Genomic DNA, 72,089 nt, shown 5'->3' on the forward strand with positions numbered 1-72,089 from the left:
TGAAAATTATTTTTATAAACTCATGTAATTTGAGTCATTTTTTAAAAAACTATGTTTTGGACGTTTTATTGATGAAAATTTTCTGATAATAATTGTTTTACCTTAACATAAAAATAATGTATAACACTAGTTAATAAAATGAGAAATTATAATTAGATCATTTTTTAAGTCAAGTTAATTTTGTTTTTTTTAAATAGTATTTTTATTGTGTTGTAGGATCATAATGTAATCAGAGTAGTAGACAAAGGATGATCTCGACAGGTATTCACGTATCACGTGCTGTAATGCCATCCGCCTAATTTCCCTCATTAGAAAATGAACAACCTTCTCAAAAAATATATATATATTTAATCCACGCGCAGTGTCATGAGCGTGAGAACACGCAGGTGAAATCTAATTTCATTATTATTATTTTTTTTAAAAAACTTGCAACTAGAGCTGTTAATTTTTTTTCCAACCAAAAAATGCAACGCGAGCAATTTAGATTTTTTTTTGTCAACCTGACGAACTTTTTTTTTTACATACATAATCTAAAATATGAATATTTATTAAATTAAAATTAATAAAAACTTAAAAATATAAACTAATTCTAAAAAAGATTGTACAATATATAAATAAATCAATAAATTAAATTTTGTTTCATAATTCAAACAATTAATTTATAACATTACCTTTTTCATTATAAATCTAAGATAATTTATAAAAGACAAGTCTTTTTTATTTAATACTTTTTTGTTTTTTTTATTATAGTACCCATTAATATCTTAAAAGATTTTTCATACATTTTGTATTGAATGTGGAAGATTTTAATTAGAAATTTATAATTTAGATTTTAGGAAAAAAAAAGAGGGTTAGAAAGGTTAAACTGCATAATCTAGTGGTGAGACCAAGTCCAAATAGAATCTTTATTAGGCCAGTTGCAAATTTAATGATAAATTTAGACGGATTGAAAATCTATCCATCCCACTCGATGAACATCCTTACTTGCAATTTTTTTTTCGCAAAGAAAGGCATATTACTAATAAATTATGTTTATGATCATTAATTATTGAAATGGTAGTAACATGATATATTTAATGTATACTATTTATTTAAAAAAAAAAAGTGGATACAATTTAAGATATTCACAAATTCTTAATGCAGGGGGGTAGGGGTCTTTTTCGTGTTTGATCTCATCAAGTGATTTATTGGAGTTTGCTCTTTGTAAAATTTGTGTGGAGCCTCAAGCTTTGGTGCAAATAATTAAAAATTAATATTAAATGTTATCAAACACTAATAGGTGAAGCATTCATAACAAGATAAGATACACAATCAATATAAATATACAAATACACCAATAATAAATATATTATACATAGTTATGGATATATGCTGAATAGGCAATAATAATTGTATGCATATAATAATACATAAATAAATAGATAGCATATACATGGATATATGGATTTATATGCTGAACAGATCAATAATATGTTTGAACCCATAGTTGATCTTGAAAAATAATACACATGAATTATGTGCTCTTTAAATAATGTGCTACTTTTAATTTTATAGACACTAAAGTTTGCCAATATTCATTTAAAATTAATTTACCTTTTATACACTTTGAGATATCAACAAATGTAATATGCGTTACAATACAAGTCACTTCCCATTTACTTTATGACATTCTCGTGTTTTTCACATGTTTTTTTTTTCTTTTTTCCCTCTCAAGTGTTTTAAACATAATTTAGAAAGTGACCACTTTATCATTAAATCGATAATTTGATATTTTAGTGCAAGAATATACTTGTTATAGTATAAAATTAGGTTTATCTTATCCATAGGAATTTTCGAGAGTTCTTTGATATTCATTAACAAACTTATTTTCCTATTGGATAACACGATTGAACCTCAGCATATACCATATGATCATGGTAACCTTTGATAGAAACTAAAAGCTTAGGGGCCGTTTGGTTTTGAATTTTTTAAACACAAAAATAGAAATATAATTTTATTTTTGTTTCTTTATTTTTAAAAAATAAAAATATGTTTGGTAATTATTTTTGTTTTTTGTTTTTATAAACAAAAAATAATAAACACAATTGATAACTTTTATTTTTATTTTTTATTTAACAATATAATGTGTTGATTTGAAGAAGTGAAGAACAAAAAGAAAGAAAAAATTGAAAACTGTTTTTAAAAAATTTGAAAATGATAAAATTCTATTTTCAAAATTTAATAAATTTTAATTAAAATTTAAAAAATAATAAATAAAAATAAAGTTACCAAACATATTGTAAAGTCCTTTTTTTGGCTAACTTTATTTTAGACAAAATATTTTAAAGTTATTAAGAAAAATCAGTAGTATCTCCATATTGATTTTCGGTTTTATTTGGCAATATTTTTAGCTGGTTTTGTAATGTGAAAAGATTTTTAAGTGTGAATATATTTGTTGCCATATTTATCTCAAATAATCATTTTTTTGGTAAAAATATATTATGCAAATATCTTGAGATTATTTTTAGGGATTATGTGAGATTATGTCTATTATGGAAATAATGAAGGTATCGAAAATGAACCTGGTCAAAAGAAATGACCATGTTCGTTCTGCCAGATGAGACTGACTACGTTGCTGACTCATCAGTTTCCTTTTCCGTCGACACAGAATGTATCTGGCTGGCTGATTTCCTAAATCAAAGGAATTCGCGAATTGATTTCAAAGATACCAGAAAATCATGACCTTGGACGATTTCCCTGCCTATAAATACCTTGCCAAGGCCTTTGGAATTTTCACCTCTTCCATTTTCAATATTTGTAAACATTATTTTGAAGAGTGTCTTTATTTGTAGAGATTAAGTTTGTTCACCTTAATCTTTGTGAGAGTGCTGAGTGTACTTGTGGATATCTATCTAGTCCATTGTAAACAGATAGTGTCTATTGTGAATGTGTTCATAAGGATCTTCGGGAGAGGATTCTACCTAAGTCTCACTTCGGGAGGAAGTGTGCACTCGCTATTCTTTGAAGGGAGTTCAAGAGAATCAGCGTTTCATCAAACCAGATTCGTAGAGAAGAGTACAACAAGATTGCGGCAATAGTTTAAGAGGGAGTCTTATATTGTTTAAGTCGATGCTTTTGTACACTTTGTTTCTTTACTAATTGGTTTATTCTCTGGGCGTGGCCCCAAGGAGTAGGATATCCGAAAGGGTTTCTGAACCTTGTAAAAATTCGCTGTGTTCTTTAATTTTTGCACTGTCTATTTTTTGTGTTCAGTTCTGTCGTGACAAGTTTGGATTCTGTCCCGACAAAACCGTTTTTTGTGTAAACAACTAATTACCATTCCGCATTTTAATTAATTCATTATTTAATTAATCTAGTAATTACTAAAAACAGAATTTCACATATTTTATGTTTAATTTTCAAATTTTTAATTAATTAAATAAAAAATTATTTTTTTTAAGTATTACCAAACAACACCGTAGATAATTAGAAAACTATATTTATATGATTCTACTACTGATGGCAACATACTATGAGGGTGGAGATCCACTTTTAGAATTCAATCGACACCTTCTATGAAAAAAATGTTTAAATATAATTTAATTCTGGTATGAAATTAGGAACCACAAATTCGAAATTGTACTTGCATTAATAAATTAATTAGTACCTTTTTATTTTATTAAAAAAAATACTAAACTGGACATGTGACATGTCAATGACTCATGACCATATCTTTTTTCTTTCTTTATGTGAATTTTTTTATTATTTTCATGCTGGTATATGCCTTCCAATCAAAACATATGCTTTATATCTATCAAGAGGTAATAATAATAAAATTGTTCTGTTATAAAACTCCAAACACCTCATGGCGCGTGGGTATAAAATAAAGCCGAGTCATGAAGAACACGGTCGCTGACTCACTCCCACTAACGCGGATGCTAGCCCTTACTTTCTTGCTTTTGTTTTTACGCTTCAGTTTAATTACCTCGTTTTCTTCATTGTAGCTATGATCGATAATGGATGAAAAATTTATTTAATCCACTGGTACCTTCTTTTCTATTTTTTTTGTCATTTTCTCATCGTGAACGACAACATTTATCTTTGGTTATCAGGATTAATATCTCCATGGTTATGGCGTTTTGGGGTTGTAACCAAATGGGTTTTCGTTAAAGCTTCAAAAAAAGTTATCTGTTCATGAAATGAGTTCAAGTTGTGTTATCACAGTTACTTAACACGTACCTTTTTCTGATTAGCTGTAATTGAGTTTGATTTTTTTTTTCATATGGGTTTGTTTCTTAGTCGTCATTATCACTTGATTTAGATTTCAGTTTAGACCACAGATTAATCAAATTACCCACCGGCTAAATCTTGGTATAAAGATAAGATATTCCCTTAAATATGTCTTTAGTGCTTTGTTTCTATGTTGGTTTGTGCTAAATACAGTCATTAAATGTTGTCTTGTTACTATTCCCAAGTCTCTGTTCATCTTGTCTTCAAAACCGTATAAGAGTTCACTTTGAGCGACGATGAATCCCATAGTTTTTCTCTGTCGTTTTGTGCTTTGAGCTGTACGTGTTAAGGAAATCTATGTTTTCTTTAGTTGATTCGTTATATAAGAGAGTCTGCATATTTAAGATTTTGATTTTACTCATAGCTGTAGTCGTGGTCAGTCTGAGGTAGTTGGAAAACGGATAGTGATTTACAAAATGGAGATGAAATTGTTTAATCAGAATGCTATGTCAGTTTCTGAGATGGGAGCACATATGGAAAGACCCTATTCCAGTACCTTTTCAAGTTACAGGAACCAATCTGGACTTAACTTTTCTCAGCGGCTCTGCTCTTGCCGAGGTATATTTTTTAGAAAAAAACTGCCCTTTGATCTAAATTGACATTTGAGCTAGAAATGCGCTTGAGGAAGTTTAGTTAACATGATTTTTTTGTTTTGGTCTTTCGTGTTCAGGGATTTCTCCAAATAATAGTTACCAATCAAAAGAAGCTATTGGATCAGTTAGTCGGGAGAAACTTCCAACAGAAGCGTATTTCTCTCGTATTAATGGAGCAAATGGGGGAACACCAAATCTGTATTCTAGAGAAATGAGAGTGCTTGATGCTGTTGATGATGAGTATGATGGGGTGGTTGTGGATCCTGAAAAATTGCCATCAAACCCCAATGCTTTTGCTTATGAGCTTCGCTCATCTCTTTCCCATTGGAAAATGAAGGTAATTCAAACCATGTTTAGCTTAAAGACATTAATAAAAGCTCGCTTTTGTTTCTGATTAGGCAACTTTCATTCCTATCATTTTGCTCATATTTCCGACTGGGACCAAGATTTATGTATCGTCCGTGTATAGATCGAAGTATTTGACATAGTCATGTAGTGAAGCATTAATATCTTCTAGTTTTTCTTATCAGAAATATGACTGAACTTATTTTGTCGGAATTCTTTTTGTGGTTTAACTACCGATTTGTTTTCAAAACAGACTCACCATTGGTTAAGTTGTAGTTTTGAGGATTTTGACCATGGGAACTTATTTGACTGTAGGGAAAGAAAGGAGTTTGGCTTAAGCTGCCAGTTGAACGATCTGAGTTTGTTCCAATTGCTGTGAAGGTGAGTTTCAACTTTCCCAATTTGAAAAACTGTCAATTTTTGACATCAGAGGAATCTGGAGTTCTAAAATTGAACCTATCTTTTTATACATTGCAATAAGTTTCCAGAAATGTCCCGAATGATATAATATATTGGCTTCAGATTTTGGAATATCTTATTCTTTTATTTATGTGTTAATAGAGATGTCAAATTTCTGAGACAAATCATTTGGTTACAGGAGGGGTTCGAATACCACCATGCTGAACGAGGATACGTTATGTTGACTTACTGGATTCCTGAGGGCCCTTCTATGCTTCCTAGTAATGCTTCACACCAAGTTGGGGTCGGGGGATTTGTCATCAATGACAAAAATGAGGTATGGTTACTTGTTGTAATAATGTAAAGACTGAAACTGAAAAAAGAAAAATCAAAGATACCCATCTTAACTGATATTAACAAACGAAGTTAATTGCATCTTATCCACTTTAGATTCTGTCTTATTCCAAAATACTTGTATCCTTAGCATTGTCTTGGTGGTACTTATATGGTTCATCTTAATCATCATCTATATTTCGGTCTTTTTCTGTTTTAATTTTGGCATTTGAGTCATTTGACCTTAGTCATTTAGGTTGTCTTTGCAATTAACCTTAGTGTTCTATTTTCCCATACTAAACTCGTGCATGTTAAAGTCCTTTGTCTCATTATCTGAAACATGATGCTAAAGTGTCTCATGCTAACTACAGGTTCTTGTAGTACAAGAGAAACATTGTGATCCTGCATTTATTGGTCTATGGAAAATACCCACCGGATTCATTCTGGAGGTATGGCAGCAATTTTCTTAGATTACCATCAAAACCTTCTAAATTTCCATTTTGTATCTTTTGTTAATTCTTCATTAATTATTGCTTTTGTATCAGTCAGAGGAGATCTTTACAGGAGCTGTGAGAGAAGTTGAAGAGGAAACTGGGGTAATAATATATATAAAATATATTTCCTTGTTCTATTCCACAAGTAAAATAAAATTTTGTTTATCAAGATAATTGTTTATGAATTACAACATCTTACCAGGTTATTCCATTGATAAAAGTTGTAATTGTTTTCATTGCAGATCGACACAGAGTTCATTGAAGTCATAGCATTCAGGTATTGACAAAATGATATATTTTAAATTTGTTTATTGAAGCATTAGCTACTCGTAACCATTAGTATCTAAGAAGTAAATACCATTTTTGTTTTAAATGTATTATATTCAATGTGTCCTTAAGATTCCACTTTTTTAGTTTCTGAGTATTCTTTCTAATAATTTTATACTGAATTAGTTGGTTGTGTATTATCTTTGGATTCCAGGCATGTTCACAATGTGGCTTTTGAAAAATCAGATTTATTCTTCATTTGTATGCTTAGGCCCCTATCAACTCAGATAGTAGTTGATGATCTTGAAATTCAAGCAGCCAAGGTACATATTTGGTCTCCTTGCCTTCTACTTCCATTTCTTCTGCGTTAATTGCTCACCGTAATTTTCCACTTTCATTGGTAGTTTTAACCATCTGTTCTAAAAAAAAAGTCCTGTTATCATCACTTTGAGATTATACTATAAGGGGTTGTTTGGACTCATTGAAACTAAGATGAGCAAGCAGAGAATATAGACTATAAACGAAAATATAAAGACTTGAATTGAAAGTGTTTCTACTCATTTCTAAACATTTTGGATAGGGTATTGGATAAGATTAGATTGGGTTTAAATATATTAGAGAAAAAAAATAAAAGAATAAATGAGTTGATCATTTGCCAACAATAAATTAAAAGAAAACAAGTTGGATACAAAGTGATGATCTTTTTTTCTTACCATAAAATACAAAGAGATGGGATTGGATAAGATAAAATTATCCCGAATTTTGTCAATGGGATTAAGTTAAGTTATCCTAAACTAGGGGAATTACTCTATAATTTCATAATAAATTATTCAATCCTGTCCAATCCATTCCCACCTTCCAAACATGATCTTTTTAGTACTCTCAGAAACAAGCACATGAGAGAAATTGGATACAAATTGGAGAAAGCCTGAAAAGCTTTCAGAGCATACACAGACTGATTTATAACATATCAAGCTCGTTACGACACTGACCTGTTTGTTTCCTTGTCCCTGGGTATTGAATCATTTGCTGTCATCGCTTGTTGCTGACTTGAAATCATTTTTTCGTACACAAAAATGCAGTGGATGCCCCTAGTTGAGTTTGTGGAGCAACCCCTTATACAAGAAGACTCCATGTTCAGGAAAATAATGGACATATGCATAGCTCGGCTAGGAAAGCGTTACTGTGGCTTATCTTCTCATCAATTGATCTCAAAATTTGATGGCAAACCATCAACCTTGTACTACAATGTTATGGAGACTCACAATACCAACTGTATAGGCGATTAAAGTTGTTCAAAGCTACCCAGAAAAACATGCAAAGAGGTTGAAACGCATATTGCCGTCAACCTTATCCTTTTGCCATAGCAGCAGATTCATTCCTTGGATCTCCTTGAGCTCTGCTGTTGAGAGACCAAAGTGCTGATATATTGGTATCCACGTAAGGAGTACTCAAGCCATCTTGAACATATACTTAACATGTAATTACAATAACAATGACTTCTCTCTATCTAATGTATATATATAGTCTTCTATCATCATATAGTATCATCCTTCCTTTCCATTGGAAAAATGCATATTTTGTTTTTCTGCAAGTATACCAGTGTATGTATCTTCTATTTGTCGCCAGCATATGTGGCTGAACAAATTCTCTTGTTGAAATTCATAGACACTAGTTATGCCATTTGATGCCTCACAAATGAAAAATGATAAAACCTTTATATATTGTAATTGGGCTTCTTTTTTTCTTTTGGACTGAACTAACATTTTGCAGACTATTTCCCTTGTCATGAATCAGGATCAGTTGCTGTGATTTCATAAACTGGTTTAAGAGCTGGATTAGAGAAACTATGTGACGACTATAATATGATATCTCTATCTTTCTATAATATATGCATGTATAAGTATACATATATTTATATTACCAAGTCTCTTGGTATATGGGATACCACTACCCGAAAAAACTGCCAACTATTTATATTCTTGGGGTGGATAAGACACATACTTACAAACAAGACATTACAACTCGAAAATAGTTTTTGTCCCCTTTATTTATTTTGGCGTGTTTCCTCCCAAATATTTTAAAGTATTAGGCTTGCAGCATTTCGTTGCAACGTAGGGAATGTTTGCATGGAAGGAATTGGTTGAAATAGAATGAAATGGATTCTTATTCCTTTGTTTGGTTCCATATTTTGCCTAGGAATGCTTTTTCCAAAAGAATTACTTTTAGTTGAAATTGAAGAATTGTTATTCCATTAAAAAAAATGGATGAAAAAGTCATTCCTAAATTGATTCATTTTTTTTATCTCATTTTTACCCTTATATTTTTGTTTATTTGTCACTATTTTATGCCACTCACAAACCTATTTATATTTTTTTTTCTTTACTCTCTATATTTTGATTGTCTAATATATTCCTTAAATAATTGTTTATTTTCTCTTTGCTTGAATTTTTATTTTATTTTTAAGATATTCAATAAATATTGGTTCTCTCAAGTAAAATATATTTCTCTAAAAAAATATATATTTATTTAATATATCTTATATTGGATATCAATAAGTATATATACAACATTTATTTATTTTCTAAAATTAAATTATCTTATTATCTAAAAAGAACTACCATATATATTTTTTCAATATTGAGGCATCTAAAATAAAATTAATTAAAACTAAATAAAATACTTTTTATGAATTTTGTAGTAAAAAAAGTGTTTATTATACATAAAATATAGTATAATATATTTAAAAAATGGTGTATATAATAAAAAATAACATTAAAAATTAATGATAATTTGATTTATAAGAAAATTATTTACAAAAGTAAAGTAAGGGTATTTTAGTCAAAATAATATAAAGTTTATTCTATTCCATTACTCATTCTAATGTCTCTACCAAACGAAATAATCAAAATTTCATTCCATTTCATTCATATTACCATTACTATTACTATTTCCATTCCATTTTTGTTTTGCAACCAAACGCCACCTTAGTTCTATATAAAAATGAATATATCAATCAAATTAAAATAAATCTTGCCAACAAACCAAGAAGATAAATAATATATTAGTATATGATAGGATATATGATATATTTTTTTAAAAAGAAAGATATAACTTAAGGCTAAAGAAAAGCTTCATAGTTGAGTTGTTAGACTTAGTTAGTTACAATTGCAATTCTTGTATTCTGGTACTTTCTGTTGTAACCTCTCTGTAACTCAGCTTATTTCTTGTATCACTCAACCTATATATAATACAAGCTACACTCAGATCACTCACTTGATCTAGAGATTTTCACTTTCTATTGTGCTTTACTCACTGACTTGGTATCAGGCCAAACTCGATCTCCACTTTCTCTCTTCAAGAACTCTTCTTAATTTTTCTCTCTGTTCATCAATGGCGACCAACACCTCCCAAGATTTCTCCACTGATCTGGCCACCTCTGCTGTTCTAGTCGCCACTTCTTCTATGTTCACAGCCCTCACCACTCAGCATCAATAGTTTATGGTTCTTTCTCATGCCCTAAACCACACCCTTCCCTTGAAGCTTGATCGGAGTAATTTCTTGCTTTAGCACGTGCAAATGGAGAATGTTGTGTTCACAAACGGCATCAAAGACTTTCTGGATGGATCTTCCATTCCACCTCCTCAAATAATTGACGGTACTACTGGTCTCAATCCAGAATTTCTCGCATGGAGAAGAAAGGATCGTTTGATACTAAGCTGGATCTTTTCCTCAATGTCTCAAGATATCATTTCCGAAATTATTGGGCACTCTACCAGCGCGGCTTCTTGGACTGCTCTGCGTCAAATTTATTCCTCCACATCAAACGCTCAGATCATGCAACTCATACTTCAACTTCAGACAATCAAGAAGGGCACTCTACCAATGATTGAATATGTTCTCAAGGTCAAAAGTTTGGCTGATCAACTCACAGCTGCATCGGAAAAAGTCTCTGAACGTGATCAGGCTCTATACCTTCTTGCTGGTCTTAATGCTGAGTACAACTCCTTTGTTGTTTTGATTATGTCAAAATCAAAGGGTGTTTCGTTTGAACAAGTCACCAGTCTCCTATTGGGCCATGAAGCCAGACTTGACCAGCAAAACTCTGTTGATGAAGCCACACCAATTGCTGCCAACATTGCTTCTCGGTACCCTCTGAAATCAAGAATGTCTTACGGTCCTCAGTCTCATCAATCTTGTGGCCCTTCTCATGTTGACTCTTCAACAAACAGTGGTCGCAACAACAATGCCCCTCGCAACTCCAATTTACCAGGCTCTCAGGTCACTTGCCAACTTTGCCTCCGCCCAGGACACAATGCCTTTAATTGCTATAGGCGATTTGATCCAAATCTTCCTGCACCTACAACAACATCTCCACCAAATACTTCCACAGTTTCTGCAATGGTGGCCACACCCCACACTCTCTCTGATGATACATGGTTGCTTGACTCCGGAGCCTCCCACCACTTAACCCCAAATGTTCACAATCTTGACCATGCTTCTTCTTATGCCGTTACTGATTCAGTCACGGTAGGCAATGGTAACACTATCCCTATCACCTCTATTGGTCAATCTTTATTACATATTGTTGACCCTTGATTTGGCCAACGACACGGAGTCAGAATTACGACAAGAAATGAGATGATAGTCAAGAATGGAATCAAATGGTAAAGAAATGACATAAATGATTTATAGTGGTTCGACCCCAATGAATGGTAATGACCTACGTCCACTTAGTGTTCTTATTTATATTGAACCTCAAAACCGTGATCAAAGAACTAGGGTTCTTGAGTTTCACAAGCTTTGAGATGATTACAATTTCGATGGGTAATCACACTCTATTTTTCTCTCTGAATACCAAATGTCTAAGGTTTCTAGACTCCAACCCCCTCCCCTGAGCCTTATCATCACTATTTATAGGTCCAGGTGGGTTACATGGGCCAATGGGTCGTAATTACAATTAATGATAGCATATCAAGATAAATAAAGGAAAATATCTCAATGTTATTATTACAAGATTGTGTATCTTAAAGGAAATAACTAAGAGCATGCGACCAGACTAGTCGTATCTAATCACGAGATCTGATGGTGTAAGGAACACCTGGTCGATGGTCGAGCATGATCTTTTCATTTGAAATCACCACGTGCCAGACACGTGTAAGGAAAGTTTGCCACGTCATTAGAGGCCATTTTGTGGTAAACATTTGCCCCTCAAGTTTATTTTACTGCGACCAGCATAAAGTAAACTTAGGTGTCTGACCTTTCGTACGCCCCATAAAACATGTCAGAGCCGTCCATGCCTTCTCGAAAAAGGTAACGAATCATGTCCAATCCGGTCTTTTCGGTTTCCCAAAAAATTGTCTCACGGCTATTGCGCTTCCCCATGCTTTGGAAAAAGTAATTCCATGATTACCTCTTTTACAGTGCCACGATCAATATAAATAATCCCCCAAGATTATTTTTTACCTTTTACTTTTTACTTTCTCCTCAAGAACACTGAAGAATAGAGCCAAACAAACCGAGAAACTTTCATCGCTGATCCAAGGTACTTATCCTTAGTCGTTCGAGACGCACGTGTTCGTACTCCAATTTTTATTCAAGTAAGTTTTCCGAACCTTTAAGTTATTTGAGATGCCATGCAACACCTGTTTCATCTTCGTTTTGTATTCTAAGTTTTTGAGCATTCTCGACTGTTCTTGAAAAAAAAATTGCTTCGGGGTAAACAATTACACTGATCTGTGTTTGATAGGGTAGTGAAATAATGGTTTATAGGGGTTAAAAATCAATTTGGTAGTTGAGATTATAACTTTAGGGCGTGAAATCGAAGTAAAAATTCGATTTCTGAGCTTGTAGAAAAACTTGGTTTTTCCCGCCCTTTCAGAGTCGAAAAGTTTTTCCTGAAATTTTTTTCACTTTTGCTTTTTAATCCTTTTTCCAAACTGCTCGCTTGAAATATAGTGTTTTTTGTCAAAATGCTGCTGGTTGTATAAAAGCTTAACTTTTATACACGAGCAACGTTATTCCAACTTTTAAACACCTTGATCCTTCTTGCCATTAGATTCTCATCTCCCATTTTCTATTTGCAGATTTTCATGCAAGATTGGTGGGGAGGTGAGAGGCCAATCGACGATGATCTGCTGGCTCAACTGCTCGAGGACAAAGAACAACCGTCACGGCTAGTTCCGGAGATTCCTTTTTCTCGAAACACCCCAAGTAATCCTTCGACCCCACCTCAAAACATGGGTCGAGTAAAGTCTACAACCCAGAAAAAGAAATCATTCAACCCTTCTTCAAATCAGCCTGCTCCTCGGGCTAAAATTCCTTCAACCAGTGGTCGAGATGAAAGTACTCTCGATCTAGAAATCCAAAATCAAGCCCAACTTCGAAACATCATTCGACCAGATGTCGAATGGTACGTCGCTCCCCGTAGCCAAATCTCGGTTAGGATGATAGCCAACTATCTTAGGAAATACGGACTTCCTGGGGTAACCTTAGTTTGATCGACCAGAGACCAACGGGCAAACCTGCCTGGAGGCACCTTCAGCGCCTGGTTGAGGTATCATATTGAGGCAGGAGCGATCCTGCCTCTCCATCCTTTCTTCAAAGGAGTGGCCAACTATTTTGGGGTCGCTCCTTTCCAAATAACCCCAAATGGGTATAGAATGCTCTCCGCACTCTATATCCTTTACAGTCATAAGAAGTGGCATGTTCCTACGCCACACGAGGTCAACTACCTGTTCGACCTCAAATCCAACCCCAACCAAGAAAATACGGGGTTTTTTTTCATCTTTGCCACCAGGAAACGACCTTCACTTTCTTGAGTGATACCACCTTCAAATCCAATGTGGGGAAGTACCATCTAGAGTAATTTTTGACTACCGACATGGTCGCCAACAACCTGGCCTTCACTCAAGGAGGTAATATCTTTGCTCTCCTGGTCGTTTATTTTCCTTGTATTTTATCTGCATTCCCCTTAGAGATTTAGCATATTTCAGGTCCATGGCTACGACCGGCTCCCACTCCAGAAATGGAAGTCCGAGCAGCACTCTTGGCCAGCATGACTGACGTAGAGAAGTGCGTCAAACAGCTGGTCACTGCAGCTAACTTGAGAATGGTCGGGCTTCTGGCACCTCACCAGGATGTGAGGGAGTCAACAGCGGGGAGTGCCACTGGCGAGGAGATTCCCAAGTAGCACACAGATGTGTCGCAACCTCAAAGGAGGAGGATGATTGAAGTGACAATCAGGGAACCCTCCAGCACCCCGCAAGTAGCTGCTCCCCCTGCCCCTACGGGAAAGGGAAAAAAGAAAGCTTCCGAACCCCCTGCACCCATCGACGAGTCTTCAGATGAGAACAATACTGTCTTCTCATTCCTAGATAGTTTGCCAATTCTCTATCACTTATTTGACGGGGATGGCAAGTTTAAGTATACTCCAAACTTAGATTCAGATTTCTTCCAGGCAGTAAGTGAGGGTAGCAGTAGTTTAGTAAGTAATGTAGCGACCAGTAGTTATAACACGGGTACTTTTCTTATAATGTCCTTGCTTTCCTTTTTAGCTCCATCTATACATATTGTCTCACTGCTCGCAATGTTTCCTTACATGCAGATATGTCGTCTAGAGACGTGTTCGATCACTACACCGCCGTTGCTACTCCCTCGAGCAGGAAGAAAGACAGCAAGAGGGTTAGCGGAGAAAGCAGCAAAACTGCTTCAAAGAAGGCCCAGACTGAGGGTCCTTCAACAGTTGCTCCTTCAAAGGAAACCACGCCACCTCCCACAAAGGAAACAACGCCACCTCCTTCTCCACTCGACCAGTCGTCTTCAATTGCACCAGTCGACTAGCACTCTACTCCTCCAGCGCCTACCGACCAGCCACACCACACTCAACCCGAAGACACTCTGGCCAGCACCATGGTCAGTTTGGCCAGGGAGAGAATATACAAACTCTCCAAGCACAAACACAGTCAAGAGGCCATTGTCGGCACCAGCTCCATGCAGGCCGACCAATTAATAAACCGAGGGCTGAACGAGATAGCCAGTGTAAGTTCTTTTCTGTTGTTGAGTCATTTTACTCTGTTAATTTCTGCCATCATCTTATGTCTTTTATCTGATCGCAGGGATTGTTGACTAAAACTGCTGGTTGGCACCGCACGGGTACCTTGGTCACCCAGACCAAAGACTTTGACATCAGGCATACTAAGGCAGTGAAGGTGCTTGAGGGGAAGAATGCTGACCTGCTCGAGAAAAACGCAGAACTAACCAACCAGAACAATGACTGCGCGAGCAGAAAGCCCAGCTGACCGAAGAGCTGTTGTAGTGTCGGGCTGCCCTGAACAAATCTAACGAAGACAAAGAAAAATTCAAGGAGAGTGTCAAACTCAACTTCCAAGAAGCCAACAGCTTGAGCTCGATCTAATTGTGAGCAGAAAGGAGACGGAGGAGCTGGAGGGGCGTGTTAAGGAGCTCGAAGAGACTAATGCCAAAAACTTGGAGAAGTATAGGGAAGCCATCCACCTTTGCTTCTACGAGTTTTGGAAGCATAATCAAAAGGCCAACTTCAGCTATCTGAGCGCTTGAGACGAACTCAAATAACCCGATGCACCATTCGCCTGGAGGAAGAAGAAAGAGCCAAAATTCCTGCTTCCCCAGAAATTTCCTTAGCAATGGGGATTGACGGCGCAGACAATGAAGCTGGCACTACTGTCGACCAGAACACTCCTCAAGATCCTCCAGCTTCGTAGACTTTTTATTTTTCTTTCTTTATCTTTTAGATACACGACCTGCGGGTCGTGATGTAAAGACGATGTTTAACTTTTATTGCTGCAAGGGCAGCTTTTTTTCTTTTAACAGATAATTACATCCGAGCAGCAACTACTCGCAGTGAAAAGGAATTTATTTTGGTATTATAATATATGCATTTTATTATAACACCTGTTTGCATGACTGAACATAACATAGTACTTTGGCTTAATTTAATAAAATAACAAAATTTTGAAAAATACTCTAAGTACCCTAGCATGCTTTCACTTATTTTGCTTATGTGTTTACATACCTTTCGATATGCTTTGCTTTACTAGATACCTTATCTGCCCCCCAAGTGATTGAGGAGCTTTAGGTCCTCGGTCACTTGCCTTGACTAGGACCTGTTCGAACATTAATGCTCGTAGCAAAGAATTTAAAATAAAAATATAGCAAAATAACACACGAATGAGCAAATAGAGAAAGCATAATGGCATTCGAAAATGATGTTATTGAAACTTTATGCTTACTAGAGAGATTCTTTCCACCATCATTTTTTGATGTCATGATTCACTTAGGGGTTCATATCGGATGAGAAGCACGACTATGTGGACCAATCCAATTTCGATGGATGTATCCATTTGAGAGGTGAATCACTAAAATTTAATTGTTTTGTTTATTGTTATTAGTTTACGTGGACATTATATTAATGGTGAGCAATTTTGTGATTAATAGACGCATGAAGATATTGAAAGATTATGTCAGAAATCGAGCAAGGCCTGAAGGTTGTATTGCGGAGTGTTATCTTGTAGATGAGTGTGTGAGCTTTTGTAATGAATTCACCGACCATTCAATTGAACTAAACACAAAAGAAGGTCGAAATGAAGAGTGGTCAAATGATGTGATACTTGAAGGTTGGTCCAATTTCTAAGAAGAAAGAAATTATATTGACAGATGAGTTGTTAGAAATTGCACATCGATACATTCTGTTAAATACATCTGTTGTGGAGCCTTTTCTAGAGTAAGTGTGTGATATTATAAATTATTATTTTTTATACTAAAAATGTAGTAATACTAACTCATTGGTCCTATAAATTAGGATTCACCTATATTATCAATGGTCAAAGATTGTATATACATGACATTGAGAAGTCCACACAGAATAGTGGTGTCTCAATTGAAGCAACAACTATGTGTAGATCTAGTGCCAAAGATGTATCTCAAGTTCCTAATTTAGTTTCATACTATGGGGTTATAAGGGAGATAATCTTGTTAGATTACTATATAGTTTAGATTCCAATTTTCAAATGTGATTGGGCAAATGCCCCTAATGGTGTTAGGATGGAGGATAGTCTTACTTTAGTTAATCTACACCAAAGGCAATGGTCTGTTGGTAGAGACCCTTTTATTTTAGCCTCACAAGCTAAATAGGTCTTCTACTCAAGAGAACATGATTCTTCCAATTGGTATGTGGTGATTAGGGCACCCCCTAGAGGTTTTTATGACATGGAAAATTATGATGAGAAGGAATTCATTCCTATAATGTTTGAAGTTACTGAATCAAGGTTACATAATGTAGTAGAAGAAGATCAATATGTTAGAGATGATTGTGAGGGTATATTAGTTTGATTATTGTTGTGTTTTTTTGTAAATTGTAGAAGATGTTGCACTTGACACTTAGAATTTTTATTTCTTTGCTGCCAAGAATGATTATTTATTTCTTTCTTTTTGACTTTTATTACAAGTTTTTTTTTTGTGATAGTTGATAATATGTTGCTGTTATATATGATGATCTTTTGTGACTTATCAAAATTCATACTAATTATAGAAACGGTTGATAAAAAACTAGTCAAAGAATTTGCCAAGTACAAGATATGACACCTCCATCTACAAAAGGAAAGAGACCAAAGCACATACCTACAGGAAAATTAGTTAAACTCCTCAATGAAAAGAGGAAGAGCTTTAGACTAAATTTGGAAATGGATAAGGTTGTTGAAGAGAGATATACTAAGGATGTGTCTCCAAAGGAAAATACACGACGTAGAATGATTGTAAGAGATGACTCTTTTGATGAAGAAGTACCCATCTCCCCTGTGACAAGGAGATCTCTTAGAAATCTATTTGAGGTTGAACAAGCAATAGACTCTCATGAAAAAAATAGTGAGACCACCTACTAATAGTCCTTCAAAGAAAATGATAAAAACAAAACCAATACTTGAAACTCATACAAATGACCATGCCATCTCACCAACAGCAACAAGAAAATCACAGTGCCTACAAATCCCAGAAAACCTAAATGAAATAATTGTTGAAAACTTGCCAGATGAATAAGAACTACCTGAAGAAGTTATTGCACCTATTACCCAAAAGAGAACTATAGGCCCTAGTAAAATGAAGTCTATTGCAATAGACAGTGATGGTCGTTTGGAAGTTAAGTTTAACTCAAAGGGACAACAAATAGGTGCAACATCAATATCTTTGTCTTCATTTTTGGGTGCACTTGTTAGAGAAATTGTACCAGTAACGATAAAAGATTGGAGGAAGATTCCTCTAGGAATGAAAGAGGTATTATGGAAATCTATTCAGGTATATATTTTAATCATTATAAATATATTATTTCAATTTATGAACATGAAATTTGTTGAAATTCATTTACATTAATACTAACCTATTATTATTTTTACTAGGCAAGATATAAGGTTGACAAAGATTGGCAAAATAGCTATATATTCAAAAGTATGGCAGATCTTTGGAGAGCTTCAAAATCAAGGCTAGTTACTAAAATAACAAAGGCACCAAATGAAAAAGCAAGATTGAAACTAAAGCCTGATAATATTAAATCCATGAATGAGTGGAAAAGTTTTGTTAAGGAAAAAAATAGTGCTGAGTTTAAGGTATTTTATTCTCAACATCTTATAACCAAATATATTTATGATTGAAATTTATAGTTTAATGTCTCTATTAACTTTATATTCTTAGGCTACAAGTGAGAAATACAGACAAAGCAACTACCCCACACTTGTAGTCGTAAAGGTTATGCAAGATTGATTGATGAATTGGTAAAGCCAAACATATTTACAGTTGTTTTATTATAGAATTTGGTTTAGATATTTTTTTAACTTATTTTCTTATTTTTATAGATGAACCATAGTGAAACCAAAACATCGCCTTGTAGAGTTGATGTTTGGACCAAAGCACATAAGAAGAAAAATGGCGAACCAGTAAATTCAGAAGTGGCTGAAACTTTTGTATACACCTTGCCCTTTCAAAATCATGTGACTTTAGTTTTAACTTACTCATTTGTTTGAATACATATATTGATACTATTTATTTTTGAAGGATTTAGTTGAAGAATATAAGAAAGATCCTGCTATGTCTTCAACTACAAGTGTTAATGAAGACATCCTCACAAAAGTCCTTGGTCTTGAAAAAAATACATACATGAGAGCTTTTGGAAGAGGAGTTACTCGGTCAAAGTTGCAAATTGTGTCAAAAAGAGATGACCATCTGATGATGATAGAAGGTCAATGCAAAGATTTGAAAGACAAAATGCAACACATGGAGCAACTCATTGTTTCTTTAATGAAAAATCAAGTAAGTATTTTGATGCTGAAACTATATTTTCATGTGGCTGAATTGCAATAATAACTAAGACTCATGTTTAATTTTTTGGTTAGTCTTTACTTTTGTATTTTTTTAATTTTGATGTTGAATTCATGTCTTTCTATCTTACTTGTAAATAGAATACATCTACTCAGAGTGAGGAGCAATCAAATGCCAATGTTCAATCAAATTCTTATATTCATTCCACTCAGGTAATTATGATACTAATTATATGAAAATGATAAAATCTAAAACATATAATATTCAATATAAAATCATTTAGTGCTGCTGAATTTGTTTTATTGATATATTGTTAGAGTGTCAAGAACCACACATTTGGCTCCAAATGCAAAATATTAGATTGGATTGGATCTGGAGAAATTATTGCAGAAGGTTATTTTATTTCAAGTGACCCAAAGGATGAGGTTCACCATGTTCCTCTTGGGCCTAGTGCTATGAAAGTGGGGATAGATCTTGTGAGAAAGAATGATGCATTTCTGTGGAGGTCTTTAACAGTTATGTCTACTATAGAAGATGCTATAGGTAGTATAATTTCATGGCCAACTGATAAAGTTATAATTAGGTAATTAACTTTTTTTATGTACTCTTTTAGTTTACTATAACTTTAAGTTGAAGCATTAATTATTTAAATTTTGTTGTAGCTAAGCAAATGGACTCACTGTTAGAATATTTTATATGGACTAACATAATTAAGTGTTGCTCACACAATATCGGTATTAGCATGTAATGATAACTACATAATCGGTAATGCATGATATTACCATCGGGCCATAATGGGATGGACATAACGTACTAACATGCTCGGGGCCCATGGACACGCTCTAAAACGTCTTTGGTCAGCCCATTGGGCCAAGACAACTAATTCTCTCACATTGGGCATGTAAGCCCAATTGGCCCATAATTCCTTATATAAAGGGTTGCGCTCTTGATTGATGATTAAGGTGGAATGAGTGTGGCTATGGTTTAGAGAGAATGATAGAGTAGTGCTCATTACTCCCAAGCTCTCATTTTCTCTATATGTGTAGATCAAAGAAGTGTAATCAACATGATTATTAGAGATCAATGCGATAATTGAAGGTACGTATATTATTATATTAATGCCCTAAATAAAATGTTTGATTATGGAAATTCATGAGCATGATTTAAAGGTAATGACATTAACTCGTACTTTCAACAAATCGGTTAAATATATAGAAGATTTTAGCCGGTATTATATCCAGAAAATACTAATTAAAATACTTAATTAATTTTTTTTGAAGAAAATAACTCTTAATTTTCCTTTTATTTTTCTTAAGGTTTTAATATCTAAAACCGTTTTAAGAAAATAGCTTAATTTATCTTAATTAGGAAAACCATTAAAAATTTCCCATCTTGACTGGTTGATTTTCCGAAATCAATTAATCAAGTTTACTTACTAGAAGAATAATTTACTTAATTATTTTATCAAAATATAGGGTTTTAAACCTTCTTTTAATTTATTAACTTATAAATACATTAAATTTTTTATTTTTAAAAAGAATAAAAAAATTCTTTAATAAAAATAATTCACACTAAACTCAAAGTGGTATTTTAGGTCAAAATATGTTTTCAAGACTTACCAAGTATTTATCTTGCAATAAGCAAACTTTCACTTTTTACCTTAAGTTCCAAAATCTCATTTTTATACTAAGTGTGAAAACTATATTTTTTACATTTTTAACTACATACATTATTAGTTCATAACTTGAAATTTACTAACCCAATTGTTACCAAAATTTCCCAATTCGATTTTTGGTATGCCATTTAGGTCTTTGTAAAATCTTAGGTCAAAAAGAGCATTTTTTATTGGTGAAATTATTTTCCAACAATGAGGTAAAAATGACCTTATTTTCAAGTTCTTATTTTTTTTCCAAACTTTGACACTTAATAACTTTCAAGCTGTTCAATATTTTCTTACCAAATTTTACAGTAGAATACTAGGTTATGCCAATAATATGTCCACCAAAGTTTAGAAAAAACTGGGTTCGTTTGCCCTATATAATGACTGTCCAAATTTGGTCCCAAAATTAAGAATACGAAAAAAAAACAGTTTTTTTACCTAAACATTGAAATAGCATAACTCACTCATTTTTAAATATTTTTGAGTGTTTCAAAAGCTCAATTTTATGTACTCAATCTCAAAAACATCACAGTATAATTAAATTTTATAAAATCAATATACTGTGGATGCTTGACCCCTTGGAAGTCACAACTCAAAACATGTATTTTGTTTTAGGGTTTCCAACAAAACCCTTGTGGGTTTTGGTCCATATTTTAAAAAATCAGCACACAAGCATCATAAAAATTATAAAACATCTATCATAACCTTATTACATCACCAATAAGAAACTTTAAGCATTAAATATACAAAATAATACTTAAAAATAAAAGCCATACAATAACAACCATAAAAAATAAACTTTTTACCTCTTGTTGTTCTTGCTTAAGGTTTGGATCTTCCTATTAGCTTTGGCTCCTTCAAGACCCTTTCCAAACCTTAACCAACTCCCCCCAACAACATAAATAATTAGCTAATGAACAATCTATGGTTAAAACTTTAGAAAAGTCTAGTTTATTGAAACTTTACCTTAGGGAAAAACCCTTCATAGACTAAAGCTTAATGCTTCCAACCTTAGTGTTCTTGAGGTTGAAGATGGAGAGAAAACTTGAGAGAGTTTTCAAAAAAAAAAAAAAAAAAAGATGAGAGTGTTTGTGAGAGTATAGGGTCGTTTTTTTTTGGGGGGGGGGGGGGGGTGGGTTAGAAGAGTTTATACAACTCTAAAAAATATCCTAAAACACTCAAGTGTTTTACTACCCACTTGACTATTTACCCTAAATTTAAAATGGGATTAAACTCAATAAATTTGGTCCACCAAATTAAACTATATCACATGGCCGGCCACCCCTTTTGTTATATATGTAATCATATATATATTTATATATAAAGGATAATAAATATTTCCTAAGAAGAAAAAATCCAATTTGACTTCCTATAACATTTTTCACCCTTATTAAGTTTTAAACACAAAACTTAACACATAATACACATTTAATTTAATTAATTACAATAAAATTTAACCTAAAATCCATTTATGGAATAAAATTCCTCAATTCGGCAAAATTAAGCATTGAACACAAAATGTCTTAAAATTTCTATTTTCACTTAAGTTTATTATTTTGTACCAAACTTTAATTTTTATGAATGTATTTTATGCCCAAAATATATTTGTCATAGTTTTTCATTTTATTTTCCGAGATTTTTACCCAATCATGGTTTTTGTGTCGGTCCAAGACCGAAAGTCTTATCTTGACTTTTAAACACAAAATTCATAATTTGGCTAGCAATAACTCATGGAAATAAATTCCAAACAAAATATAATATTATTTAAAATAATATTCTTAACTTGGGGAAAACAATCCCGACTCGAGTCGTTTCAAGGTACCCGAAAACGTAGGACGTTACATATGGTACCAAAAACTAGGTTCAAACATGTTGCTTTCCACTCGCATAAAAAAAATTAGTCACGCGTGCAACAACATGTTTGAACTTAGTTTTCGGTACTGTAAACTATTTGTAATTTTCTGAAAATTTGCAGGATGCTCTAAATAGCTACAATATACACGGTCATAAAAAAATCGTGTCGAAAACTGTTCACGGGTTTGAACACTGAGAGCCCCACCAGTAGGACTTAAAGTGAAGCCCCTATAGAAGAATTCCCCTAAATGTATATACCATGATATATAACAATTAAATTGTATGAGAAAACCTCTAGCAACGAATGATATTTTCTCATGCACTTTAATAACAAAAAACTAGTATAGAGTTTCTTCACCATAATAGAGGGCAAAATCCCATGCCCTAATAAAGAGTTTCCTCACTATTTGTCTTCCAAATTATGGTTTTCACAAGCTAAGGTAGAAAGGTAAATTTATAGCTATTGGTAGGATATACACATTTTGTATCTCAATACATGAGAGTGTATATGCTTATGTGAGAACTCAAAAGATGAACTTACAAAGCTTATTTTTGCTTTGTGCTATGCGTGTAGGGTTTGGGGGAAGATAGATAACCCTACCTGTTTCTCCTACTATTAGGTTTGGGGGCCTATCATAGTCTATTTTTCCATATTGCTAGCAATCCACTACCATGTAGTTTTAAAATCTCTCTCTCTGAAAAAAAAAAAAAAATCTTCACAAAAAAATTAAAGTCTCTAAATTTCCTGAAACCCAATCCCACTATAACTCTCGGGCTTGCAAAAGAGTCCCAAGGTGTAAAAGCTAGAAATATTGTTTTCTCCAAACTACAATCCATTAAAAAACTTCCCAATGGCCTTGTCAAGAGGATCATACCTAGAGGTAGGAATCAAATAGGTGGGCATGTTATAGATCATATAATAAATAGCATAAGAAATAAGGATGTCCTTCGCTCGAGAAAGGAGCTTGTTCCATTAAACTTCTATCTTAATAATACATTGACCAAAAGGAATTTGAAATTCTGCTTAATATCCTTGAAAAGAATAAACAGTTTCAAAGAAACACTTCAGACCCTGTAATAAAATTAAATTGAAGTCTTTGTTGTATCAAATTAATAATAATTTAAGAGTTATCAAACAAAAATGTGATTGGTGACCTTATATTAATTTGTTGATTATATTAGAGCAGTATTCGTTTTGTGCAGACAATTCATAAACACCATAATCTGATCAGGTTAGGCCTCACAAAAGATCATGGTATCATTGGCATACACGAGGTGCAAAATTCTTAGATAGTTACGAGTTAAGGTCTTGTTTGGTTGGAGGAAATAAAAATAGAATAAATATATTTTCATTTATTTTTAATATTTGGTTAAAAATTAAAATTTGGAGTGACTGTTCTGTCCACCAAAAACAAATGGAACATTCCAATGCGCAATGATTTTTTTAATAATTTTTTTATTCATATTAAATTTTATTATATTATATTTCATTCCTATTCATATTCACATTTTTATTCTTAATATTCTACTTTCATTACTTCCAACCGAGTGTACTATAAAAAAACCTCAACAACTAGGGGTATTCATGAAACCGTCCACACCACACCACACCACACCAAAATATGTGATAGAATAGATTTATGTTACTTTTTAGGCTTAGTTTTTTTTAAGTTTATATATATATTTAGTTCTTTTTATGTGTGGTTGTTATATTTTTAAGATTGTTATATGTTACACATATATTTGATAAATATTTCAAATTTATTTAAAATATTATCTTCAATCAAGAGGAAAAAATGGAAGATATTTATTTGAATTGATTGAAGAAGATTAAGGAGAATTCAAACTTACTTTGTTGGAAAAAAATCTTCTATATTTTGAATCTGAGACTATTTCGGTACTTTGAATATATATGACTTACAAGTGTTCTTGGTAACGTTGGAAAGATTATTCAATCTCCTACAAAATCATGTCTAATAAGCAAAGTCAAATTTGGATGTTTACCGAGTGATATTTGAGTTACAAAATGACACATTGTACGAGATTTGAAATTCAAATGAATATATTTTGGAGCATCGTCAAATGACAAGTGAAAACATCTAGAAAATTCTTTTCACAACCTTATTACTGTAAAAAGAATGCTTTAGATTATTTTAGAGTACTTTTTCTATTCTTTTCTCTGGGTTATAATATATTGTTTATGGTTTCTTTTATGATTATGAACTAAATTCTTATTCCAGGGTTATGATGTAGTCAAACATGAATCTTTAATGTTATTTATCTTAGTTTTATATTTTCTTCTTCGTATTTATGTTCGAATTCTCTAATTTGTGTTTAAAGCTTGTGATTGTCTGATCACTATTTAAAAGATTTATAATTTTGATTCAAGATCTAAGAAATGAGAATTAAATATGCTATAATTAGGAATCATAGATTCTTATAAGATAAGAATATTTGTGAAGTGGGAAGTTTTTGTACTTAATGACTCCTAATATGATGAAATTGTCACATGGATGTTATTCACTTATTAGGTTGACTTTCTATACCTTGAGAAAGAATAGAAAATGCATTAGAAAACCAGTATTAACATGTGAAGAAGAAGTTGTAAAACAAGACTTGATACATTAAAGAGGATCGTTATGATGAAGTTAGAAACTCTAGGATTTTAATCATATAACTTTTTCCTTAATTATTTTTGTTTGTTTATTTCTTTAGTTGCTTTAATTTAATTTTCTAAATCAAATATTTTTTAATTAAATAGAATTCAAACTAAGAAAGTTGGTAATTAATAAATAATCATCGTGGGAACGATACACTATTTGTCACTCTATTACTTGTTTACAATTACGTGCCCTTCCATACATATTTTCCACAACAATATGCGGTTTAGAATTCTTCGCGGTGCGATTGCAGATTAAATTTTTCAAACCATACGATGTGGTGCGGTTTGGAATTTCATAAATGTAGTTCAAACTGCACTACACTGTTAAAAAAATACCATTTTTTTTATATACTTTTTACTTTTATCATATAATATTATTGTTAAGCTGTTATTTCCATGGCGTTGAGTGAGTGACGTACAAATGCACACTTGTCTGTTTGTAAAAAGAAAATAGGTGAGGATAAAAAAGAAAACATTGCCAATTTTGTAATATCACATAGTATTTTAAAATAAAACTAAATAGCGGCTAAAATATCAAATATTTTCAAAATATTGTACTTTTATACTCAATTTTTTTTGGCAGTATATATATCCTATATTTTCAAAATATTGCACTTTTATATCTAATCTTTTTATACATGGTAAAGATAGATCACCTCTGTATTAAGACATTATGTATATTTACTACAAAAAAAGAAAAATATTAGGTATAAAAGTGCAACATTCTGAAAACATTAAGGATAATTAACACACACACACAAGATTTGACATAAAAGTACAATATTTTGAAAACATTGAGTATATTCACCACAAAAAAATTAGGTATACAAGTGCAATATTTATACAATATTAAGTATTTTAACCCACATTTACTTTAAAATAAAATACTACTGAATTATTTCCAATTGGCTTGAAATTTAATATTTTTGTTTATTAGTTAGTGACAAACCAAGAAAAAGAAGGGATACATTTAGGCATATATATGATTGAGGAATGCTCTTCCGAAAATAAAATCACACATATATATATATATATATATATATAATTGTGAAAGAAGATATTAAGATAAACAATAAACAATAATTCTAATAAAAAATAGGAAAAGAAATGGTGAAGGATCTATATATAACATAATTTATATTATAATATTTAATTATTAAATTATTTGGTAATAAATATAAATCGTCCACGCTGCACCACATTTTTGTAAGATGATTTGTGTGGTTTTGATGTTTATGTAGTGCGAGTATGATTTAGAAAATTACTCAAACCCGCATGTGTAGTGCAGTCTAATAAACTACATTTCCCACACTGCAAACACACCCTACTTGCAACTTCCTGTCTCAAAATGAGTTTGGATAGGACTTCACTACACAAAATGAGAATATGTGGTGAGAGAGGATTCCTTTGTTGAATATCTCTAGCTAAGGTTGTATCTTTTAGGGGTCCCCTGTCATATGCTATATGCTTTAGACATATAAGCCTTGATACCCACATAGTCTGTCTTAACCAACTCCCTTCTTAAAATCATACATCACTTCACTTGCGAGAATTGGATCATGTGCAATCCATGGACCACGAACAAGAGCATATTGAAACAAGAATACGAGAGACGACATAAACTTCTTCAATTAGTAAGAATTTTGGCCACTACATTATAATAAGTAAATATATAAGTTAAAATCTATGTCTCTATTTACTCTCTTTTAAAGTTTTCATTATGTCTATGTCTAACTAATAAAGAAATCATAATAATTTATTGAAAATACTACTAATTTATTATATATAATTAATATTGGTTTTTACATCATTTTATACATTGAGTTTTAATTAAATATTAGATATAACCTAATGTTTAAAAAATTCCACAATAAATCTATGATTGTCAATTTGAGCATTACTGTCAAAACAGATTTTTATGAAATTCCTAAAATACTTTTTAGTTGAATTATAAGTAATGATATTATGCATTTTTTTTATAGAATGATATAGTATTTAAATTTAAAATTTTAGTTTTGAGTCTTTTTTAAAATTTTTAAATAATAATAATTAATATAATGTAAATGAGAGTATTTTAGAAATTTCATTAAAATCATATCAGTAAGTTAATTAGAACGAAGTCAAATGTTATCTCCATTTGACGATCACAAAGAATGCTATAAACTTTTAAAAGCACAAGTAATATTTAGTACGTAGCTAGAAATCCTTAAGACAAATTAAGATTAACCCTTAATATTTGAAATGAAATATTAATTATTTTAATTAGTAACACAAAAAAGACAAGACAAATAAAGAGAACTGTTTAATATTCCATGAAAACATGAAAATCTGTCTTGGGGATTTAGATTAAGACCAAACAAATCCCAATAATAGCCTTCAACACCTTAATGGGCGAAAATCTAATAATTTGCCAATATTTTAAGCAGCATTTATAATAAAGTTGGGGCGGATCCTCCAATCCATACATGATTAGAATTTAGAAGTATAATAATAAAATCAAATAATTTGCCAATATTTTTGATCTATTTATTGAAATGTAATTAAAACAACAATAAAAGATAAGACATAGTGGTCAAAAGAGTAATAGAGGAAAATGACCGAAGACAGGACATCATCATAATCTCCAAAGCAGTCATTTTTAAATCAGAACTTAAAATAATTTTCATCCAAAAAAAAGAAAATGAAAAGTTGAATTGCTTTTGATTGAAAAAGAAAAAAGAGCAGAAGAAGCCTTGATTGCCGTCATCCCCACTCCTCTCCCCCAAATCCATAATTCTCGTCAATTTTGATGATTTTTTCTTAACTGAATATTCCATTAACGAACCCAATAAAGCTTCCATTTTTTTTTAACGAAGAATACAGTCACTTTCCCATTTCCATTTTTCATAGTTATGTCTGGTCTTTTTTTGGCAACCCAACAGATTTGAGCTAGGGTTTTGGGTTTTGTTTTGATTGGGGGATAGCTTTTTTTTATTCTGAATTGTTCGCTTTTCGGATTCTTCTTGGGGTTTGGTTTGGATTCAGATTGGATTGTCTTAGCTTGAGCTTGGGAAGATGATGAGGTTGTGATTTTCGGGACCGGAGTTGGGGTTGAGGGTGGGGATTTGATACAATGCGGTTATTTTCTTCGAGCTCAGGTTCGAGCTCGACCAACGGTAAAGCTAATCGAGCTTTGTTGTACCTCAATATATATGATCTAACGCCTGTAAATAACTACCTTTACTGGTTTGGGCTCGGGATCTACCATTCGGGCATCGAAGGTATGCAAGTTCTCATCTCAATGTGACTTTTTTATTTTGTTTTCGTTTTTCAATTTATATTATTAGTAAAATGGTAAATTGCTTATTACGACTGATATTAACTATATTGAAAGCTTAAGCGTGCTTGAGATGTCTAACCAGAGATCGTATACTAGTTGTTTTGGTAAAACTGTGTATAAACTTTACGTGAGAGTTCTATTACATGTCTATGTCAGTATCAGACAAATTTCTTGATTGTCTTTCTTATATTGCTGTCAAGATCTAAGAAATTATAATAACTGATTGTATTTTTAGATCATTAATAGTTGATAAGATGATGGCTGTAGATTTGAATTGATGTTCTTATCTTGGGGCATGTATGTGTGGGCTTGGGTTGTATATAGCGTATGCTATGTTTTCTTTGGTTTTAGTAATTGGACGAAGTTGAACTATGGGTTTATTTTCTGTGAGTTAATAGGTTTTGGTGTTTAGTGGTTCTAGCCTCTGTAGTTTTAGGTTTGAGTTTTTAAAGTTTTCACATTTGAAATCCAACGCATTGATTCAGGTGTTTCCATATGGCTTGAACTTGGTGAGTCATTAATTTCTTTTGTCTAGTAAACTCCCGCGTGACCTTCTTTGCTATGGAAGTCAGTGACTCAGTAAGCTTTGTGGATGTTAGACCCAATAATCGTACAAACCAATACATGTCAATGACTTTTCTTCAGTTGACACTTGTACTTCAATCAGGGTTGAATATATTATGGAGATTTGAGTATGGATAATTCTACTGTGCATTTATTGTAAGGAGAAAAAAAAAGGATAGGTGATGAATTCATTTTAGAGTTTGTTTTATAGTGGAAACTTTGATGGGCATTCTTATAGGTGGGGATATACAAAGTACCTCCAATTGTGTAGGTGTTTCTGGAGTAAAATGTTAAAACATCGGGAAATAAACTTATGTTTGATCTCCTGTTCCTCATTAGGGTTTTCTGCAGGACATGGATTAGTTCACAAGCATAAAGCTAAAAGTTTGAGCGGTCAAAGACTTTAGAACAAAGGTGGGGAATATATCGAATACAATAACTTTAAAACTTGTAACCAGATAGATCCATGAGTCTCTGATTTTAGTTTAGATCATTAAGTGTTGCTTCTTTTTTATATGATTTAGGAAAAGCTTTCATATGTATTACATGCCTCGGTAGTATTAAATTGTTTCTTCTTGACAATTTGTCAGGAATGAAGCCTCAACTAGTCTTAATCTGTTTAGAAAGTAGTTAATTACAATTCATAAGTTTGCAGCTCATCTACTCCCAAATTAGTCCTGTATTGACCTAACATGCACTTATTATACTGAAATTCTGAGTTCCTCCATTTGTTCATTTTATGCTTGGATGTCTGGATAGTGTCTTCACGGCTTCCTTTCATTTAGTAACTTGTTGGCAAACCTAATACAACTATAATATCTTTGGACAAACAGCGCATGGTATGGAGTACGGCTTTGGAGCCCATGAGTACCCTTCTAGTGGGGTATTTGAGGTTGAACCCAGAAGTTGCCCTGGATTTATTTTTAGACGTTCAGTGTTGTTGGGCAGCATTGATATGTCTCCTTCAGAATTTCGATCATTTATGGAGCACCTTTCAGGAGAATACCATGGGGACACTTATCATTTAATTGCCAAGAATTGCAATCATTTTACTAGTGAAGTTTGCATGCAGCTTACTGGAAAGCCTATTCCTGGATGGGTCAATCGGCTTGCTCGAGTAGGTAAGAAAGATGATCATCTACTCTAATGTTTTGTTTAGTTATAAGCATTCTTGTGCTCATAGTCACTTCTGAAAGCCAGAAGTCATAACTGGCAAAGATTTGTTGTTTAGTTAAAAATTAATTTTAGTCGGTAAATTTGTGATTGAGCAGGCTCCATATATGCTTGCCTCTGTGGTGTATATTAACCAGTGCTGTATTTCCCTGTTATTTGTTGGCAAGAAAGGGCTACATGCTTAAAATGCACGTATTACCTTTTCATATGGCAGATGCAGATGTACATTAGGATACATTTAAGTGAATTTGTGAGGGTGAAGACCACATGATTGCTAGATCATTCCCAGCAAATATGTTTTAGATTTTAAATTATCTGATTAAAAGATGGTTGACTTTTCAGGTTCTTTTTGTAATTGTCTTCTGCCAGAAAGCATTCAGATTACTGCAGTAAGACATCTTCCTGATCATCCAACTTATTCAGGTGAGCTTGCATTGACAATCATGTTTGTGAGGATTATTGTTCATGAATATCGTACTTCCTATTCATCAACTTCTTTGAAAGAGAAACAAAGAGTCTAAAATAGCCTTTTCACTGCTTCTATGATACAGGAAATATATCTCGAACAGAATCTGAATATATCTTGTAAGAAAGGTTTAGCAAGTTATTGTAAGCCCAAAAAATAGTTATTACTTAATAATTTACCCCTAAAGGGTAGTGGGAAATGATCAAATATAGTGAAAAACTAATGTCATGCTGCTATTGTATTGAAACATTTTTCTAAACATAAGATCTGTAATCTATCACTTCTTAAGACTTTGAATTGTCCCCTTCGAGACTTGTTGAAAGTTCAAATCATTTTGGGACTGATATGAATACAAACCTTGCTTCCAAAATCATTGACAAACTCACATTTGGGAAGGTCCGTGTTTTTTGGGCCTTTAAGTAAATTGTTTGTATATCTTATCCAGCTTCTCCACTCGGTTTTAAGGACAGTAGTCTAAGTGATCGATTTAATGAGTATATCAAACACTTTAGAAAATGCAGAATCATTAGTTGGTTCCATTCTCTGTTGAAAATGTAGCCTTTTACACCTGTTTTTACTTGCTCGCAAACTTTTTAATCTGTAAATAACAATATCATGCAATGATGCAAATGCAGATGATGATAATGATGAATCAGTATCTCTTCCATCAACTGGGACGGCTGACAGTGATGAGCAGCCAGATCATCAGCTGCTGCCTACGCCAAATGGTGAAGTGGCATTCTTAGTGGAAAAACCAGTGAGGTTAGCCAGGGAACTCCTCTGATTTCATCTCAAATTCTTAGCCGTCTATACATTGGTTATTCCTTCTTGTTGTTATATGTATTTATATGATCTGAACGTGTAGAGAAAAATGTCTCAATTAAGTTGTTTGAGGAATATAGTATAATGCTGGTAAAGTAGCAATATCGCCCCAGATTTGTATGCCACCTTGTCTCTAGAGTGTGATAAGTCAAATTTGTTTTGACTATGTTTGATTGCTTTTAAGTATTTGGCTCCTAAGAGTGCAGAAAATATTACAATGCTTTGGAAGGTTTCTACAAATCTTTGCAAGGATGAAATGGTAAATTATTCCATTCACAATTTTTTATATGCTTGGGTCTAGTTTCACTCTTCCATATTTTTAATTATTTACTCAAATATTGTAAGGTTAGGCCAAGAACCCAGTTAGATAAAAAAAATCACAAGAGTTACTTGGATCCATGCTTGAATTATTGAGTTGTGGTTGAACATTAAAAATTCCAGGTTGATAAAAACTAATTTCTTAATAGTTTAATTAGTAAAAACAGTTTTAATTAAAAGAAAACAGTAATTTATGATATAATTAAGAATTGCTAGGTAGAAACGACACCCATCATGTACGATTACCAATAGTGGATAAGGCAGTCCAATTGGATTGTTTGCACCCCATCTACTGGTTGCCTCTCTGACTGTCCTAATCCCAACTCCAATATACTCGAACCAATTCAAGAAAAAGTTTTTAATGGATAAACTCCTGAATCTTGGTGTTGAAGAGGTGTAAAACTCAAGAGAGTAAAAAAAAAACAGGAAACAAGAGAGTTGTGTACAACAAACGTGAGAGAAAATTTAAGGGTGAGAGTGAGAGCTGGGCCTGGCTGGGTTTATTAACAATAGGGCAGGTATATTCACTTCCCATATCATAAGGACATCCATTTTATACTTTTTATTCTATTCATAAAATTTTAAGCTTAGAGCACTCCTAAATAATCAAATAGAAACTCTAATTTTTATTCTCCTAGTCTTTTTAATCTTTTAAAATTATATTGATTTTTATAACCACATAGCAATAAAATTCTAATTGACAAAACCATATTATATAAAAGTAAATTTATTGTACTTTTTAATTAATTTTTTTTCATAAATTTATATTTGGGATTGTATTAAATATTATGATTTTTTTATTTAATTAAGAAAAATTCAAATTAATCATTTAAAAAACTTTAATTCCTAAATTTAAATAAACGTGATACACAATTATCTATCTATACAAAACAGAAACAATGTTCAATGGACGTTTGTTTAGTTTTAAAGTTGTAATAATTGTCTATAATTTTAATAAAAATCAATTCACTGTGTAACGACCCAACTATTTTAGACTTTGGACCATTAATGACTACTATACTAATCTTAAGAAAATGTACATATGAAATAACCACAACTTTATTTAAAAACTGTAAAGTAAATGTTAAATACATAAAAATTTATTTAGGATATAGGATCTCATTGTTTTGAAAACAAAACATAACTTAAATAAATTGGTTACAAAATTAAGTGCGGAAAAAAAATAATACATAGAAATCATAACTAAAAGACTTAAAAACTTCATCCTCGAATCAAACGCGCAATCCACCGATTCCATCCTGCCTCAATACACATCCCCAAGCTGCCAAGAATCTTTCCGCCGCCATAACTATTTTCCTGCGCATATAAACATAAAAGAATGAGCCTAATGTCTAGCAAGGAAAATCTACTACAAGCATGAAACATAATCATACACATAACTATAAGCTATAAACATATAACATATATCTATAAAGACGTACATCATATAAGACTATACTATTAATGACCATTATGACATGTGATAAACCATCTACGTCCCCTGTCTAATATTTGAAGTAGGTTAGATCACATGTAGTGTATGATAACCCATTTATGTCCCCTGTCTAATATTTGAGGTAGGGTAAATCATAACATAACATATTAAAACATAAACTTATCATAACATATTAAACATAACATAACATAAAAGCATAACATATCATACAAACATACAAGATCTAGCCTATTTTCCTTACCAAAAACCGGGATGATGAGAACAAAGTCGGGATTTTGGAACACTCCTAAAAACCATAAACCATAATAGAGAGGCGAGTATACTAAAGAAAATGGATGAAAAGAATGAACTACACCATCGAAAAGATATTTACCAATAAGAATCTTACGTTCAAGATCTTAGACGCCTAACCAAGAATAGAGAATACGAGATAGGATTTGAGTAGAAAAACTATAAGAAAAATACAGAAAGGAACTAGAATAAGGAATACCTTGAATGCTTCTATGACCGAACTATACATCGAAACTGAAACACACTATAACCTTACTTCCCAAGTGTTTATTAAGCTTATAACCCCAACCCAAGTGTTTATCACTCTATAGTCTCACTAGCACTTAGAAGGCTCTGATTAATGCTTGAAGAATGAATGAAAATGCTTGGTGCTAGGTCTTATTTATAGAATTCTAGGAATAAAAATCTTCTTTTTGGCTTTGAATAAAAATAATAAATTTAATTGAAAATATTTGAATATCCTTCGGCCAAAGGCTTAGGACTTGGTCAAATTGTTCAGAGAGAGGTTTAAGGAGTCAAAACTTGATTTTTAAAAACAAAATTAATAAAAACAAATAGAATCCTAACTTCTAACCCCCTAAATCTTGTAACTCTAAACTCATCTGCAGTAAAATCAACATATATGGAGCTGTAGGACTCCGATTTAGACTATCTTTATACCGTTAGAAAGCTAATTCAATTATCTACAACTTTCTAGAAATACTATTTTTCAATTTTCATAATATATATCAATAAAAAATAGGACGGAAGTTATAGTACCCTAAAGTTACGAAAAATCTATTTAATTATCTAAATCTCAAATAAATAAAATTGTGACAAATGTCATGCTCCTAACAAATTCTGGTGAAGACTAAGTCTTATATTTCCCTTATTTTATCATTAAAATAATAATTCCTTAATAATCATACATATGACAAGTGTCATATTCCTATTGGCTCTAACTAAACCTTAGGAATAACCATGCTCATGACAAGTGTCATATTCCTATTGGCTCTAACTAAACCTTAGGAATAACCATGCTCATGACAAGTGTCATATTCTTATTAGCTCTATCTAAATCTTAGGTTATAATAATTATCATATTTATAACCAGCAATATTAATCAAACCTTATGTTATAATTAATATTCTTAAACTATAGGTTAAACATATAAAATCCATAACTATTGCTAGGAGTTTCCAACTAAGTCCCGGCTTGAACCAAAATCCACAATCATAAACGTACTACAACTACTACTTCCTATTACTATTACTACTATTATCTAACTAGCTAAGTAAAGTTCTTGGACTCTACAATTATATATATATATATGATAGAATGAATTATAGTTTTATAGTATATATAAATATTTATATCAATAGCCTCTACATATATGACATCTAAATACGACGTTGACATATATCTCTTTTATATAATAAGTGTGTAAATAACGGAAATTCTTGGTTTTAACGGTTTTTTATTTTTTTAATGTTAATTTTAAGAGAATCTTCTTACATTTAACAGAATATTCTTATATTTAACGGTAGTTTGTAACACTTAAAATTAAATAAAATAAAATAAATAATTAAAAAAATTGAAATATGATATTTTTGAGATATTTTACAATGATAATTATTTAAAAATAATAAATAATTAAACAAATTAAAATAGGATATTTTTCATATATTTTACAATGTTAATTATTTTAAAATAATAAATAATTAAACAAATTAAAATATGATATTTTTGAGATATTTTAGAATGATAATTATTTAAAAATAATAAAATCATACGTTTTATAACTTAAATAAAATTTAATTAAACTTAAACTCACTTATTAGAATAATATCATATTAAACATATAATATAATCTACTGTAAATTAGCAACAATTTTTTTTAAAAAAAAAACTAGCAAGAAACTTAAATTTAAAATCCATGTATAATATTTAATATTACATTAAATATATAATATATAATCTCTTATTGTCATTCCCAAATTCAAAAACTAGAATAAACATAAACTTAAACAAAAATAAATAAATTATTTAATTAAAATATGATATTTATTTCAAAATTTATATGACATTAATATAAATTTAATATAAATAATTAATAAATTCTATAAATAAAATTAAGCAAACGTGCATAATGCACGTTGCTTGTACCTAGTACATATATATATATATCTCTTCTATATAATAAGTGTGTAGATAACGGAAATTCTTGGTTTTAACAGTTTTTTATTTTTTTAATGTTAACTTTAACGAGATATTTTTATATTTAACAGAATATTCTTATATTTAACGGTAGTTTGTAAACACTTAAACTTAAATAAAATAAAATAAATAATTAAAAAATTAAAATAAGATATTTTTGAGATATTTTACAATAATAATTATTTACAAATAATAAACAATTAAACAAATTAAAATAGAATATTTTTTAGATATTTTACAATGATAATTATTTAAAAATAATAAATAATTAAACAAATTAAAATAAGATATTTTTGAGATATTTTACGATGATAATTATTTAAAAATAATAAAATCATACATTTTATAAATTAAATAAGATTTAATTAAACTTAAACTCACTTATTAGAATAATATCATATTAAATATATAATATATTTTACTGTCAATTAGCAACAAATTGATTTTTTTTTATTTTTAAAAAATAGCAAGAAACTTAAATTTAAAATCTATGTATAATATTTAATATTACATTAAACATATAGTATATAATCTCTTTTTGTCACTCCCAAATTTAAAATCTAAAACAAACATAAATAAATAAATTATTTAATTAAAATATGATATTTATTTGAAATTTATATGACATTAATAAAAATTTAATAAAAATAATTAATAAATTCTATAAATAAAATTAAGCAAACGTGCATATTGCACGTTAGTTGTATCTAGTATATTTATATGTCTACATGACATATATATAAAATACAATAATATTTAAAAAGAAATTAATAATAGAATTAAAATAAAAATATAAAAAGTGAGTAGACACTAGTACACATGCATCAACTATTTTTAATTTTTAATGTATCTCACAATGTCCTTTGGTGAATTTGATAAAGAAAAAAAGTTTTAATCACTTGATAAAAAACAAACCATTACATAAATTTTTAAGGTAAAAAAAAATGACATGTATGCTTTTATTATTTTTAAATAAATATGATTTAATAATTTAAATTATCATAAAATTTCTTAAAAATATTATATTTTAATTAATTTATCTTTGTTTAACTTTATATTTGTTCTAGTTTTTGAATTTGGCAGTGACAACAAAATATTATATATTATATGTTTGATATAATATTAAGTATAAGTTTAATTAAATTTTATTTAAGTTATAAAATATATAGTTTTACTATTTTTAAATAATTATCATTGTAAAATATCTTAAAAATATCTCATTTTAATTTATTTAATTTTATTTAAATTTAAGTCATGTTTACAATCTACCGTTAAATATAATAATATTTTGTTAAATATAAAAATATTCTGTTAAAAAAAATAAAAAACCATTAAAACAAAAAAATTTCGTTATCCATACACTTTTTATACAGAAGAGATATATATATTTTTTTGTGAAAAAGTATACAAATCAAGATCTAATATAGAAAATATATATATGGAGTAATTATAAATAAATATATATTTTTAATTTATAAAATGGGGTATAGAATGTTTGGATTTTGATTTGTATATATAAATTATTTTAGGGTGTACATAGAGTTCCTCAAGAATGAATAGAAATCTTTACTCTTCAAATTACATTTATTCTCTTTGACTCATTACTTAAAATTTGACAATATTTAAATAAATATGGGAGAGTAAATTTAAATAAATAATTGATCCGTCAAAGTTCCACTTCTAAAATACCAGTCAAAGGCATCTCGTTCCTTCTTGAAATATTACCAGTCCTCTGACAACGATCACATGCCTTGACAAACTCATGAGCATCCTTAAAGAGAGTTGGCCAGAAGAACCCACTTTGTAGAACCTTTGCAGCAGTCCTTGTCCCACCAAAGTGACCTCCACACTGCAAACTATGACAATGATTCAGGATAGAGTACATCTCCTCTTCAGGCACACATCTTCTGATTATCTGATCGGCGCAGTGCTTATAGAGGATTGGCTCTTCCCAATAATAGTGCTTTACCTCAGAAAAGAATTTCTTCAATTGTTGTCTTGTCATGTCAGGAGGTGTAATGTTTGCAGCTAGAAAGTTGACATAATCAGCAAACCATGGAACCATCAAACTTTCCTTTAAAGCAAACATCTGCTCATCAGGGAACTCATCATTTATCTGGACTTCCTTCATATTCTGACTCTCTTCTGACTCCAATCTTGACAAATGATCTGCTACTAGGTTCTCGGTACCCTTCTTGTCTCTGATTTCTAACTCAAACTCCTGAAGGAGAAGGACCCATCGGATTAGTCTTGGCTTGGCATCCTTCTTGGTCATAAGGTATTTGATCGCCGAATGTTCTGTGTACACAATAACCTTATTCCCGATTAAATATGGCCTAAACTTGTCACAAGCAAAGACGATGGCCAACATCTCCTTTTCAGTAGTAGCATCATTCAAGGTCCTACTAGCATAGTAGATGGTGCGAAAAACCTTGTCAACTCGTTGACCTAACACGGCCCCGACAGCATAATCACTTGCATCACACATCAACTCGAACGGAAGCTCCCAATTCGGTGCAATGACTATAGGTGCCGAAATCAATTTTTCCTTAAGAGTTTGAAAAGCCTCCATACACTCCTTTCCAAACTCAAAGGGCACTCCATTAACAAGCAAACTAGACAATGGCTTGGAGATCTTTGAGAAATCCTTTATAAACCGTCTGTAGAAACCAGCATGACCCAAAAAACTACGAATCCCTTTTATCGAAACTGGAGGGGGAAAATTCTCAATAGTAGACACCTTAACTTTGTCTACCTCAATGCCTTCCTGTGAGATCTTGTGTCCCAAAACAATCCCCTCTCTAACCATGAAATGACACTTCTCCCAATTAAGCACCAAATTGAATTCTTCACATCGAATCAATACCAGCTCCAAGTTCCTCAAACAATGGTCAAACGACAAGCCAAACACTGAGAAATCATCAATGAAAATTTCTATACAATTCTCAACCAAGTCAGAAAAAATAGCTATCATACACCGTTGGAAAGTTACTGGTGCGTTACATAGCCCAAATGGCATTCGTCGGAAAGCGAATGTGCCGTAAGGATATGTAAATGTCGTTTTCTCTTGGTCCTCTGGTGCAATGACTATTTGATGATACTCGGAGTAACCATCCAAAAAGCAATAATACTCCTTTCCTGCCAATCTGTCTAACATCTGATCAATGAATGGAAGGGGAAAATGGTCTTTCCTTGTTGCCTTGTTGAGCTTGCGGTAGTCAATGCATATTCTCCAACCAGTAACAGTTCTTGTTGGAATTAACACGTTCTTTTCATTCTTCACTACCGTCATTCCCCCCTTTTTAGGTACTACCTGAACCGGACTCACCCACTCACTGCCAGAAATTGGGTAAGCCACCCCTGTATCTAACCATTTCACCACTTCCTTTCTCACAATTTCCTTCATTGGCGGATTAAGTCTTCTTTGGGCATCTATGGTTGGTTTGACTCCGTCCTCCATTAAAATCCGGTGCATAACAGTAGAGGGGCTGATCCCCTTGATGTCTGCCAAAGTCCACCCAATGGCCTTCATGTGCTCTCTCAAAATTCTCAACAATTTTTCAGTCTCCACATCAGAAAGTGAAGCTAAAACTATAACCGGAAGTGTTTTGTTTTCACCCAAAAACTCATACCTCAGATGGTTAGGAAGTACCTTCAGTTCTAACTCTGGGGGTTTCTCAACTGAAGGCAATGACCTTTTTGGTACTGCCCCAAGCTCTTCAAAGTATTTCCTCTTCAATGGCCCATAAGAATTATGTCATTTTGCGTACTCCATAGCTTCCTTTCCATCTTGATCACTAACCTCATCTTCAATCAGACTCAGCTCAAGAGGATCATTTATCAGTTTTCTCTATTCCACTAAGTTACCCATTACATCAACCGAAAAGCAATTGTTACTAGCTTCAGGATAAGTCATGGCCTTGAGCACATTGAATACAACTTCTTCCCCTTGCACTCTCAACTTCAACTCACCCTTCTGAACATCTATAAGTGCTTGGCCTGTTGCCAAGAAGGGCCTCCCAAGGATAATGGGAACATTGCTATCCTCTTCCATGTCAAGAACTATGAAATCGGCAGGAAAAATAAACTTGTCTACTTTGACAAGGACATCTTCAATTACCCCTCTTGGATGTGCCAACGAACGATCAGCTAGTTGCAAAGTTACAGTTGTGGGCTTGGCTTCACCAAGTTGCAATCTCTTGAAAACTGACAATGGCATCAGGTTGATACTAGCCCCCAAATCACAAAGAGCATTTATTCCTTCAATTCTCCCAATAGTGCACGGTATTGTGAAACTCCCAGGATCTCTCAGTTTAGGAGGGAGCTTCTTTTGCAGTATAGCACTACACTCTTCCGTCAATGCCACAGTTTCAAAGTCCTCCATCTTCCTTTTCTTGGACAAGATGTCCTTCATGAACTTGACATAGCTCGACATTTGCTCTAAGGCCTCCGCAAATGGAATGTTGATGTGCAGTTTCTTGAATACTTCCAGGAATTTAGTAAACTGCTTGTCCATGTTGTTCTTACGGAGCCTTTGGGGGTAGGGAATCTTTATGTGATGCTCAATACTAATTGGTGGCGAAGCTTCTTTTGTTGGTATGCCTTCAGTAGCCTTCTTCTCACTTTGCTTCTTTTCCTCTTGTGCTGGTGCCTGTGCCTGTTGATCCTGACCCACTTCTTCAACTGGCTGCTTCTCGCTTGGTCCCTCATAATTCTACCTACTTCTTAACGTGATTGCCTTGCAATTCTCTTTCGGATTGACTTCAGTGGTGCTAGGCAAGTTACCTTGGGCACGATTAGCCATGAGAGTAGCCAATTGTCCCATTTGGGTTTCCAAATTTCTAATAGAAGACTGAGTTTCAGCCATGAATTGGTTTAACACATCTGACTGAGCATTAGAATTTCCACCAGAATTTTGTTGTTGCTGATGATGAGTGGGTGGTTGGGGTTGTTGCTGCTGCCTAAATCTCGGCTGAAAGAACCCCTGTGGCTGTTGTTGGAATGGCTGTTGTTGGTTTGAAGATTGGCCTTGCTGATCATTCTTCCAAGAAAAGTTGGGATGATTCCTCCACCCTTGATTAAAGGAATTGGAGTAAGGGTTATTGTTGCTCTGTCGAGGAAAATTCCCAATAGCCTGAGCTTGCTCCATAGGCATGTTGTTTACATCAGCATACTGACACTGTTCATAGGCATGAGGGCCCCCACATATTTCACACAGAGTCTGGGCCTGTTGCACTGGAGCTGTTATTACATTGCCTTGCAATTGCTTAGTCAAGGCCTCAACTTGAGCGGTCAATTTCGAAATTGCATCCACTTCATACATACCGACCACTTTCCTTGAAGAGCTTCTTTCACTTGGCCACTGCTGATTATTCATGGCCATTTCTTCCAACAAGTCATATGCCTCATTGGCGCTCTTTCTCATAAACGCACCACCAGCTGCTGCATCAATGAGTGTGTGAGTAATACCACACAGCCCATTATAAAAATTATGGACTAGCATCCATTTCTTTATTTCGTGATGCGGGCACTTTCTTATCAATTCTTTGAATCTCTCCCAAGCTTCATAAAGAGACTCATTATCCAACTGAGAAAAATTATTGATCTCTCCTCTTAACTTAGCTGCTTTAGCTGGAGGGAAAAACTTGGAGAGGAACTTCAGTGCTAGATCATTCCATGTATTGATTGAGTTAGGTGGCAAAGATACCAACCAACTCTTAGCTTGCTCCCTCAGAGAAAATGGGAACAATCTAAGTCTGATAGCATCATCACTAACTCCATTCATCTTAAATGTCTGACAGAGCTCCATGAAGTTAGAGAGATGCATGTTTGGGTCTTCAGTGGGTAGTCCCCCAAACTGGACTGTGGATTGAACCATCTGAAGTATGGCTGGCTTTATCTCAAAAATTTTTGCATCTACGGTGGGTGGTCTTATACAAGACTGGACCCCTGTCATTGTTGGCAACACATAGTCCCTCAGGCTACGGTCAGGTGGATTCTGACCATTAGCTGGGTCTTCTACGACACCCCCATTATTACCGTTGTTGGCTATAACTTCCTCTTTCTCAATCCTTTGTACAACTCTTTCCAACCTTTTGTTTTTTCTGTTCTGCCGGCAAGTCTTCTCTATTTCATGATCAACAGGCACTCTTGCAGCTGGTCCTTGACGTCGCATAAACCAATGGTACCTGAGATGAGATAAGAAGAATTGGACACAAACAAGTTAGCAAAAAGTGAAAAGAAAACCAAATTAGAATTTAATCCAATTAACGTAATATTAACTAAACAATTCCCCGGCAACGGCGCCAAAAACTTGTTGCTATATTTTAATACACGCAAGTGCACGTATCATACAAGTAGTACTCACACAGGTGAGGTCGAACCCAAGGGAATTGCAGCTAAGTACTAACAAAATTGGATTTATATTTCTATTTGGCAACAATAAAAATTGGTTTTTAAAATTATAATGCAGAAAACACAACAAGCAAAACAATAAATAAAAAGGATTTGACAATGGATGTGAAATTAGGAATATGATTTCAATTGCTTTGATTACCCAATTGTTAATACTAGTCAACTATTCTTCTTCCTCCTATGTGATGACAGATTATAAAATCACCTAAACTCTTTTCAGATCATAAAGGTACTAAATTGCATTGTCAACTATTGCATCTCTGAGATAGTACAACAAACAATTCGCATTAAGCAATAATCTAAAAGTCACATAAGCTATGCGAATACTTTCGTTTCACATCAAAACCTATGTTTATTCATTTAGAGCATTCCTAATATTCACTTTTTCAGATTTCATATTAGGATCATAAATCATGCTTAAGGTGATCAATCTCAAACATGTATTGAGCACAAAAATGAACAAATCACATAAACAAGGAAGAAGGAATAATCAAGTAGCATTAATCCATGGAATAATCTCAGTCAATATCTATCAAATCCCTAAATAGGAGTTTAGCTCATAATCTCAGTATTCATATCCATAATCAAACTAAAGATAAACAATAACATAGAAAATTAAAGAAAAAGAGAATGAAACTAGATGAGGAATTGTCACAGATCGCCCACGCGTGCTCTAAGCTTCTCCTTCTTTTCTTTTCACCTTCACTTTGTCTCCAGCCTCTAATTCACGTTTTTCCACTGCTTAAATCGCATCAGAACTCGTTACCCTAAATTAGCCCTTGTGAATGGACCAAAATTCCCTTAATTTAAAAATCTGCCGAATTTCAATTTCCAGCAACCTAGCGAGGTCGCGCTCTACAGCAGCGAGGTCGCGCTACTCTCTCAGAAAATGCATTTTTGACAACTTTACGAATTTTTGTGCTTTTTGACATTTTTTTCATTCTAAATCATCCTAATCCTTCAAAACCTGAAAATAAACAAAAACAACACAAAACAAGCGTAAAATAGAACAAAACAATCCTAAACCTCTAAAATACTTCCTAAGTAGACACACTAAAACAAGTCTAAAACTCACTAATCACCAGTACTAGAAATCTGACCTGTCACGACCGAGGGGCTAGCTTCAGCCTTAGCCTCAGTCTAGGTCAAGGTAAATACTTTGGCAGGAGTGAGACTGTCGCTTTGCTTTGACTCTTCCTTCCTGGCTTATGGACAGTCCTTCCTCAAATGACTGATGCTCTCACAAGTAAAGCAGGCTCTGATCCTGCACTATCCCTGATGTCATCGTTTGCACCAAGGACACACTGGGAAACTCCTCCAATTGTCTCCCCTGCTCTGACGGCCGCTGAAAGTACCCCGTACCCTCCTATCTGAGCGAGAAGGAATGAAAGAGTATGGGGCCTTTCTCTTCTTCTCACTGGGGCCACTATCCCGACTAGATCCAGTAAAAGGAGACACTGTCCTCCGAGCATCGCGCCTAGCAGCGCCCTCTCTCCATATTTGGTCCTCGGCCCCCTCAGCCGTAAGGACCTTGCCACTACTTGTGCATAAGTGGTAGTCCCCAGATCCAAAGTTATCGTGACATCATGGGCGATCATGACATTCAATCCCTGGACAAACCGATCTCTTCGTGCCATGTTAGTCGGCACCAAATCCGACACGAACTTTGCTAACTGGTCAAACTTCAAGGCATACTCAGTAACCATCATTCGATTCTGAGTCAGGTTGATAAACTCATCAACCTTTGTAGCTTGGACTGCGACACTGTAATACTTCTCATTGAAAATGTTTCTGAACTCTTCCCAGGTTATAACTACAATATTCCTTCTCTAGGCAACCACATCTTACTACATGCGGGCATCTTACTAGATGTGGGCATCTTCTCTTAACATGTAGCTAGCGCAAGCTACCCTCTCATTCCTTTCCACCTTCATGAAATCCAGGATGGAAGAAATCATGTTCACCCCTTGCTCTGTTCGCAGTGGGTCTGGACCACCCTCGAAGGTGGGAGGATGTTGTTCCTGAACCTCTCATACAAAGGTTCCCACCTATTCTCCACAACAGGCTGGGCTGGCATTGGTGCCACAACTTGTGGAACCTATAACCCAGTGCCCTAGGGAGGGGCCTGTTGCCTTAACTATCGAAGTTCTTCTTCTTCTGTTCGGTGAAGTCTAGCTTCCATCTCGGCAAATAACTATTGCCAATTCGGTGGGGCAGGTGGAGGGTCCTGACCCTGGTTATCATCCTATTGCTGCGGAGTCTGATTGATTGTCGAGGCATTAGTACAATATGCCTGCAATCAATGACACCGCACATCAGGCATGATAACAACATCCAAAACCACCTCCCAATTTCATCAACCAATCACAATCAACAAATCCACATATCACAAATAGCATACAACAATCAAGGAGGCCATGCCTTAGCATCATGCATATGTCAACTCATTCTTCATGCTCTATTAAAATATTCAGGCAAACATGGCACTTTAACAAACAACCAAACATATAATTCATTAAATACCAACCAACTCTGAGTCGAGCTTGTCACTGGCAGCGAGCGTACATGTTCGGTCAATCTCTAGGAACCATAAACCTTGGCTCACTCTGATACCAAATTGTAACGCCCTACTTCCTTAGATCCGTTACTAAGTGAGTTAAAAACGTGCCGTTAGCTCGCTAATCGAGGTTTTAGGTTAAAAGTTTAGCTAAACTATAATAAAAGTCGTTTAAAGGAAATTAAGATAAAAATATGGTCATTCATTGAAAATGTAAAGAGTTAAAAATTTGGGAACCTAAAATACTGTTTAGAAAAAAAATACTTTACATCTCAAAATACAATTAAGGTCGACTTAGGCGACAAATCTACCAATACATTACATCTTCCCAAAATAACCCTAGTTGAGGTAGCCAGGTAGGTCGAACATGTACCCGTCGCTCCATGCTCTCCGTAATCATGGTTGGTCGACCTTTCTTTTGCCTTTACCTACTGCCGTAATCAAACTTCTTGTAGCATTGAAACGTAGTATGGCTAGGGCATTGACATAGTTGACAGATGACTCGTGGAGCTGAATTCGAGTTTCTTGAAGGTTGACCTCGAATGGAAGAGGAAAAAGACCTAGAGTTTGGATTGGTATTCTGATTTCCACGGCCTTGAGATGGTTTAGACCAGGGTTGAGACAACGATTTATACGCGGCATTAGCCACCATGGGATTATATTCATCAATAGTATGTTGTTGTTCGAGTCTTGACTCATGATCCAGAAGAAGACTAGTGACATGCTCGAAAGACATAGCTTTGGACTTGGATGTAATTGAAACAACAAAAGAGTTATATTCTGCGTTTCAACCAACAAGAAGATGTAGTACCTGGTCTCTTTCAAAGCAAGCTGCGAGTCGATGTGCTAAGGCTTTGACCTTCATTATGTAATCAATCATGGAAAGACCCCTTTCTTGATTGTTTGGATTTGAAGTCTTAGTTGTAGAACTCGAGCATTCGAGGTGGAGTAGTAAATTTGATGAAGAGCAAACCAGGCAGTGGCGGTCGTAGTGTGTCTGACTATCTGGGACATGAGCTCAAGGGTAAGAGACGAATAAATCCAGCTGAGAATTAGTCGATCCTTGCGGCGCTAGTAGACAAACTCAGGATTGAGACTAGTAGTTCCAGCAACCGATTGAGCCGGAGGAAGGTTGGATCCTTCGAGAAAATCTTCGGTGCCATTCGCAAGAACCACATTTTCCATTTGGGCGCTCCACAAAAGGAAGTTGGATCGATCTAATTTGACGTGTAATGTGTGGTTTAACGCCTGAGTCAGAGCAAGAAATTAATTTTATTGGGCCGAAAGTGCAGAGGTAGTCACCGATGATGATGCAGGGGCAGTCGTCGGAGGGATGTTATCGGAAGTGTCAAATGTATCAATCACCATTGGAGGAGAAGAAGAACAGAGAAGGATTGAGTGTAAGCGAAAAAAATATCGAGGGGCTTGATACCATGTATGAAAGTTAGCGAGAGAGAACAAGAGAAAGTGAATTGAAGTGAAAAGCTCAAGATTGTGAATTGATCAGATGGGCAAGCCTTTATTTATAAGGGCTGAGTTAGGTACAAAGTTACATAACAAGAAAAGGCTTAGTCAACTGACCAAGAAAGCAATAGACTAACAGAGACTAAAAGTAGTCAACTAAATAACTTACAAATATGTGCTTTAACAATAGTAACTTTCAAATCGATTGCCATTGTTTGTTGTTCAACCACATAAGCTATACTACGAGAATCATTGGCCAAAGATGACCACAAACTTAGAAGCTTATTGCCAGAAGCGTCACCATCCACTAAGTTTGCTTGACATTTATGGTGATATATCTAGTTCAATCAACTCTCTGGCCTAGTGTCCACCATTGAGATCCTCTCATCGTCGCAAGAAACAAAGTAATACATTCTATCAGTTCATTGTTTTCTCTTCTTGGTCTCATTTATTTCTTTTTAGTTTTCTTTTTTCCCTTTTTGGAATTCAGTAGTGGAATCATTGTTGGGCAACAGATTGACAAGTTTCTGATGTTAAGAGATTAAAACTCTGCGGTGATTGAGTTCAAATGTTGCCAGAATCATTCTTAGAAATCTGGGTTGTTTCTATAACAACATTTTTTTTTCCTTATAACCATTAGTTTCAGGATATAATCGTTTTTGTAACAAAGCATAGCCTTGTGCATATATAGGTGGGGTATGCATGTGTTTAGGACCCCAAACTAAAAAGGTCTCATATTTGTCTCATGTTGCTTCTAAATATGGGTTTAAATATTATGTTCGTTTTTTAGATTATTTTTGCAGGTACACTTGGATTTTCCCTTTGACCCTCAAATCTCAAGCTTTTGAAGTCTTTTAAAATTCAAAAGCTTAGTGGAAAAACAATTTGGCTTACCAATTAAGATTATTCAGGTAGATTGGGGAGGATAATATAGACCATTTAAACGATTTTAAATAGATCAAGGCATCAAGTTTCAACACCCTTATCTGCATACTCATGAGAAAAATAGTAGAGCGGAAAGGAAACATCGACATATAACATAAACTTGCCTCACTATGCTTGCTCAGTCTGTTTAAGATCTTACATATTGATGGTTTGCTTTTTAGTGTGCTGTATTCTCTATTAACAAACTTCCAACACCAGTTTTACAAGATCTTAGTCCTTATGAGTGCTTATTTGGAAGGTAACCAGACTATGCTTTTTTGAAAACTTTTGGGTGTGCATGCTTTCCTCACTTAAGGCCTTACAATAATCACAAACTCAACTATCGTTCTGAGGAATGTATATTTCTGGGTTACTCGCCTCAACACAAAGGTTATCTCTATGAGAACTCATCTGGAAGAGTTTTTATTGCTCGCAATGTCATCTTCAATGAGTTATCTTTTCCAGCAAAAAAAGCTCATATAGAGCCTCAAGTATGTACTCATTCCGCTTGTACTTTCCCTACAACTCGTTTTTCTACAACACCTATTTTTTCCTCAGCTTTTTTTCCTGATGGATCATTTAGTGCTACTCCCCAAACTCATTCTGCTGCTTCAAAAACTTATGCTACTACTCCACAACATCACGTGGCTGAACAATCCTCTGCTACTGTTCCAACTATGATTCCTGCTGTTGTATCATCTAAGCCACATACTGATTCAATACCCCTTGTAGACTCAGCTCTGCAGCCATTACATGATGTTCTGTACTCCAATTCTAGTGGATCTTTGAGTGGAGATAATTTTCTCTCTTTATCTACTTCAGACCAACATCAACTTACAATAGCAGCTCCTTCTCACATGGTTGTAGATGGCAGAACTCGTCGCATGACTACTTAGTCTCAAAGTGGAATTTATAAACCCAAAGCCTATTGTGCCACAAAATATCCACTTCAAGAGTCATTGTTGCCTTCAGAACCTAAATCAACAAAGTTAGCTCTTCAAAATCCTCAATGGTATGATTTTATGAAGCAAGAGTATGAGGCTCTTATTGAAACAGGAACATGGACACTTGTTCCTCATGACCAAAGTATGAATGTTATTGGAAATAAATGGGTTTATAGAGTGCAGTGAAAAGCTGATGGATCTTCAGATAAATTCAAGTTAAGACTTGTTGCCAGAGCTTACTTACAAACACCATGGATTGATTATGAGGATACTTTTAGTCCTGTCGTCAAACCTACTACAGTTCAGACTGTTCTTACTCTTGTTGTGTAATGACCCACTAATCTAGACTCTTGGACCATTATCGAACTATACATACAAATTCTTACTAAAACATACATTTGTTAAAATACCATAATTTATTATAAACTTGTAGAAACAAAGGTTACTTTCATAAATATAAGTAGGATATGAGTACCCATTGTCTTTAAAACAAAAATAACTTAAAGTAAAAAGAGTTACATAGAAAATGCGGAAAATACATTTAAAACCATAAAAACATAAACAAGACTACATCCTCGAATCGAATAACGCTCGGCCCCTTGACTCCATTCACCATCGATACACATCCTCTAAGCGTCATGAATCTTACCGCCTCTAAAGCTTATTTTCCTGCACATAAAACAGAAAGGAATGGGCCTAATGCCCAGCAAGGAAAATCTAACACATAGTCATACACATAAATTTCATAATGAACATAAAGACATATCATAACACATAATACACTTATTATAATGGCCATTATTACCTGGGGTCCCATAGACTAAACAAGCTTTTGCCCATGAGATTAGTGGGGTCCTACCAGCTAAATAGGCATATGCCCACAATCTTTTTGGGGTCTTGTTAGTCAAATAGGGCATAAGCCCAAGCCTACAAACATACACAATCATAACATATTCATAACATATCATAACATAACACATAAGATAACATAAACATAAACATATTGATTCTAGCTTATTTTCCTTACTAAAGTTACCGGGATATGTGGACTGAGTTGGTACTTTTTGGAACACTCCTAAAACCATAAGAAAGAGTGAGTCTAAAGAAGAAAGGAGATGAAATGAAAGGAAGACTAAACCATTGAGAAATATGCTTACCACAACTTATGTGCTAAAGAACTTGGATTCCCTAACCAAAATGAAGATTAAGGTTAGAGATTGAGTAGAAGACTATGAGAAAGAAAATAACATAATACAGAAAGGAACTAGAGTTTTGGTTACCTCAAAGACTTGAAAGATCAATCTACACCTCAACCGAAATACTATAGAACCTCACTTCCCAAAGTGTTTGATAAGCTTATGATGTTTAAGCTTATGATTTTCCCAAACCAGGTGTTTACACTCTCACAAACACTAGCAGCTTCTGAACTTAGAGCAAAAAGGTGAATAATGGCTGGGTACTAGGTCCTATTTATAGAGTTTGGGAATGAAAGTATCTTGATTTTACTTGAATAAAAATAATGGCTTTTTAGGTGAAAATCATTTGAATAATCGTTCAGCAGAGGCTGAAGACTCGTTCAAAAGATGTTGGACTTTTGAAGTAGTTTGAATGGCTGAAAGGAAAAGAATTCAAAAGAGTTTGAATTCATGCTGGAGGAGGCGATATATCGCCCCCTGTAGGCGATATATCGCCTGGGCCAGTATGCCTGAGGCGACCGTGCATCGTCTCGTGTTTTCCGTATCTACGTGCTGCGATATATCGCCCCCTATAGCTGCGATATATCGGCATACGCTGAATATTTAAACACGAAATTACACATTTTTAGCTAAGTTCGAATGGAGTAAACAGCCTTGACTAAGCCTTCAACGTATTCAAAGCTGCTGACTGACCCTATAACATTCAAACTTTACTCCTTATTAAATTTAATCCTAAAAAATACTTAATCATTAATCACCATTCATAACATGTGCTTAAAATCCTATTGGTTGATGTCTAAACCTTATAATATAATAAATATAATCTTTAATATCAGTCACTTTAATCAAACCTTAGGTTATACTAAATATTCTTAAACTATAGGTTAAACTTAGAAAATCTATAAGTACTACTATGAGTGTCCAAATAATTCCTTGTCTGAACCAAAAATCCACAGTAACAAAGATAATACTAAACATACTATAATACTACCGAACAATTAGCTAAGTAAAGTTCTTGGACTCTACATGTTGTCTCTTCCAAATGAGATGTTAAACAGTTGGATGTCAATAATGCATTTTTGAATGGCACGCTCAATGAGAAAATATATGTGTAGCAGCCCCAGGGATTTATTGACTCTTCAAAGCCAACTTATGTGTGCAAATTGTACAAGGAAATCTATGGCTTAAAGCAGGCACCAAGGGCTTGGAATGACAAGCTCAAACAAACTCTTTTTCAAAGAGGTTTTAAAGGATCCAAGTCAGATACCTCTTTGTTTATCTATGGTTCTGGATCCCAGCTTGTTATTCTACTTGTTTATGTAGATGACATCCTCATTACAGGCCCAAATGTCTCTTTTATTCGCAAGCTGATTACTGAACTCAACATGTCTTTCTCTCTTAAAGACTTAGGGTCAGTACACTATTTTTCTTGGTGTGGTGACTTATCAAAATTAAGTTGGTATGTATCTCTCTCAAATCAAGTACATCAGGGATTTGCTTGTCAAACTCCATTTAGAAGGTTCTAAATCTTGTTCTAGTCCGACGAGTTCAAGTCATAAGCTGTCTTTGACTGAAGGTGCTCCATTTGAATATATCACTCTATATAGAAGTACTCTTGGAGCTTTATATTATCTCACTCTCACAAGCTTTCATTATTAAAAAATTGAGTCAATTCATCCATTCTCCAACTATTGTACATTGGGAAGCCTGCAAAAGACTTCTAAGGTACTTGAAAGGCACCATTTCTGAAGTTTTACTGATTAGACCAGCACCTTATATGAGTCTTCAAGGTTACTCTGATGCAGATTGGGTGAGTTGTCCCAATGACAGATGATCTACAAGAGGTTATGCCATGTTATTAGGTGGCAATCTCATTTCTTGGTCAGCAAAGAAGCAACATGTGGTAGCTAGATCTAGTACTAAGAGTGAATTAAGGGCTTTAGCTAATGCAACATCTGAGATAAAATGGTTGGTTTCTTTACTCACTGAGTTACAAGTTTGTTTAGCTGAGTCTCTCGTACTTTGGGTAGACAATCAAGGTGTCGTTGCCTTAGTTTCCAATCGTGTCTTTCATACCCATTGCAAACATATTGAAATTGATCTGCACTTTGTGCGAGATCAGATTCTTGCTAAAGAACTTTCAGTGCGCAATGTCCCTTCTATCGATCAAGTGGCAGATGTTCTTACCAAGTCTCTTCCAGTTGATAGATTTCTGTATTTGAAGTCCAAACTCAAAGTTGTATCAACACCTTTTCGTTTAAAGGGAGATGTTACATAAAGAAGCTATTAAGAGTTGTATTGTTAATTAAATAGTTTGTTATGTTCGTTAATCAGTTATAGGGCTTATTTAATAGTTCTTGATTATCTATAATCTTTCTGTAACATAATATTTCTCTGTTTAGTTTGTATTACTTAACTATATATATAAAATGTCTTAATAGTAGAAGTTAAGATTTTTTGGCAATCCTTTTGTGAGTTCTTTCTCTAAAGTCTCCTAAATAGTAATTTCCATTAGTGGGTACCTCCATAAATGGACCCTTATAACCTTACTATGTCTAAGACTATACCAACATTTTCGTCTCCACAATATAACCTTATGTGACTAAAACATCTTATTACTCATTAATAACCTAACTCATCTTATTCCTCTTCACCACCTGCCATACACTCGCCCCCTTCTTCTTCCTTGCTCTTCACCTTGTTCTTCATTGAAATGGAGTTGTCACATATTTTCCCTCTTCTTCTTCATTAAAATGGAGCTGTCCACCTATACTCATCCCATTCTTCTTCATTGAAATGGAGCTATCACACCTTTACCGTTCACATTCTTTTTCATTGAAATGGAGTTGCCACACCCTTATCTTTTTGACGATCACACCTGTTGTGACATACCCCGCCGTCTCGCCATGCCAGATTCACGCATCTCCATCTCGCATGCCCCCAAGTCGCGACCTATTCTCCGCTTCGCTTCACCTTGCCCCACCCTAACCGCGATCTCTTCTCCGTTTCGCACCGGTGTCAAAAAATTCCCCGCCATCCTTGCTGAACCACAAAGTCCATTTCAGTTGCACCATTAGCACCAACTAGCTAGACACTAACTTCTCACCTAGGATTAAATTAGATTTTTTTCTTCTATTTTTCTTGTATATAGTTAGGTTATATTAGAGAAAATAAATTCATAATATTTTGTGAATAATGTGATTGGGATTTGATGTTACATGATGAACTTAATTGATTGTGAATATTGAAATTTAATGGTCACCTTCTAAATTTTTTCCAACCTTTTTAGAAGAAGTTCAAACTTTGCTAGAACATGTGTGAATTATGAGTGAATCGTGTGTGAATCATGAGTTAACCATGTGTGAATCATGTGTGAACTACATGAGTGAATTATGTGTGAAATACGTGTTAACCATGAGTGAACTATGTGTGAAGCATGTGTAAAATACGTGTGAATTATGTGTAAAAAAAATATGTGTGAATCATGTGTTACCCATGAGTGAATTGTGTGTGAATCATGAGTGAACCATGTATGAAAATTATGTATGAATCATGTGTGAACTATGTGTGAAACATGTGTGAGTTATGTGTGAAACACGTGTGAACCATGTGAATCATGTCCGAAAGTTGATGTTCACACATGTCTGAATTTACTAGTTCTCACTTAAAAAGTACTTACTGTTTTTTTAAGGGTATTTCAGTTTTTTTACTATGTGTATAAGGTTATTTATGTGAAAAACAATAATAGGGGGTTAGGGTTAGCGTTAGTAAGTTAGTGGGGTTAATTAGCGAAGTTTCCCTTGTTAGTTCTTTCACATTCCATCTATGAGTCTCAACCTTTTAATTTCATGAAATAGATTTGACGGTTGTGCTGCTTACGTGATTTTTAATCTAGATTGTTCGCTTAATCAACGGGTATGGAGCTGCTTGGGAAAGAAGACTGTCAACTATCAGTGATATGACAGTTATAGTCTGCTAGGTAGGGGTAGAGCTAAAGTAGAAGATTGGTATTGATGGAGAGAGAGTAGGTTCCCAATCATTCACATTTTTCTCGGCAAGTTTCTCTTCTCTCTCTGAATTCCTTCCTTTCCTATTTCTGAACAAAAACTTTTTAATTTTTTTTTCCTTATTTAGTTTGAACCATTCTTTTGCCATTTTTGTTTGTCTAGTTGTCGGAGTGATGCTCATGCTATTGTGTAGTGGCTTTGTAACTTTGGTGGAGGAGCTTGAGAAGAACGAAGTATTGGAATGAAGTCAGATACGAACTTTGTATAGATACATTTTAATGATTTTTTTTCAGTAGTTTTCTGCTGATTCATTGGTAAATGGCTTTGTGTGAATTTTTTTTGAGTTTACAAATTATCTATTTAATGTTCGTACGTTTCGAAATAGAGTTTTATTGTTTTTTGTTCAAATAAAGTAGTTGCTAGGAAATTTGAAATACTCACTTTGTATTGTATTTGGCTATGTGCACTATGATTTCATCTTTTCTAAATAACATGGATTTTCGTTTAGATATTATTAGTTTCGATTGGCAATAAAGTTTAAGGTCTTATTTTTATTAGATTAGATGGAGTTTTTATTAATTGGCCAAATTCAACCCAACTTGTGGAGAGAATAAAATGACATTTTTGTGTTTTTGTATTAGTTAGGTTAATTTATTGGTGTATTCTGATTACCTTGACGATGCGAGAATGTTTAATCATGTGGCTTAGGCATGTTTTTGAAATGATTTTATAAATGATTCTGATTTGTATTTGATTCATGGTAGTGGTCTTATTGTGTGTTTTTAATTACACTACTGGTTCATGTTGTTATGTGAACTAATTAAGCAGGATGTAAATAGTTCATTTCTACCAACAATTATTTTAGTAATAATTTTTCAATATTCATTTTTATTAAGTGTTTATTCTGGGTTAACTAAGTGTTTCCATTATTGAAGTAAGAGTACATGTTAAGGCACTTGGTGTTGTTTAATTAACCATCAAGACTTTTTTTTTTTTTTTTTTGTGGTGTGTTGAGACAGTTGTGACAGAAGATGATGGTTAAGCAAAATGAGTTTGGGTTAAAGTGTAAGGCAACTCTAGATAATGCCTCACTTCATCTTAGACTAGAAGTGGCAATAAGAATGTCATTGTACAACTACACCAAAATACTTCTTTTGTACTGAGAATTAGCATTTGTGGCTGTGCTAACGTCGTTAATGGGGGAGGTTTGCGTCAGTGCCCCATTGACGCAAACCTTTCGTTACCGTCAGTGGCCCACTGACGCGAATGCCCCCGTTAACAGCGTCACTCATAATTCACACATGTTCTACCAAAGTTTGAACCTTCTTCTAAAAAGGTTGGAAAAAATTTAGAAGGTGACCGTTAAATTTCAATATTCACAATCAATTAAGTTCACCATGTAACATCAAATCTCAATCACATTATTCACAAAATATTATGAATTTATTTTCTCTATTATAACCTAACTATATACAAGAATAATAGAAGAAAAAAATCTAATTTAATCCTTGGTGAGAATTTGGTATTTAGCTGGTTGGCGCTAATGGTGCAACTGAAATGGACTTTGTGGTCCAGCAAGGATGGCGAGGAATTTTTTGACGCCCGTGCGAAACGGAGAAGAGATCACGGTTGGGGTGGGGCGAGGCGGAGAATAGACCGCGACTTGGGGGCATGCGAGATAGAGATGCGTGACTCTGGCATGGCAAGACGGCGGGGCATGTCGTGACAGGTGTGATCGTCGGAAAGATAAGAGTGTGGCAACTCCATTTCAATGATGAAGAATGTGAATGGTAAATGTGTGGTAGCTCCATTTTAATGAAGAAGAGCATGGGTGGACAACTCCATTTTAGCAAAGAAGAAGAAGGGGAAATATGTGACAACTCCATTTCAATGAAAAACAAGGTGAAGAGCAAGGAAGAAGAAGGGGGCGAGTGTGTGGCTAGTGGTGAAGAAGAATAAGATGAGTTAGGTTATTAATGAATAATAAGGGTGTTTTAGTCACATAAGGTTATATTGTGGAGACGAAAATGTTGGTATAGTCTTAGACATAGTAATGTTATAAGGGTCCATTTATGGAGGTACCCACTAATAATGGCAATTAGTATTTAGGAGACTTTAGAGAAAGAACTCACAAAAGGATTGCCAAAAAATCTTAACTTCTACTATTAAGACATTTTATTTATATAGCTAAGTATTACAAACTAAACAGAGAAATATTATGTTACAGAAAGATTATAGATAATCAAGAACTATTAAATAAGCCCTATAACTGATTAACAAACATAACAAACTATTTAATTAACAATACAACTCTTAATAGCTTCTTTACGTAACATCTCCCCTTAAACGAAAAGGTGTTGATACAACTTTGAGTTTGGACTTCAAATACAGAAATCTATCACCTGGAAGAGACTTGGTAAGAACATCTGCCACTTGATCGATAGAAGGGACATTGCGCACTGAAAGTTCTTTAGCAAGGATCTGATCTCGCACAAAGTGCAGATCAATTTCAATATGTTTGCAGCGGGTATGAAAGACATGATTGGCAGCTAAGGCGACGACACCTTGATTGTCTACCCAAAATACAAGAGACTCATCTAATCAAACTTCAAACTTGTAACTCAGTGAGTATAGAAACCAGCCACTTGATCCAAATCAACAGCGCTTCCGACATTCTTGACCCATTTTGGTGAGTTTTTCATTTTTTTTTCAATTTTAATGTTAAATTGATGAATATAATATGTTTATAAACATTATACATTTTTTTTAAAATTTTTTGTGTAGATTTTTTATTCTTGAAGATTATTGTTTGAAAACCCAAAAATATTCTTAGTTTTTTGGGGTTTGCTACTTCTAGAACCCATATTACTCAATTACCACAAGTGCAATTTTATTAATTTTTATGAATTAAATTTAATTTTGTGATTTTTTATGAAATATCTATATTTCAGATTTTTTAATTTCTTATTAGTTTTTATTGATGATTATGTAATTGTTTTAGGTTTAAACTTTGCATTTTAGTATTTTTTTTTAGAATAGTTTTTATAATAATTTCTTTATTTTTTGTTAACTTTTTGAATTTTTTTATTATATTTAATTTCAGGTTTAATTATGTAAATGAATATATATTTTAATTTATATGTTTTCTATAAGTTCCACTTTATTAATTATTTAGTTTGAATATTTTTAGTAAATTTTTCTTTATATTTTGTAAACTTTTTAATTTTTTTACATTTTTTTGGGTTCAATTGTTTAAATATGTATATTTTGACAGAACTCGTCCACAATATTAGGTCAAAAAACTCAAAGATATATATAAAAAAATGATGAACTTAAGAGGAACTTAAAGAAAACTTGAAGAAGAAAAAATTTCAACAACAATGGAGAAAAAAATGCTCCTATATTACTCAATAGCCTTAGTACACAATGAATTTTCCAACCCCTTTGTCTGAAGGGTGAAGATCTATTTATAGTGGAGCTCTAATGACTCTTGATACATAGTGGTCCTGAGGGACAAGATAGTACATATGTACACTGTCTGGGTAGTGGCACAAATTGTAGTGGGGTCGAAGGGTATGGTGTTGGCCTGGTACATGGTCAAAGTTATGCAAGTAGTGCCACCACTCTCTATACTATTTTGTACCACCACTACTTGTGTCATATGAATGTCAGAGCCACTTGTAATATCCGTTTTCTCGAAATGGTCATTTTGTAATTTTGCCACTGAGAGTATTCTGTCATTTTACATATTTATGGGTTAAGATATGTATGGATTCCAATGATAACAAATATTCTCGATTTCTTATGTTTGAGAACTTGGAATGAGAATTAAATCTCGGCATGTGCATAATGCCTAATAAATAATTAATTACGTGGGTTAATTTAATTATTTATTTATGTTGTGAATGTTATTATTATTATGAGCATAATAATATTAATAACATGATATGAATTCATTTTATTTTATTATACGGTTTATTGCATTATTATTTAAATGTATTAAATAATGGCAATTGCATGTAATTATGAAATGACCATAATGTCCCTATGTTTGAATTTAGTTGAGGGGCATTTAGATGGCATTAGAATATGATTTCAAATGCAATTAACTGATTAAATTCGAAATTTAAATCAGTTATAATAATATCACAATTTCTTTTATTTTATTTTAAAAGAAATACAAGAAATTCCTTAACTATAGCCTTAAAATCGGTCAACAATAACTAAGAGGTTAAGCATTCATTTCTTTTTGTTTAAGCATGATTTAGAGGGCCTCTCAACAGTTCAAAACCATGGGAAGAGAGGGAGAGTCGCAATAATGGAAGAAAATAGATGTTCTTGAATTTTCTAGAGAGAGAAAGAGAGATTTCGGGTTTGAGAGCTCTAGGAAATTTCCGGGTGGTTTTGAATGTTTGAAATATATTTCCTATGATCTAAGGAACGTTTTTGACGTGACAAAAAGGGGCTAGAAAGGTCTTTTTAAAAAATCACAAATTTTCACCATTAAAGTGAGTGTTCTTGAATAATTTCGGATCTAAGAGAACATGGGAGGTTCTGGGTTTGTTTGAAGTGTTTAGAAAGCTTAGAGGGACCCTAAGAAGTGTTTTGGATGTGAAGAAACGAATCAAAAAGCTCTAAAACAATGTTTTGTATTTTGACCACCATTTTTTGCAGTACACCAGCAACGGGGAAGACAACGGGGAAGACCACCATTATTTGTTAGTTATGTAATTATATTTGTGACCTGAATTGTTGCATTAGGTTGACTAGCATGAGGATAGGGCTAGGGATTTTAGTTAGTAGACGTGCTTAGATGATAGAGTAGGCGTGCTACTAGATCCCAACTGCTTGTGTGAGTATAGCACTTGCAAGAATTATCTTGGGTGTGTATAACTCAGGATAATAGGATGCCATCATGGAACTGCCGAGTGTGAGTACAGCGCAGGCAGGGAAACGATGTCTCGAGGGAACGACCGAGTGTGAGTACAGCGCAGGCTAGACTAGGTGCCACCGTGGGAATGCCGAGTGTGAGTACAACGTAGGTTAGACTAGGTGCCACCGTGGGAATGCTGAGTGTGAGTACAACGCATGCAAGACAGATTACATTTCATGTCCGATCAACATGACTTGTTAGTATTTATGTGTGTGAGTGTAACACACATTATGTTAGTGTGATATGGTGTTTATTATCGCACGATGATTATTATGATTATGATGTTTATTTATATTTAGTTGAAGGTTTATGTTTTCTGGTTTGGGGAGTTATGTCCTACATAGCTCTTCTTACTGGGCATTAGCTCACGGGTACTCTGTGTGCAGGTAAAGGCAAAGTAAAGCAGTGAGTGGTGCGGGCTCGAGGCATGGACAAGACATGTTAGAGGCTGAGCTCCAGTTATTTTATGTTTTTTTAGAAATGAATGTCATGTTTTAAATTTTCAGACTTGAACGATTATTTTCTTTATGTTGTTGTTGTTAAACCTAGCGTCCAACATTTTTATTTTTAAATAATGAGATCTCATTTTCTATTTAAATTTTAAATAAATATTTTCTTTTAGTGTGTCTTAAAGTATTTATTGTTTATTATTTTTAAACGGACTCCCTAAGTACCATTTTAGGAAATCAGGGCGTTACACCACTCCTCTGACTTCCTCAGTCTGGTACGTTCCGTATGTTGGGAATAATGTCATTAAAGCAATTGTAGTTGACAAATGTTTTAAATGAAATAAATATTTGAATTGAAATATTATATATATAGACTATGTCCAATATTATGTTGATAATATTAAGTAAATATTAGAAAATTCCAAAGTTCATCTATGTGGTTTTAATCTCATATTGGTATGAGATGATCAAGATTGAAATAATGAACTTAAAACAGTTCGCAGTAAAATAAAGTTATGGAATCTTTAGATGAATTACTGCTAGTATGGTTCGCTAGTATTATGAATACAAGTGACCTAGATCCGGGTCACTAGTGTAGTAGGACACTTTAGTAAATGTACTTTATATATATAGTGATATATAGAACTGGACCAGATGTGATTTATTAATACTTGTTTAAACACCGTTTCGTAGTATTAATCAAACACATCAAACGATGATCATGTACATGATGATCTTAATCCTGAGGTTACTATGAACTCCTATATATGTCATCTGATCCTTTGATTCATGCGTTAAGGTTTGTCAGAAGATCAGGCTAAGAATAATTGCTTTGGGGACTCAATGGTATATATGGCTGGGGACATAATTTAACAGATATGGAATCTATACCTTCTTATAGATTGAATAATGGTTCCCTATTGGGTTGACTTTTGGAACTGAAAATGTTATGAGCACTCACGTCGCAAACTTGTTGTGACACAACCTTCACTACTAAAGTGAATGTTACACTAGAAATTAGATATAGTTAAAAGGGTAAAATGGTAATTTTATTCCCTTTTAATTATGAACTATTAATAGAGGATTAACGTTGTGTGTAATGGTTATATCAATGAACACTTTATTCTTTAATAAAATACTATGTAAATATATGTCGACAATTATTAAGAGTTCAATCTCATATTTATAGTGGAGTAATCGTGAGATTAATAAATATGATTATTAAATCAAAGAGCTTTGATTAATAATCTAATATTTATTGGAGCATGATATTATAGGTCCATAGGTCCCCATAGTGGCTCTATCAACACCATATCAAGGTAAGAGTTGATACAAAGGTAAAAATGTAATTTAAAAATTTGAGAATTTTATTCTTTAGGACAAATATACAATTATATGATAATTGAGATTGAATAATTAATTTGGAATTAATTATTAAATTTTGAAAATATAGTTATATATTTAAATATAGAATTATCAATATATATAATAATAAATTAATTAATTTTTTAAATTTATTATTTTATTTGAGTGGGAGAAAATAAAAATAATAAGTCAAAATAGTTTTGATTTATTGATTTTTAAAAAATGATGACGATAATGATGATCATTAATTTGAATTTTGAATTTAAAATTTAAAATTTGAATTATGATTGTGATATTTTCCTTGAAAAGATGATACCATATTTAGTAGGAATTACTTATTTAATTAATTAAATAAATAAAAGCAATTAGGAAAAAAAATACAATATTCCCTGAAAGGGAATAGTGCTACAGGCATGACACAGTCCAAGAATTGTGCCATGCGTATATATGATGCTGATAAAGTATCAATATTGTTTTTATTTAATTAATTAATTATTTGAAAAATAATTTTTTTTTCCAAATTTAGTAAGTTAGATATTACCTAAATCAACTCTTATCATCATTATTATTATTATTATGAATAATAATGTAATATATTATATATATATATATATTATGTGATAATGAGAGAAAAATAGTGGTGATTCATAAGAGTTTCTCATCTTCTTCTCTTATTATTCTAACATTTCTCAAGTCTTAATCCAAGTACTCATGTGTTGAGATAAACTTATGATTTATAAATTACAAACCCTTGTTCTCTATGTGATCACCCACATCTTGAGGTGTAGAGAATACTTCAGAAGATTGTGGTTTGAGTACTCAAATCGTTGGATAGGAAGATCGTCATTTATACAAAAAGACTCAATGACACTTGATAGGCTTCAAGAGATAAATATATATGTCCTCAAATATTTGTATATATATGCATATAATATATAAGCATGTGTATATATATGTTGCATGATTAATGATATTTCATATTAATAGTTCCTCTATTTCGTTGCGCACTCTCATTGTTTTTCCAACAATTGGTATAAAAGCATGTCATTAATCTCTGCATATTATTAATTGTTGTGTGAGATTATGTACATTTTTATATTATATGTGATATTTATTTAAATTGATGGATGTTTATATTGATGATGATTGATTCTTAAGGGTTATTTATAATTATGCTTTTGGGTTTATGAATTGTTCTTAAAATTTCTAGATGAAAAATGTAAGCCAATTTTTTGGGGCATAAGAATTTTGTAATTTTATTTTTCGAAATATAAATTATAAAATTGTTGTAATTGGATTCAACAGAGTTTGGCATGAAAATCGAGACAACATCACCAATCCCACTGACTGCCGTGGCACGCAACCCAAGGTGCCCCCTCCCCTTGTCCGTACGGATCGCCGTACACAGTACGGATCCGTACAGCGTGGCCGTACAGATCTGTCCCCGCCGCCTCCATCGCTCGCGTGCTCGCCACCACCATGGCCGACCAAGCTCCTCCATGCCACCGGGACCCCTTGCCGCCGCCCCTCTTCATGACACACGTAGGGTTTGTGTCATGCAAACCCTAATGTGTTGTTACCAAAAATGTTTTAATTATTTAATTAATTAAAAAATTGACATTGAATTAAAGCAGTTTTGATTTAAAAATTTCTATAACTGAAATTGTTTTGATTATTTTCCTTAATTAAAAATGTATTAATTATTCTCTTCCATAAATAAAATTGTTTTAATTAAAATATCCAAAATTAAAATTATTCTTAATTTTAATTTATTAAAATTAAATAGTTTAATTTAATTTTTTAATTAAATAACCCAAATTCAAATTGGGCCTTAGAAATTATTTGGGTGTTAAAACCCAAAGTTTAATTATTTTAAAAGATTCTTTGAAATAATTAAAAAGTTGTATAATTCAAAATAGATATGGAAAATGGTGACATTGACTCAACAAGACTACATCTCAAAGTTCGAGATCAAAGCGTTCTTCATTAGGCCTTAGCTAGTCTAAGTTACATTTTCATGTATATTTTGCAAGTGTTGTAATTTTTTCTAAAAATACCCAAAAGTTACTAACCCGCTTTTATTTACTTATTATACATGTTTGAATATGACTAAAGTGTTTAATATTTTGTCATGCATTATAACATGCTATTAGGAACGTCTTATATTTTATTATATGTTTATAAATGATAATTCATATAATAATAAATTTTGTCTTAATTAGCTAAGATGGTAAATCAAAATTAAAGTTGTTTAATTTATTATTTTAATGAAAAATGTTTATTAAAATAAAAGATATTCTTTTAATTAAAGAAAAATTAAAATTAGAATTAATGGCATAAATTATTCATTTTATTTGCTTAATTGGATTAGTAATTATTAGAATATCATTTGGTAAAAATAATTAAATTTATTTCTACAACTAAATTAAAAAAAATATTGATTTTGTGAAAAACACACATTTCCAAAATAGTGAGTGGGAGAGGGAGTTATGACAATAAATCCTATGGTCTCCATTATTAGTTGAACACCAAGAGGCATAGGAAGGGCCTCGTGTCGCCTCCGTTTGCGGCCTCCTTAAAGAAAGACTTCCGAATATGTTTATTTTATCTCAAGGTTGACTTCTCTTATGAGAATATAATTAATGATGTATTTCAAGTTCGACAGACCCTAAGCCACACTCTTGATTTAAGTCATTAATTGAAAATAATGAGTTACACTCCGAAGATGTATCTAGGCTTTCGAGCACGACTAGTACATCTTGACCAAACTAGCGGTAGTTCATCAGTTAAAAGAGAAAAAAATATTTGTTACACCCAGATTTCGAGCTATGTTAAATATGACCTCGAAATTTGGATTCACAAACAAGTGGACTCCTAAGGTTGGAAATATGCTCCAGGATTAAATATCGAGCCTGCAAGACATAGACGACCTCGAATATGGTGACCTCGGAGTGTTCATGATCTCGAAAAGGTAGCTCCGGAGACACATCCATCTTCAGGGATGACCCTGGATCAGAGGTCCCGAGCTCGACGCACATACGATCTCGAAAGATGACGGGAAACCTGGGAAGCTAAAGCCTTGGAGATACTTGATAACCACCTTGAATATATATAAGTGATGTCTATACGAAATGTAATCCTCATTTATTATTGTAAATCCCCTAGAATCGTGGGATTTTATTTGGTCAGTTATACATCCCTTGGTCTTCAGGGGACGTTTCCTTTTATATCTGATTATGGGCATTTAAAGCCATTTATTTGATTTACACAAAAAGAGTAACCACCCAAAATATGTGGGATAGTATTCTTCGATCTTCTCTATAAATAGAGAGGCCATGCACCATTGTAAAGGACCGAAATTTTGAACCTTGAGAGGATATTCTGGAGAATTCATTCCTGAAGAATTTCCAGAGATAATCTTGAGTTTAATAACAGAGACTCGTGGACTAGGCAGATTTAACTGCTGAACCACGTAAAAATCGTGTGTTTGTATTGTCTTATTTCAATTGGCCATTATCAGTTATTGTTTATGTGCTCTTCTTTCACTGTTTGACGAAAAACGACGTCAACAATTTGGTGCTTTCATTGAGAGACTTAAGCATTCATCCCTGAGAAAATCATGGCCACAAACAATCTGAACACCCCTGAGGAAAATTACCCAAGACGTCCTGGAAAACAACCAATGGAGAACCTGGATGTTGAAGAGAGAAGTGGGTCCTCTGATTCCCGGGGACTACCTCCTCCACCAAGAGATGAGGATATGTACTACAATCCTGAGCGGTACGTTCCTATTGTGGAACTTGAAAACCTTCAACTGAAGCAGCTGTTGGCAGAAGCCAACAAACGGAATGAGGAGTTGACAAGGATAGCCGCAGAGGTGCAGGTGGCTCAGCCCTCGCCACCGCGCGAAAACCAAGTCCCTCCTCCAAGGGACGTACATGTTCCTCCCTGGAGGCCCCGCGGGCGTCCGCGAAAGGATGCTGCCATAAGGAGGCCGAATCAACCTCCGACACCAGCAGAGCCATCCGCTCCACCTAGGCCCCAGAGGAGTACTCGAACTCGGGCCCCGGCTAACCCGCCTGTAGAAGTGCCTGCAGGAGCTGAAAATAACCGAACCCCTGTAGAGGCTCGGACTCAGGTACCTGGGAGCGCACCGAATGCGACTGACCCATCTCGGGCAAATTCTGGACCCTCCAGGCCGCGACAAGGGTGGCAGCCACCGTCGCCTATACGGTTCCCTCCGTCACCCATAGGATATCCTTCGCCCCCACACAGAAACGCTCAACCTGTTTGAGATCAGGATCAAGGGCGTGCGGGGGAAAGACAAGGAAACATAGAGACTTTCCAGGAGCGGAGAGGCGCTCCATCTGAGAGAAGTCAGACGTCTCGGTCTCGCACTGCTGAGACGAAGCGACGTGGAAAGAATCCATCGCGAAATAACCGAGCAATGAGTTTCACCAGTGATGAGTCCAGAGAGACCAGGTCCGTCAGTAAACATGACTGAGGTCGTAAGAATACTGGAAGTCGCAAGAATCGTCCCGACCTGCGAAATCATCTGAATCAGAGTCGGGGGAATGGAGATCAAACAAATCCAGACCTGAGGGATCGCTTGAATAAACGTAGAGATCCCTTGCGGAGACGCGAGCCTGGAATCACTATCAATGACAGTCAATTCCAGACAGCACCTCCTACTGACCCAGTCCAAGAAAGAATCGATCAGCTCGAAAGAGCCTTTAGGCTTTTAAAGAATGAACGAGGAAATGGTCGATGTGAGGACTCTGATGAGGAGCTCGAGCCGTTTGCTCCCCATATTTCTGACACTCAATTTCCTCAAGGGTTTCGGATTCCTCACGTCCCTACGTTTGAAGGAAAGACCGACCCGTGTAGTCACCTGAGCACGTTCAACACTATCATGAGAGCCAGTAACGTGGGTTACGAGCTCAGGTGCATGTTGTTTCCAACATCATTGGCAGGACCTGCCAAAAGTTGGTTCGAAAAGTATAAGAGACACTCAATAACCTCATGGGAGCAGTTGTCTAAAGACTTTAAGAAGCAGTTTAGAGCAATGGTAGGAATCAGACCAGAAGCATCCACCTTAACTAACGTCCGGCAACAACCGGGCGAAACATTGAAGAGTTACTTAACAAGATTTAATCTGGAAGTAGCCCGAGCTCGGGATGTGGATGACAGTGGACACCTCATGGCTATCCGAGCTGGCGTATTACCGGGAAGTGCCCTTTGGGATGACATGCAAGGGAAACCAGTAAGGTCAATAACCAAGTTTAACAGACGAGCGCAGAGGTTTGTCAATGTAGAGGAAGCGAGGTCGACGCTCAAAGCGACCTCCCAGTCCGAAACACAACGATAAACATCAACTCTGCCTCAACCTCGGCGGACCCAGCGGCACCAAAGCCTGCCTCGGAGAACCCATCCAAGAGGAAAAATAATGAAGGAAGTAACCCCGAAGCTGAGGGAGGAAAGAAAAAGAAAGGGGAGAGGTATTTCTCCGTGTATAAGGTATACACCGAGCTCAACGAGTCTCGTGAGTACATATATCTGGCTAATGAAAACCAGGTCCCTTTTAGGCGTCCGGACCCGATGAGAAATAAAAAATCCAAGAGGGATTCCAGTAAATATTGTCGGTTCCACAGAGACACCGGACATACAACCGATGAATGTCGACAACTGAAGGACGAGATTGAAGGGTTGATCTTGAGAGGTTACTTCCGGCATTATGTCAAAAACCAGAATACTGGTCAGGCGGCCGCGAGCCAGAGAGTAACCGCGCCTCTGACCACACAAAACAATAACTCCCGATCTCGGGAAGAAGATAGGCCCCCGCCGATAGATGGAGAGGATGTAATAACCATCTCGGGAGGGCCTCATCTCGCAGGAGGGGGCAGGAATGCCCAAAAGAGGTATGTTAACGAGTTGAAGACAGGGGACCGGTCTCCATATGAACCCGAACCCAGGGCACCAAAAAGCCAGAGGATTGAAACGCAACCAATAACCTTCACCGAGGAAGACGCCTCCCATGTTCAATTCCCTCATCATGATCTGCTGGTTATTACTCTTCAGTTGGCCAATAAAAGGGTCCACCGAGTTCTCATAGATAATGGGAGCTCAGTCAACATCCTCTATAAAGCAACCCTCGAGAAGATGGGACTCTCCCTTCGCGACCTGAAAGCATGTGCAACTACTTTGTATGGCTTTTCGGGAGAAGGAATCGCCTTTATGGGATCCATTGAGCTCCCCATAACCTTGGGAGACTATCCAGTCTCAGTGACCAAGATAATGGAGTTCGTAGTAGTAGATTTACCATCTGCCTACAATGTGCTGCTCGGGTGTAATGCCCCAAATTTCCTAATAAGGTTTAGGACCTTGATTAGGAGGCCGGGAGGGCCATAATTGATTTATTATGGTATTTAATGATTATATGCATGTTTATGTGAATTATATTATTATATGATGGTGAATGCATGCATATGGGCTCATATTTTAAATGCAAGGTCATTTTGGTAATTTGGCTGTTGGGGGCGTGATTGTGTAATTTTATGCATATGGGTGAATTATAATTTTACCACATTATATGTGGATTGGTTCGAGCCATTCGACATGAGACGATCATGGGAATGCAAGTTTTCGGTCTGGTCATAACAGGATTAAGTTTGAGGCTTGGGGTGAGTCTCGGGGTCATTTTGATGATTAGAACATTACCGGGAATTAAAGGGTAATGGGATATGATTTATTGGTATTTGATAATTTTGAGAATAATAGGAAATGGAGGGTGTTAATTATAATTAACGAGATAGGCGGGAAAGGACGGTTTTACCCTTGGGAGTGTTTAGAAGCTTTATTTGACCTAGGGGCAAAATGGTCTTTTCACCCCTAAGATATATATCAATTGGATGGCTGTAGAAACCTTTAGACCGAAACAGAGCATCCTCATCTTCAGTTCTTCTCTGCTTCCCGTACATGTTCTTCCCTCTTTCTTCCTTTCAATTTTTGAGAGCCAACTTGAAGAACCAAGCTAGGGGATCAAAGGTGGGAGCTTAGGAACTTAGTTCAATCATTGAGGAGGACTCAAATCCAACTTGAGGTAAGGTTTCATCCAAGAACTTAAGCTTTACTCTGTTGTTCAAGTTAGTTTTCAGTTGGGAATTTGAGATGTTAGTTATGAGAATTAATGGAAGTTCTTGAGTGTGGTTGCTTGGGTTTTGTTGAGGGTGTGATGTAGATGAGATTTGGGGGTTGAGTTTGATGTTTTGATGATGTTTGGGATTGATTTGGAGGTTTTTTTTTCAAGGGAAATCGCAGAGGAGAAGACCAGAAGAGTTTCTGGTCTGCTGATGGCGCCCCAGCGCTATTCCTGGCGCCCCAGCGCTAGGCAGAGCTGTTTTTGGTGCTCTCTGATTTTGGGGCAGCGCCCCAGCGCCATTAGGCAGCGCCTAGGCGCTAGTGTATTTTCCAGGAAGCATATTTTAGGGCTCGGGAGGACTTTTAAGGCTCAGGGGTTGGTTCCTTTACCCCGTTTGGGTAGATTGAGAGTCCCGAGAGTGTGGGATGGATCCCGGGAGTGAGGTTTTGGATTATAAACCTTTCTATGATTTATTTTATTGATGGGATTCCATGTTTGGTTATGACTAGGTGACCGCTAAAGGACTAAAAGCTGATCGCTCTCAAAGGTCGTTTCTTTTATTAATTCTCGCTCGAACCCAAGGTAAGAAAACTGCACCCTGTGTATATGTGACATGCATGGTTATTATGGATGCATGTTGGTTGATTATTGAGCATGACATGCATGGTTATTATGATGCATGTTGGTTGGCTATTGAGTATGACATGCATGGCTATTCTTGATGCATGTTGGATGTTTAAATGTAAACATTGATAGCATAATGAATGCTTGGCGATGTTGCCCATTTGCATATGATTATTGTTGAGGCATGCTGGGTGATTAAGTGTGATGCATGTAATGCACGAGAAACATGTGATCAGGGCATGCCATGAATGATGAATATGAGATTGGTCAGAGCTTGAGTCTCTGAGTTTGTGCATGATCATGATTATGCTAGAAACTGTTTAGTAAGCATGCTGAATGCCCTATTTTTGGATAGCTGACATATGATACATATTGATAGCATTGCTTACTTGTGTCTGGTACTGATTAATTAGTCAGATCGACAAAAGTGTTAGTATCAGCTGTGAAGCTGTGACTTATTTGTCAGGTTCGGCAGTGATACTGGACACAGGTCAGGTAGCGCTGATTTATTTGTCAGAACGGCCTTAGCGTGAATCACGCAAGCCAACAGAGATTAGATCTAATCGACTACTAGCATTGAATGACTCAAGGAGCATTAATGCCAGACCGACCCTGAGGGTCGATGAATAAACATAGCCTGGAGGCTAGTGGCTTACCTAGCAGCCACTCTCCCGCTAGAAAACAGAGCTTGGAGGCTAGTGGCTTACCTAGCAGCCACTCTCCCGCTAGAAAACAGAGCTTGGAGGCTGGTGGCTTACCTAGCAGCCACTCTCCCGCTAGAGTCATGTGGTGTTCACCCATTGGTTTGAAAGCTTTATGTTCAGTGTGATTATAATGATAATCATTTGATAATGTTTATGAAAAGTGTTACGTTTTCTTGCTGGGCTTCGGCTCACGGGTGCTATGTGGTGCAGGTCAAGGCAAGAGGAAGCTGGACCATCTTTGAGTTGGAGAGCTTGGGTGATGACGTGTACATATGTAGCTGCTCGACCGCCACGGCCGAGGTTTAAAGTGGAACTAGGGTTGAACCCTGTTTTGCCGCTTAGAACGGCTTGTAGTAGATATTTTCTGTAATAAACTCTGAAATTATATTTTCGGGATCCCAATGTATATATTAAACGTTCTAATGAAACGTTACATCATAACCAGAGTGTTTAAACCCTAAACCGCTAATCATACTTAGATCACGTTTTGGCCAAATGACTCGATTAGCGAGTTTAGCACAGTTTACAAGGCACACCGTAACGGTCCCGGGAGTTGGGGCGTTACATCAGGAGACCCGCCCTGGTCGGTCTGGGGGCAGTTTCATCAGTAAGGCATTTGGCCCTTAAGTTCCCGACCCCTAGCGGAGTCGGGACGTTGAAAGGAGACCAATTGGCAGGGAGGGAATGCTATAGCATCTCCATGAGAGGAAAGAAACAAACGAACGCTCAAGCACTCGTCATCATACAAAACAAAGACGGAACGGTCTTAGAGGTTGACGAAGAGATCGATCCGAGGATTGAGGAGAAGGTTGACCTCGAACCTTTAGAGGAGCTCGAAGAGGTTCAGCTCAAGGAAGCTGATCCCTCGAAGAAGGTGAAGGTCGGAAAACACCTCCAAGATGAGGCCAAATAGCAATTAATCTGTTTTGTGAAGAAAAACCAGGATGTCTTCGCATGGTCGCACTCAGACATGGTGGGGATAAGCCTGAATGTAGCAAGCCACGCACTAAACATAGACAAAAGCTTTCCCCCGAAGCAACAAAAGCGAAGACAACTGGATGAAGACAGAAAGAAGGCGTTAAAAGAGGAGGTTGACAGGTTAAAGGCAAACCAATTCATTAGGGATGCCTTTTACCCTGACTGGGTAGCCAATCAGATGTTGGTCCCAAATCCCAATGGGACGTGGAGAACCTGTATTGACTACTCAGATCTCAACAAAGCTTGCCCAAAAGACTGTTTTCCGTTACCAAGGATTGACCAGCTCGTAGATGCCACGGCGGGGCATGGCCTGATGTCGTTCATGGATGCCTATTCTGGATATAACCAGATTCCCATGCATGCCCCTGACCAATAACACACGAGCTTCATCACTGATAAAGGGCTATATTGCTATAATGTCATGCCATTCGGGCTCAAGAATGCTGGAGCCACATACCAGCGGCTCGTAAACATGATGTTTTCAGAGAAAATAGGGAACAACATGGAGTTTTATGTTGATGACATGCTTGTAAAGTCTCAACTCAACAAGAACCATGTTGATGACCTCGAAGAGTGCTTCGGGGTGCTCAGGAAGTATAACATGAAGCTAAATCCTCAGAAGTGCACTTTTGGGGTATCTTCAGGAAAATTCTTGGGCTTTATTGTGAACTCTCGAGGAATCGAGGCTAACCCCGACAAGATCAAGGCCCTGATTGACATGCCCTCACCTCGAAGGCACAAAGATGTCCAAAGTCTGACTGGCAGGATGGCAGCCCTAAGCAGATTCATCTCGAAATCTACAGATCGTGGTCTTCCATTTTTCAACTTACTGAGAGGAGGTAAGAAATTTGAATGGACAGAGGAATGCGAGCTGGCCTTTCAGGAGCTCAAAAAGCACCTTACGGAACCACCCATCCTGTCAAAACCTGAAACGGGAGAAATATTGTACCTATACCTTTCAACTACCGAACACGCGATAAGTGCGGTGCTCGTCCGAGAAGAAGAGAGGGTGCAAAGACCCGTTTATTACGTCAGTAAAATATTACTGGGGGCAGAGTCAAGGTACCCATTGATGAAGAAACTCGCGCTCAGTCTAATTCATTCATCCCGTAAGCGCCGCCCCTACTTTCAGGCACATCCCATCCATGTACTGATTGATCAACCACTTAGGCAAGTCCTGTCTAAACCAGAAGCTTCAGGTCGGCTTCTTAAATGGGCTATGGAACTCGGACAGTTCGATATCACCTACCACCCGAGAACAACCATTAAGGCACAGGCATTGGCGAAATTTATAGTGGAATGTACTGGTATAGCCGACGACGAGGTAATAACCACGACCCACGAGCTGTGGAAACTTTACGTCGACGGGTCGTCAAATGAAAATGGAGCGGGGGCAGGGATCATTTTAGTCACCCTCGCGGGAAGAAGATTTCATTATACCCTAAGATTTGACTTCAAAGCGTCGAATAATGAGGCCGAATACGAGGCTTTACTCGCGGGACTTCGTATAGCTAAGGAGCTCAAAGCTAAAGCTGTACATTGCTATAGTGAGTCCCAGCTAGTGGTTAATCAAATCTTGGGTGAATACCAGGCTTGCGGCACAAGAATGGCAGCTTATTTGGAGAAGGAAAAATCAGCGTTAGAGTGTTTCAAATTCTATACAATCGAACAGGTTCCCCGCGAGCAGAATTTAAATGCAGATGCCTTAGCTCAACTCGCTACGTCCGCCGAAAATGAAGAGCTGAATGTCGTACCCATAGAACACCTATCAGCACCTAGCATTAACGAGCTAGAAGAGGAAGATGTGTGTATGATCGAAACAGAGCCGACCTGGATGACCCCGATAATTGATTATCTCGAAAATGGAGTTCTTCCAAAAGATCGGAACCAAGCTCGAAAGTTGATGTATCAACTTCCCCGTTACACAATCTTGGATGGAAGGCTGTACCGAAGGGGATATTCCATGCCGTTACTCAGGTGCGTAACCCCTCCCGAAGCTAAGAAAGTCATTGAAGAAATTCATGAAGGGTTCTGCGGAGATCACACTGGGGGGCACAGCCTGTCCAAGAAGATCATACGCCAGGGATATTTCTGGCCAACCATTAAAGCAGATTCTTTCGAGTATGTGAAGAAATGCGACAAATGCTAGAGATTCGCCACGATACCTCGAGCCCCACCGTCCGAGTTGACCATGTTGACATCCCCATGGCCTTTCACAGTATGGGGCATCGACCTCATAGGCTCTCTCCCGACTGGCAAAGGCGGAGTGAAATATGCTGTAGTCGCCGTGGATTACTTCACAAAATGGACGGAGGCTGAACCGTTGGCAACTATAACCTCAAAGAAGATCCTTGATTTCGTTGTAAAGAGCATCGTGTGCCGATACGGAGTGCCGAGGAAGATCGTATTCGACAACGGAACCCAGTTCGATTGCGACCTATTCACCAATTTTTGTGAAAAGAACGGTATAATAAAGAGTTTTTCATCAGTGGCTCACCCTCAAACGAATGGCCAGGTCGAAGCTGTGAACAAAACTCTCAAGAGTTCTCTAAAGAAAAAGTTGGAGGAA

At 34.9% G+C, this 72,089-nt stretch overlaps 3 protein-coding genes, 1 long non-coding RNA gene and 1 other non-coding gene across 8 annotated transcripts; 4 read left to right on the forward strand and 1 right to left on the reverse strand.

The window, feature by feature from the left end:
- The first annotated feature begins 3,912 nt into the window (after nucleotides 1-3,912).
- On the forward strand, nucleotides 3,913-8,383 carry LOC133778104 (nudix hydrolase 8-like). Its single transcript, XM_062217928.1, has 9 exons — nucleotides 3,913-4,827; nucleotides 4,940-5,199; nucleotides 5,523-5,588; nucleotides 5,806-5,943; nucleotides 6,311-6,388; nucleotides 6,485-6,535; nucleotides 6,676-6,710; nucleotides 6,915-7,023; nucleotides 7,783-8,383. The coding sequence occupies exons 1-9, from the start codon at nucleotides 4,686-4,688 to the stop codon at nucleotides 7,987-7,989; spliced, it is 1,086 nt and encodes a 361-aa protein (XP_062073912.1). The 5' UTR covers nucleotides 3,913-4,685; the 3' UTR covers nucleotides 7,990-8,383.
- Nucleotides 6,981-21,809, reverse strand: LOC133778107 (uncharacterized). Its single transcript, XR_009869000.1, has 3 exons — nucleotides 21,669-21,809; nucleotides 21,509-21,577; nucleotides 6,981-7,114 (listed from the first exon to the last, which is right to left on the reverse strand). It is a non-coding gene; the product is annotated as an uncharacterized LOC133778107 (long non-coding RNA).
- LOC133778105 (uncharacterized) lies at nucleotides 15,854-21,501 on the forward strand. 4 transcript variants are annotated; one of them, XM_062217929.1, is made up of 6 exons: nucleotides 15,854-18,025; nucleotides 18,127-18,498; nucleotides 18,580-18,687; nucleotides 18,779-19,033; nucleotides 19,183-19,254; nucleotides 19,360-21,501. In XM_062217929.1, exons 3-6 carry the CDS (start codon nucleotides 18,580-18,582, stop codon nucleotides 19,627-19,629), a joined length of 705 nt encoding a protein of 234 aa, XP_062073913.1. In that variant the 5' UTR covers nucleotides 15,854-18,025; nucleotides 18,127-18,498; the 3' UTR covers nucleotides 19,630-21,501. The 4 variants fall into 4 exon arrangements, with proteins under 4 accessions (XP_062073913.1, XP_062073916.1, XP_062073915.1 ...); XM_062217932.1 differs by having other exon boundaries at nucleotides 20,089-21,501; XM_062217931.1 differs by having other exon boundaries at nucleotides 15,854-18,498.
- A 6,050-nt stretch (nucleotides 21,810-27,859) lies between the features above and the next one.
- Nucleotides 27,860-31,850, forward strand: LOC133778108 (deSI-like protein At4g17486). Its single transcript, XM_062217933.1, has 4 exons — nucleotides 27,860-28,478; nucleotides 29,935-30,222; nucleotides 30,617-30,697; nucleotides 31,376-31,850. The coding sequence occupies exons 1-4, from the start codon at nucleotides 28,331-28,333 to the stop codon at nucleotides 31,522-31,524; spliced, it is 666 nt and encodes a 221-aa protein (XP_062073917.1). The 5' UTR covers nucleotides 27,860-28,330; the 3' UTR covers nucleotides 31,525-31,850.
- A 9,486-nt stretch (nucleotides 31,851-41,336) lies between these two features.
- Nucleotides 41,337-41,443, forward strand: LOC133780951 (small nucleolar RNA R71). The gene has a single exon (XR_009869755.1). It is a non-coding gene; the product is annotated as a small nucleolar RNA R71 (small nucleolar RNA).
- The last annotated feature ends 30,646 nt before the right edge of the window (nucleotides 41,444-72,089 follow it).

This window comes from Humulus lupulus, chromosome 5 (assembly GCF_963169125.1).
Source record: "Humulus lupulus chromosome 5, drHumLupu1.1, whole genome shotgun sequence".
Classification (NCBI taxonomy): Eukaryota; Viridiplantae; Streptophyta; class Magnoliopsida; order Rosales; family Cannabaceae; genus Humulus; species Humulus lupulus.

Bases quoted from the DNA above. Each gene is read 5' to 3' on its own strand.
- LOC133778105 (XM_062217931.1), top strand. From the start codon at position 18,580: ATGAACCATAGTGAAACCAAAACATCGCCTTGTAGAGTTGATGTTTGG. The intron at 18,688-18,778 runs GTATACACCTTG...TTATTTTTGAAG, and splicing joins CAGAAGTGGCTGAAACTTTT to GATTTAGTTGAAGAATATAA. The intron at 19,034-19,182 runs GTAAGTATTTTG...ACTTGTAAATAG, and splicing joins TTTCTTTAATGAAAAATCAA to AATACATCTACTCAGAGTGA.
- LOC133778104 (XM_062217928.1), top strand. From the start codon at position 4,686: ATGGAGATGAAATTGTTTAATCAGAATGCTATGTCAGTTTCTGAGATG. The intron at 5,589-5,805 runs GTGAGTTTCAAC...ATTTGGTTACAG, and splicing joins TTGTTCCAATTGCTGTGAAG to GAGGGGTTCGAATACCACCA. The intron at 6,389-6,484 runs GTATGGCAGCAA...CTTTTGTATCAG, and splicing joins CCACCGGATTCATTCTGGAG to TCAGAGGAGATCTTTACAGG.
- LOC133778108 (XM_062217933.1), top strand. From the start codon at position 28,331: ATGCGGTTATTTTCTTCGAGCTCAGGTTCGAGCTCGACCAACGGTAAA. The intron at 28,479-29,934 runs GTATGCAAGTTC...TTGGACAAACAG, and splicing joins CTACCATTCGGGCATCGAAG to CGCATGGTATGGAGTACGGC. The intron at 30,223-30,616 runs GTAAGAAAGATG...TTGACTTTTCAG, and splicing joins CAATCGGCTTGCTCGAGTAG to GTTCTTTTTGTAATTGTCTT.